This window comes from Plecotus auritus (assembly GCF_963455305.1).
Source record: "Plecotus auritus genome assembly, chromosome: 3".
Classification (NCBI taxonomy): Eukaryota; Metazoa; Chordata; class Mammalia; order Chiroptera; family Vespertilionidae; genus Plecotus; species Plecotus auritus.
In genome coordinates, this window is record NC_137772.1 from 62,475,588 (window position 1) to 62,547,676 (window position 72,089).

The window sequence follows — 72,089 nt, forward strand, 5'->3', positions numbered from 1 at the left end:
CCTCCTGCAGGAGCCCTGCCCGGGCCAGGAATTGAGCCTGCAACTGAGGTATGTGCCTTTGACCGAAACTGAACCCGAGATGCTTCAGTCCCCAGGGCTGACACTCTAACCACTGAGCAGAACTGGCCAGGCGGCCAAGGCTGGTTTTTACCTGATGGGAGCCATGGAGGGGCATTGAGTAGAGTGAGATGATCTCACTTAGGTTATAAGAGGATCCCTTCTTTTGTTCTGGTGATAAAGACACAAACAAAAAACTGTAGAGGGCAAAGGTGGAAGTAGTTAGGAGGTCAATGATGCACTAATCCAAGCAAGAGATGATAGGCAGCTTGGTCCAGGGTGGTGGCAGGGAGGTGGTGCAACATGTTAATAGCCTGGAAGTGTTCTAAAGGCAGAACTGACAGGAATCCTATATAATAAAGAGGTAATATGCAAATTGACCCTCACACCCTCACAAGATGGCTGCCTATGACCAGGCCGGCAGGGGTTTAATGAGGGACGACCAAACAACTAAACAAGCAGGCTGTGTGGGGCGACCAGGCCAGCAGGGGGTTATGAGAGATGACCAAATGACTGAACAGCAGGTTGCATGGGGCAACCAGGCCAGCAGGGGAGGCATTTGGGGGTGACCAGGCTGCCATGGGAGGGGCAGTTAGGGGCAACCAGGCTGGCAGAGGGGGGCAGTAAGAGGCGACCAGGCTGCCGGGGGGGGGGGGTGAAGTTGGGGGCGACCAGGCCAGCAGCGGGGGGCAGTTAGGGATGACCAGGCTGGCGGGGGGTCAGTTAGGAGCGACCAGGCTGGCAGGGAGGGGGCAGTTGGGACGATCAGGCAGGCAGGCAGGTGAGCAGTTAGGAGTCAGCAGTCCTGGATTTTGAGAGGGATATCCAATTGCCAGTTTAGGCCCGATCCCTGGGGTCCTGGATTGGAGAGGGTGCAGGCTGGGCTGAGGGGAACCCTCCTCCCCCCCCCCCCCCCCCCTGCACGAATTTCATGCACCGGGCCTATAGTTGCTGATATAATGAGCAAAGTAATGGTACAAAAATATGTACAGAATTGATATGAACAAGGCTTTTCTTAGATTCATAGAAGAGACTGGTTTTGTCAAATCGGTGCCACGGATACAACAAATAGTAGTAGCACAACCACCTAGAAATTCAGCATTGGAACTTGGAATTTTTATGTCATCTATTATCACGGAGAACAAACAAAAAAAGAGTGGTCAAATATACTCAGTGTCAAAATCTGTACTTGCAATTAAGTGAACTGGTTTGAAGCTTGATCTTATTTCAGCACAGTGACATGAATGAGATAATATTCAGCAGACATAAACATTTCAAAATAAAAATGACACTTATTCACGAGGAAATTATAAAGCTCAGTGGGTAGTTACACTAAAGGATAAACAAACATTATTATCAAGAACAAAGATCTCACCCCTGATTGACCATCTGTACTTCCAGCTGATCTGATCCCTGCTTAGACTTCTGACCCTTTGCCTCCCACTGAATGCTGCCTTGGAGCTTGTTCAACCTTGCATTCTTTTTGTTTGTTTTTAATCCAACAATTTATTTATTTTTATTGTTTAAAGAATTACATATATTAGTACATATATCTCCTTTTTTCCCCCCACCTTCCCCCAGCCTCCCCTACCCGCTGTCGCATGCCCTCATCCCACCCCCGCCAGTGTCTCAACCTTGCATTCTTTACCAGCTGGGAAATAGCAGGTGCACAACAAATATTCCTTGACCTGATGGTTTCTCAACATCCTTCACTACCCTCTTTTTTTCTGCAGTGCTCAGGAACACTTTATTTTATTTACCAAAGTCAGAGAACAGATAACCCCTCACAAATATGAAATTTCACAATGAGTTGCGCTTCAGGTGGGGCACGTGGAAGGAGCAACCCGGAGGCCCCGCCCACCTGGGAAGCCAGGGCTGGCCTTCCTGGGGGAGGCGGAGTCTTCGGGGCTGCAATGTGACAGGTGGATGCCAATGTGCAGGGAGCAGGCCTTAGAAGGCCAGAGGCGATTTAGGAAAAGGACTTCAAGTGTAACCTGGAAAGGACTGAACAGAATGAATGACCCAGGCACGCAGGACTGCAGGGTCGCCTGGACCTTTGGGAGGTTAACAACGCAGGGACTGAAAGGTAATTTTTGTAAATTACGTTAGATCCGCAAAACCTCTGAGTTTTATGGAGCGATTCACCAAGGGCTGAGAGGGACCCGGGGACAGAGCATTCCCTGGCCTCGCTAAACTCCTTCAGCCTGGCCTCAGAGGCGGAGGCGCTGCGGGAGGAGGTCGCTCTCCCGAGAAGGCACCGCCAAGTCACTCCTTTATCTCACCGAAGGGCCTCGTTGCCATTTCAGCTAATTTCCTCCAATTTAGAGGTCTCCCAACCAATGAGTTTGCCTCTTAACCCAGAAAGTAAACCCTCGGAGAGAGCGTCCTATGGCAGGACACCGAGGCCAGCTTTTTGTTTCTAGGGGGTTTTCCTGGCTACTCGTCAGTGCGAACCCGGTGGCAGCCTCTCGGTTGGGGCGGCCCCATCGTTTGTCTCTCTCGAGAACTTTCAGCAACACGACCACCGACTAGGGCAGTGCCACAGCCCCTATGTTTAAAGCGGACGGTTCCGGAGCTCGCCACCCACTTCCACACCCCAGGGAGCCGGAAAGTTGACATCCTCCTTCCAGAGTCCCCTGGCGCCGGGTGGGGCTGGGACGGGAAGGGCGTGCGGTGACCACCCCTCCGAAGAAGGCTCCTCTTCTGAAGGGGCCTGTACCAGCTCTGTCTGCTCACTTTGGTAAAGAAGAAAGTTGGGCGGGAGTGGGAAGGGGCTGGAGCGCGGGGCGGGGAGGAGTGAAAACCGGTACTCGGCCCTCCCCCACGAGCTCGCGAGTCTGGGAGGAGCCAGCGGCCGGGCGCGGCTTCAGCGTTTAAAATGCAAATCGATTCCCCTCTCCCCCTACCCCCTCGCGCCCTGGGGAGCGAGGCTCCGCCGCTCAGCAGCCGCCCACGCCTCCTGCGCGCCCCGGCGCCCTGAGCGGGCGGCTCTACTTAAGCGGCGCGCGGGGCGCGACCTGGCACTCGCCTGGAGCGCGCGGGCGAGGCGGGCGGAGCGCACCGGAGCTCCCCGGGCTCACAGCGGCGCGCTAGCACCGCTCGGCTCCCGGGCTCTGGGCTGCGGAAGTAGCCAGGGCGCAGGGCTGAGCGAACGTCCCGGAAAGGCGGCTGCAGCTCCTGTGCGCGGCCCCGTTCCCTGCACTACCCCAGCCCGGCCACCTCTTCGCCATGGCTCTGGCGAACAGCACCCGCGGATTACCCAACGGGGGCGGCGGGGGCGGCAGCGGCTCCTCATCCTCCTCAGCAGAGCCGCCGCTGTTCCCCGATATCCTGGAGCTGAACGTGGGGGGCCAGGTCTATGTGACTCGGCGCTGCACGGTGGTGTCGGTGCCGGACTCGCTGCTCTGGCGCATGTTCACGCAGCAGCAGCCGCAGGAGCTGGCCCGGGACAGCAAAGGCCGCTTCTTTCTGGACCGAGACGGCTTCCTCTTCCGCTACATCCTGGATTACCTGCGGGACTTGCAGCTCGTGCTGCCCGACTACTTCCCCGAGCGCAGCCGGCTGCAGCGCGAGGCCGAGTACTTCGAGCTGCCCGAGCTCGTGCGCCGCCTCGGGGCGCCCCAGCAGCCCGGCCCGGGGCCCCCGCCGCACTCGAGGCGCGGGGTGCCAAAGGAGGGCTCGCTGGGAGACGAGCTGCTGTCGCTGGGCTACGCGGAGCACGAGCAGCAGGAGGGCGCCTCGGCCGGGGTGCCGTCGCCCACGCTGGAGCCGGCTAGCCGCAGCCCGTCCGGGGGAGCGGCGGGCCCGCTGCTCACGCCGTCCCAGTCGCTGGACGGGAGCCGGCGCTCTGGCTACATCACCATCGGCTACCGTGGCTCCTACACTATTGGGCGGGACGCGCAAGCGGACGCCAAGTTCCGGCGAGTGGCGCGCATCACCGTGTGCGGCAAGACCTCCCTAGCCAAGGAGGTGTTCGGGGACACCCTGAACGAGAGCAGGGACCCCGACCGGCCCCCCGAGCGCTACACCTCGCGCTATTACCTCAAGTTCAACTTCCTGGAGCAGGCTTTCGACAAGCTGTCCGAGTCGGGCTTCCACATGGTGGCGTGCAGTTCCACGGGCACCTGCGCCTTCGCCAGCGCAGACCAGAGCGAGGACAAGATCTGGACCAGCTACACCGAGTACGTCTTCTGCAGGGAGTGAGCTCCCCAGACCCCCCTCCCGACTCCAGCGCACCCATTCCCCCTCCTTCCTGCCCCTGGAGGGTTATAGACTCCCCTTCCACCCACGCCCTCCTATTCCCCTGTTCCCCACCTCCAGTAGCTGGGCTAGTCCTCCTCGACCCCCACTTGAGAACCTGGAGCCGCAAATCCTTTCGGCTTTTTCGTCTTCTTTGGACCCCACTTAGCCGAGAGAGCCCAGATATACTCCCCCCACCCTTGCTTCCTCTGTCCCTGCCTCAAACCACACCTCCCCCAGTTTGTCCTTCAGTCTGGATCTAGTGGGGTCCAAAGTCACCAAGTACCTGGGAATGATGGAATTGTCCAGAACTTGATTGGACCCTGTCCAGTGTCAAGCCCTTATGACTCATTCCAGGTTTAAGAGATCAGAATTGATAACACTGGGAATAGTTTTTCGCCCTCTTCAAAGGTAGATTTTTAGAAGGCTGGATGAAAGACTGGACCTGGAATTAGGATCCCCTGAAGGCAGTTCAGTGACTATAAATGAATAAAAGTTTCGAAAAGTTACAGGTAGACGTAGGAGAAGAATCTAGTGCTGGCACAGTGAAGGATCATATCTTCTCGATGCAGAAAAAAGGCCTTCGCCTGTGGCTTAAACTTGTTACTTGGAGAAAGTGACTTGCAGCCTGAGGAGGCACCCTTTTTCCTCCGCTCACTGCTGAAGCCCGTGGTTGGACTGGTTGACATGGCAGCAGTTATTGGCAAGAGGGAGAAAAAGTCCTGCAGCTGACAGGGCCAGGACAGCCCAAGTTACCAAGTTCTTCGGGGGAGTCACCCGGCAGTGACTCAATGGAGCTGGGTAGTAATGCACGTCCTGGGGATTAGGAAAGCCCTAGTATTCTTGCAGTGAATGGCAGTAGCTCTTAAGACTTGGGGGGTGGGGTGGGGAGGGAGGAAGGAAAGAAGGAGGGATGGGAAGGGAGGAACAGACATACTCATTTATTATTTGGAAGTTTGTACCATCCGTTTGAGTACATGCACATTTAAAAAAAAGTACACAAAAACACAAAGCATTTTATAAAGATTAATAGCATCTACTCTTCACTGGCAGTTTATTGAACTGTTTTGAGTCCTAAACTTAGAAGTTGCTAATACTTATATAACCTAACCAAAGAGTTACCCAGTAGGGTTTACGTTATTGAACTTTATTTTCTGGTTGATAATACATCCTGAGTTTTTTTTTAAAAATCTATTTACTTGAGCAAACAAAATATGTTTGATTTTGGTTACTTAGACTTAAGATCTCTTATTAAAAACCCTTATTTTCTCCAAGCCCAGTCAATTCTGGGCAAACCTGAAAATTAGAAAATGCCACTTCTTTTATGTGGATTATTTGAAGTGAAGGTGGAATATTTGAGTGACAGAGCTGCAGAGAAATAGAAACACCAAGGGCTGCCCATCTGTAGATAGCTGTAAAAAGAAATGTTTTAAAATGAAGACAAGCAGTTAAAAGTGAGCTGAGCAATAAAATGGTGTTTTGGGTAAACGGAACAGAAAACAGAAGGAGACCTGGTTGCCTTATACCTTTTCTCTAACATGGAATAATTTCCCACTGCATACCCTGTCTATACCACAAGTGAAAGGAAATGAATCCTTATCTTTCATGCTGTGAGGCTCCTTTGAATATTCTGTGATGACTGAGAAGCCTTTCTTTTTTCATTTATTTCAGCATTTTTCTCTGGAGTATGTTTTTTAAGATTTTGTAAGAGTCTCTTTTCACTGTTTAAATTAGTGCTATTTTTCCTTCTTTTTAAAAATGAATCTTGTACTGTATCTTACTAGGTCCATAACAGATGTTAAGAATTGGAACTGTTTTATTCTTAGACTCATGTGATCCAATATGTATATACCATATATAAACATTTTACACAAATCATTTAGTTTTTTAATTCATTCACTAATGCTGTAATATTTCCTATATTTGCCCCCAGTAACTTGCATCGGATGGTGTTTATACTAAGCAACATGTTTTGATGAGTTTCTTATATCCTTATCAATGGAGAAATTGGGTTAGGAAAAAATACATAATTATAAAGCTGAGTTTGCTCCATATGGTTTAGCTTGGATATTAGTTGTATACTAAGATATCGATTAGCTGTTTACCTAAATCAAGGTACCTGTATTTTTAATCCATTGATTTTTTTTTTTTTTTTTAGTTGGGAAAGAGAAAATTCTGAGGTCTTTTATTGTGATTGCATGTTTAGAAAGGTAAAGTTAGCTTTATATACAGAGACAGTAATCTTAAGGGAAGTGGAAGTAGACATCCAGGAAGCCGTGTTTGCTTCACTGTTGAGTGTGATCTCAGACTAGGTAATCCATCAGAATTTATCTCTGTTTCCAGCCTGAAATGATTTAGGAATGTCGCTCACTGGCCAAATATGAGTGTCACAGAAACTTCTCCGCCCATATGGTATTCTGTTAGATTACTCAACAAAAATCACATAATTGAGAACATCTTAGAGGGCCAGATAAAACCACCGACATATGGCAAGACTCTGAGGTTCTGATTTTTTCCTTATTAAATCTGCACAACTCCAGGAGTGATGGGAAACTGCTCAAGTTTTGTCTCTGCCACGTAAGTCGTAAGTTTTATCTTGTAAAACTTTAAGTTGAACTATTCCATACTAATTTTACTGTGCCCCCACCCTTGCTGACCTGCAATGCTCCCCCCCCCCCCCCCCCCCCCCGCTTTCATTATCTGAAAGACTGGGAATGGAATGGTTAGAAACAGTAAAGTGACCTCTTTTTCTAAGGATGACTGTTCCCTCTAAAGTTGGAAGTGGATACCAGAGAGCATTCTACTTTTAGCCCAAAGTGAAGGCTGGGTAAGAAACTCATTTTACATGAGTTCGGTAGAGAGTGTAACAGGTAAGATGACTTGACGGGCACTTTTGGGGCCCTTCACGTGCTTTGGGGCAGAGAAGGACTACAAAGTGGCTGAAGCGTTGGTTGGTTGTCACCTATGAGCTTAGATGGAATATTGAGATTTGAATAAACCCTGTGAAGACACCACTCAAATAACTTGGGAGAATGTCCTAAATTATTCAGGTAATTATGACTGCATTATCCTGATTCAGTGTACATGCATTTACATATGTAATGGCTTTAATTACCATTTGATTCATAAATACAACTGAGTGACATTAGATTTTAATAACAAATTAAAAATTTTTTAATAAAAAAAAAGAATACATGTTGACAGTGGTGGTTAAAAAAACAGGTACCATGTTTAATGCTTTTGCGCCTAGTGTTTAACAAGTCTGTTTTTTAATACATGTAGAATATGAACCAATTCACTCTAATTTTTCAAATTATGTGTTGTGAAAAATATTCCTTGAAGATGTGAGACTTAACATTTTTTACCCCTCATCAGTACTGTTTTTGTTCTTGTGTTTCATATTTGGCTTTTTGTATTGATCACAAAGTGGTAATTTATAATACAAGCCAAAATTGTCTTCTCTTTCAATCCAGAATCATATATATGGGGCCTTTTGCTTCTCTGAGGAAATGCATAATCTGTGAATTCTCAGACAAAATGGCAACTGGCCATGCTCATAACATATTCCAATTTTTATTGGAATTTTCTATGGAATGTTATTATTGTATTGAAGCCATGTAAGGTGAAGCTTTGATAACTTCTTACTTTTTAAATTATGGTAAATTCTAACCTAGTATTCAAACACGTTTGTATTCCACATGAAAAATGCTAAATTATACTGCAGGCATTTAGAAAGTGTTGACTGGAGGGGTTGAATTCCTTAAGAATTTCTTTTACAGTTTAAATCATAAATACTTTTCTCAGTTTAATATTTGTATTATAAGCCTACCAAAGTAAACCCTTTGGAATTGTCTCTCTTTTTTTTTTTCTTACTGTAAGTCATTTAAAAACTGATTTAGTTTTCTTAGATGACCTCATCTGTCTCTTGAGGAATCAATAAAATACTCTTGTGTTTCCAGTGGCTATACTACCTGAAATAGGGTTTCCTAGAGCCAGAAACAAGTTATGCTGAAGTTAACTTTACTTTGTCACAAGTTTGGTTAATAAAAATCTGAGAGTATTAAAGTTTGAAGATGGAGATTTTCTACTGGGGCCCTTGAAACTTGGAAGAAATCCAACCAGAATATCTACATTACAGTATAATCTTGTGTGGTAGGAAGATGGACTCTAGTTGACTAAGAATTCTTGTTACCTTATACATTTTGTGATTTTTCCCCCCAAGCAAAGTTTTTAATTTTCCATGTATTTTGACGTGTGTAAACATTAATTGTAATGTAAACTATTATACAACTGTCTTTGTGACTTTATAGGCAGGCAGATTTTGCTATTACTATTGAATACAAATGATGACAATTCATTTATGACCACACAAACAGCATTAGTGACATTTAATGATAAAAGGTTAAAACATTCATCATGGATGTTAATTTTGAAGATGTAAATTATATATTATTTCCAGGCATCTGAGAAACTATCTACTAAACAGTGTAAGATTCCCACAGAGCTGTCTGGAATTATTAAATTGTTGAAAATGTTGTCTTATATATCATAGAGCCATATTCTAAAAATAGAAGGGGAAAGGGAAAAATTAATTATACGATTACTAGGCTTTTCTAACGAAACAGAAAGCCCAGAAAAGTATCCCTCTATATTTTTAGAAAGGCACTGATGAAGTCTTTGTAGACATGCCCAAAGTTTAAGAGAATTTCTTCAACTATCTAAATGCTCTAGAGATTTTTGTTCTCCTTGTTCACAACCAGTTGTATAACAGAAATACTCAATACTGTTTTCCTCCCAGTGTGTGAGTAATGAATCATTGATTATGTGACTTGTTATATATTCTATTAAACACTAAAGAATAAAACATTCACTCCTTTAATTATTTCTCTTGGCTCCTGGGTATGGATTGGCTTACACACTAGTCTGATTTCATTTAAAGCGTTCTCTGAATACTGGAAATGCTTCCCAAATTGTTGTGGGGCCAATGATTAACATTATGCCATCAGAAGAACTCTTCTCTGTGTAATTGGCCAGCTGGGCCAGTAGTCAACAAGCTGTTTCCTCAGAGTTTATTGTCAAGAACGCCTGTTGTCAAGGTGGCTTGGTACTCAATATGGAGGGAAAGTTTTTCACAAACATTTTCCCTGACCTCAATCTTTGCAACATATGCAAATTATTTTGGATGTGGGGAATGTAGGTAGAGATGACCTCTTAAAAGTTTGTAGGGAAAAGGAAATAGAAACTGAGATAGGTCTTAATAAAAAGTACAATTCATGAAGGTAAAAGTCTAAAGAATGTTGGGGGCGTGTTCTGCATGTTGGATATAAGGGTGCATTCTTGAATCATCTCCAGTCATTGATGTCCCTCCTCCTGCAAGAAAGCACAGCACCTCCCAGACTGAGAAATCACTGAAGCTGGAACCAGGCCACACCAGCCTGGGTCTGCTGGGTCCTGGCCCAGGAAGCTGTGAGTCAGGCAGGGAGAGTGAGCAGGCTTTGCCTTTCCTGTTTGCTTTTGCCTGTACTTCCTCTAGATAGCTTTTGTTTTAAAAGTGTGCATGTGTATGAGTATAAACAAACACACATACACAATTTAATTTGTGAAAAATTTAAGCAATACAAGACTAATAAAGAGTAAATCTTCCTCCTTCAATAATCCTTTGTTTTTTCCCAGGGGTATCCAGCCAGCCAGTGGTATATCTTTATAGGAATTATATATATATATGCAAATATATGGACTTCTTGCCTTTTTTCTATTCCATAGGAATTACTCCTATTCTGTGCCTGCTTTTTTCTTTTAACCACAAATCCTAGAGCTCTTGGAGTGCATGTGATGGGGTTCAGGCAGTCTATTTCAGAATATACACTTCGGCATGGGGATTATTTTGAGCTGAAGACAATTGAGACCCAACAGACTCAAGAAGAGCTTCTTATCTCTCCTTTAATTGCCTGAAATAATTTAGACAAGGGGCCTATAGGAAGAAAGCTATTAGCAGAGAGAGCTCTTTCCTCTTATTAATGTCTTATGTCAATTTAATTATTAGATCAGCCAAAGAACGTAGAAGGGCAGAGGGGACAAGTTTTCCTGTCATACACATTCATGAACACATAGCAATGATCTGCCTCGTTTTATCTGATGGCTGCATGATATTCCTCATGACATGCCATTTTAGATGTGCTGTAATTTGTCTTACCAGTCCTTCCTTGATAGGTGTTCAAGTTTCCAGGTATTTTGGTTCTAATCCAAAGAGTGCTGTATTGAATATCTTTTTACATATATGTTAATATATCTCAGGCTTTCTTTTTGGATGAAGTTGTGCTAAGAGAAAAATCACCTGGAGGCGCTTTTTTCTTTAGGGCCTATGGAAACTAGGATTCACTTGCAGTTTTCAAGGGAATGGGGATGATGGTGATATGAAGTAACTCTAGGATCATTTTAGATATACAAGTATGAAGTTTTATATAGATTTAATATTGAGGACAAGTCCCCCTCTCTTTTTTTCCATTTCTGAAATTCCTCCTCTTCCATTTCTATTCTAGTTTTTAAAAAATTAATTATGGCCAACACTTGTTTTTTAGGAATATAGTACAGACAGTCCTTGGGTTACGTCGGACTTGACATACGTCGTTTTGTGGTTATGTCGCTATCTCCTATCTATATATATAAAAAGCCAGCTGCTGGAACACCAGAACGACTGGAACGACTGGTCACTATGACGCCCACTGCGACCAGCGAACCAGCCCGATCAGGGGGTGGGACTGGCCGGGGCCAACCTCCCGCAGCCCCTCCCCCCGACTGGGCCTGCCCCCAATGGGCCCCCACCACCCCGATCAGCCCACAGCCCCTCCCCCCAGCTGGCCCCGTCCCTGATCACACCCTCTACCCCAATAGGGGGCGGGGCCGGCTGGCCAACCTCCTGCAGCCTCTCCTCCCGCCCGGCCCCACCCCAGATTGGTCCCCCCACCCCGATCAGGGGCAGGACTGGCCAGCCAACGGCCTGCAGCCCCTCCCCCAGGCCACTGGCCACCTATCCGCCCACCTAACCCCATTCGGGCATGGAGCTGGCTGGCCTACTGCCCACAGCCCCTCCCCACAGCCGGCCCCACCCCCTATGGGCTCCCACCACCCCAATCTGCCTGCGGCCCCTCCCCCAGTCAGCTCCACCCCCTATTGGACCCCCCACCAATCAGGGGTGGGGCTGACAGCTCCACCTCCCATGGCCCCTCCCCTGGCCACTGTCCCCCAATCGGCCCCCCACCCCATTCGGGGGGGGGGCCCACTAGCCAATGGCCCTGATCAGCCCGATTGGGGTGGGCCGGCTAGCCAACCTCCCGCTGTCTCCTCCCCCGACAGGACCAGCCCTGATCCGCCCTGATTGGGGCTAGGCTGGCCAGACCCCACCCGTGCACGAATTCGTGCATTGGGCCTCTAGTTTATTTATTAAAAAAAAAGTTCTGTCGTGTCGACGTATGTACATATGTGCTTTATGTTTTTTTATTATTTACCATAAGTAAAGGTCAGGAATTGTTATTTTTTAATTTTTTTTTTACTGTTTCACTTCATTACTGCTGTGTATGTGCTCCACGTGAGTGACGTAGGTGTTTATGTAGGTGGGTTCTGACTTACAGCGAAAATCGCATTAGGCCACACCATAGGAACGGATCTCCGATGTAACCTGAGGACCTACTGTATATAAAGAGGAGACATAATGTATTCCATACTTCTTAATGAGGCACCTCTTGAAGAATTAGAAAGAGATGGGAATCTTTAGGATAAATATGGAGCACCGTTCTGGAATATCAGGCTAATTGAGATTTGTACATATGAGTTGGGGAATTATATCATGCACTTTTTAATGACTGGGATATGTTCTGGGAAATGCATTACTAGGTGGGTGGTTTTATCATTGTGTGAACATCATAGAGTGCACTTACACAGACCTATATGGTATAGACTACTACACACCTAGGCTACATGGTATAGACTATTGCTCTTGGGCTAGAAAACCTATATAGCATGTCACAATACCGAATACTGTAGGCAATTGTAACACAATGGTATTTGTATGCCTAAAAACATAGAAAAGGGCTTCTGGTCAAGATAGTGGTGTAGGTAAATGCAGTACTCTCCTCCTCCCACAACCACATCAAAATTACAACTAAACTACAGAACAGCCATCATTCAGAATTGCCTGAAATCTAGCTGAACTGGAATCCTACTCCTAAGGATATAAAGAAGAAGCCACATCTAGACTGGTAGGAGGGGCAGAAAGGCATAACAGGCTGGTCCCACACAACATGGGGCAGATAAAAATTGGGAGGAATATCTTGGTTGCAGAGGTCTTCCCTGAAGAGGGAGGGTACCCAACCCTACAACAGGTACCCCAGCCCAGGGTTCCAGTTCCAGGAAGAGAAGTCACCATAACTTCTGGCTGTAAAAACCAGCGGGGATTGAGGCTGAGTGAGACAAAGGGCTGCTGGAGTCCCATGCAGTTCCTCTTAAAGGGCCCACACATGGACTTCCTCAGACATACACCCTCTGAGTTCCAGTGCTGGGGCAGCAGCTTGAAAGGCTTCAGTAACATACAGGGAATAATTGAATTGTCTGGCATAAAGGTGAGAGCTGGAGGGGCAGCTTTCTCCCAGATGGAAGTGCTGGAAGAGGCCATTGTTTTCTTTCTGAGTCCTTCCTCCACAGAGCTGGCAGTTAGGTACCAAATCTGAGTCTCCATAAACATGGTTCACCCTGTTCACCCTGTCCTGATGATTTCCTGAGACCTGCCTCAGCAACTTGTGGGCCCACCCAATCTATTTCCAGTAGTATTTCCATATTAATAGGCTGTCTTGGCTCATGCTTCAGACTTCCCTAAAATCTCTCAAAAAAGTAGCATCTTGCCCTGTACCTCTCACCAAGTGGCCCCAAGCCCAGCACAAGTAACAGCCATCTGCAGAGAGCTTTATAGGTCATTCCAGATAGTCCTGGGCAGAACGCAGGCAGTGGCTGACCTTGGCTGGCACCTCTTAGTCAGCCCAGAGCTAACACACCTGGTGGATAGCTTCAGACCACATCAAAGCACCACCCAGCCACCTGCACAAGCGATAGACTCAAGGGCTGGACTCAGTGGGCAGCAGAACCTCTCTGAATTAAGTCCTGCTCTGTGGGGTGGGCTCCTATAAAGCTGATTCTCCACTGTGGTTGCAGCCAGTCCTTGTAGCCAATGGACCTTGGAGTACATCACTCCCATTGATGTGCCAACAGTTATCAATGCCCAACTACCACAGAAGGGTGTACTAGTACACAGACCATATAGAGGGAGGTACACTTGGAGAGACCAGCTTGGGTGAACAGGGAGGTTGTGCCCCTGGACCCTACACCTACTACATAAGCCTGGGAGACATAGGGTCTCTACTTAATACATAGAAACAAATACAGGAAAGCTGCCAAAATGAGGAGACAAAGAAGCATGTCTCATGTGAAAGAACAGGACAAAACTCCAGAAAAATAACTAAACAAAATGGAGACAAGCAATCAACTAGATGCAGAGTTCAAAACACTGGTTATAAGGATGCTCAGTGAACTCAAGGGAAGAGTAGATAAACTTAGAGAAAACTTCAACAGCATAAAAAAGGACATGGATACCATAGAAAAAGCCAGTCAGAAATGAAGGACACAATACCTAATAGGAAGAATAATTTACAGGGGATCAACAGTTGAGTAGGTGAAGTAAAAAATAAAAATAGTTATCGATAATAATAAAAGCATAATATGCTAATTAGACTGGACGTCCTTCTGGATGTCCTTCCAGACGAAGCCAGGGCTGTGAGGGAAGCCTGGGTCCTGGGTGCCAGAGGAAAGCTGGTGCTGGCAGCTAGGGCCATGGTCGGCAAACTGCGGCTCTCGAGCCACATGCGGCTCTTTGGCCCCTTGAGTGTGGCTCTTCCACAAAATACCACGGCCTGGTGAGTCTATTTTGAAGAAGTGGCGTTAGAAGAAGTTTAAGTTTAAAAAATTTGGCTCTCAAAAGAAATTTCAATCGTTGTACTGTTGACATTTGGCTCTGTTGACTAATGAGTTTGCCGACCACTGAGCTAGGGGAAGGAAGGCCTACTCTTGCATGAATTTCATGCATCGGGCCTCTAGTTTGGAATATAAGGAAGCAAAAAACACCCAATCAAAACAGCAAAAAGGAAAAAGAGCCCTGCCCCCCCTCCCAAATGAGGATAGTGTAAGGAGCTATGGGACAACTTCAAGTGTATCCAATATTTGCATCATAGGGGTGCCAGAAGGAGAAAAAGCAAGAAATTGAAACCTATTTTAAAAAATAATGACAGAAAACTTCCCTAACCTGTCATGCAGTTTTACATGAGATTTGTTTGCATTAATATAGGGAGCACCTTGTTTCAATGAGGAACTCTTTTCTTCTGTTAATCTCTAGATCTCATCAAGTGTTTGGAGTCTTTAGTGAGACCTAGTCAATTGTAAATACTTTATAGCGCACCGGTTCTAATGCATCAAGAATCCCGAAATAACAATGCAGTCTTTCAGCTTCCAACAGTTATTAATTGAGTCCCTAATATATTTGAGACATAGCCCTCTCCTTTCAGGTATGTTTTCCTTTCCCTAAACAAAGGAGAGCAAAATTATGAACTGCCAGTTAAAGGGCCTTTATTTCTGGAACAACCAGATTTCACAGAAGACAGTATTGTTGGGCCTTATACATTTTACATGTTTGGAGTTTTATGACCATTATCTTTCCTCCTGCAATTAATAAAAATACATCTAATAATTACTAAGAATGATTCCCCTCCCCCCATTTTTCAAAGTGAAAAAGATGAAGCATAATAATGGCAAATTTTAAAATTAGTTTTTGGACTTTTCCTTTATGATAGTGACTGATAACATTTCTGAAGTTATTTATAAATTATTCCTCATTAATTTGTTATTATTCTCCCTGCTAATACTTTTTGGGTGAGTGAGGAGAAGAATCCAAAGCAAGAGCAAGCTCTCATTTCTGTATACAGAAGAAAAAGGAAGAAATATCTTTTTGTTCAACCTTTTTCTTTCTTCCTTAGAAAGCATTGAATAAAAATCACAGGGTAGAATGCAGAACCTGAAGGAAATGAAAGTAGAAATTTAAACTCCTGGGTGACTTCGGTTGTTTGCTTCTACTTTATGGTGTGGTCTTAGTCTTAGTCTTCATTCATTTTTGACATCTATTTGCACATTCATAGGCAGGGGAAAAAGTGCCTATTTCTTTATATTTGCCTTAAAGCTCAGCACAGTGCCTAACAAATAATAGATCATTAATAAAAACTTGTTGAATGAATGAATGCTCATGTTAATTCATCCTTTTTTATGTATTAGGAAGAGAAAGAACTAACTTAAAATTTGCTCTTTATTTTTTTGTAACACTCCCAAGAATCAGTAATTCTTCTTTATACATAAACTAGAAGCCCGATGCATGAAATTCGTGCAAGAGTAGGCCTTCCTTCCCCCAGCTGCCGGCACCAGCTTCCCTCTGGCACCCAGGACCCAAGCTTCCCTCCAGCTGCCTGCAGTCACCTAGGACCTGGGCTTCCCTCTCAGCCCTGGCTTCATCCAGAAAGTTGTCCAGTCTAATTGACATATTACACTTTTATTATTATAGATATACTAGTGGCCTGGTGCATGAAATTCGTCCACTTGTGGTGGGCGGGGGTCTGCCAGCCTGGCCTGTGCCCTGTCGCAGTGCGGGAGCTCCACGACCCATCGCCCCAAAGAGGTAGGCCCCGCCCACCCATCCGGGCTCCTTGATGGATTGCCCCAAAGAGGTAGGCCGGAGCAGGGGAAGGCCTACGGACACCCAGGCTAGGCGACGGCAGAGGCCTGTGGACCCCCGGCGCAGGTTCCCAGAGGCCCCTGCTGTGACCCCGCTCCTGAGCCAGGCCGTGGCAGAGGCCTTCAGACCTCCGGCCAGCCTGTGGACCCCTGGCAGGGGCGGGCCCGCGGCGGAGAGGCCTCTCCATGCACCTGTGGACCCCTGGCACAGGTGCGTAGAGAGGCCCCTCTGCCGAGGCCCCGCCCCTGTCCCCGACACTGCAAGTCCCCGCCCACCTGTGCCTGCTGTGCACGCAGCCTGCTGATCGGTTGTTACCGTGACAGCATCCCAACCAATTTGCATATTACCCTATTATTAGTATAGATTTATTGGAGAAATTATGCTACAGTTTCATAAATAAATACATAAAAACAACTATCCTTTTTTTGACTTAAAAGTCAAAGATTGAGATGAGACAAACTGATTTGGGTATTTTTTTCCACATAGTTATTAGGTGGTAGATGTTTCAATGCCTAAAATGCTTGACAATGTTTTGATTTTATGATGGAAGTCAAGTTCACTGACAGCCATATTATAGGCTTTTCTCTGGGGCTGTTATTTGTTACAGAGTTTTGAAAATATTAACTGAAAAATTTCAAGAGGTGCCTCTTAAGAGTTATAGAAAAGAAATTTGATCTCCCTGAAATGCTGGAGTATACTGTTCCAAATGTTCTGCTGGTGAGAGTTGTGGGTTTTTTAAATGACAGTAGCAAGGACTATTAAAAAAAAAAGATCTGTGCAATGATGCTCTGACCTTAGAATAGCAGCTATGTTCTTTTTTTTTCTCTTCTGCTTAGAACCACGTGTTTTCTTATGTATGTATGTATGTATGTATGTATTTATTTATTTAATCTTTATTGTTGGGAGTATTACAGATGTAACCCCCATTTTTCCCCCTCATTGCCCTCCACCACCTGGATCCTGACATCCCCAGGCCTTCACCACTCAATTGTCTGTGTTCATGGGTAATACATATATGCATCTAAGTTCTTTAGTTAATCTCTTCCCACCTCCCTCCCTCCTTCCCATTGAGATTTCTCTGTCTGTTCCATGTTTTCATGCCTCTGGTTCTATTTTATTTATCAGTTTATTTTATTCATTAGATTCCTTGTTCATTTATTTTGATTTTTAGATTCAGTTGTTGATAGATATGTATTTATTGCCATTTTATTGTTCATATTTCTTCTTCCTCCTTCTCCTCAAGAAGATCCTTCAACATTTCATGTAATAATGGTTTGGTGGTGATGAACTTATTTACTTTTTCTTGTCTGTGAAACTCTTTATCTGACCCTCAATTCTAAATGACAGCTTTGCTGGGTAGAGTAATCTTGGTTGTAGGTCCTTGCTAGTCATCACTTTGGATATATCTTGCAACTCCCTCTGGCCTACAAAATTTCTGTTGAGAAATCAGCTGAAAGTTGTATGGGTGCTCCCTTGTAGGTAACTAACCACCTTTATCTTGCTTTTAAGATTCTCTTTGTCTTTAACTTTTGGCATTTTAATTATGATGTAACTATTTCTTTCACCAGGTATGGGAATTTTTTTGTCATTATTTCTTCAAATAGGTTTTCAATTTCTTGCTCCCTCTCTTCTCCTTCTGGTGCCCCTATGAAATGAATGTTGGTACCTTTGAAGTTGTCCCAGAGGCTCCTTACACTATCTTCATATACTTGGATTCATTTTTCTTTTTGCTATTCTGATTGGGTCTTTTTTGTTTCCTCACATTCCAAATAGCTAATTTGATTCTTTTTTTTTTCTTCTTAATATACTTTATTGATTTTTTACAGAGTGGAAGGGAGAAGGATAGAGAGTTAGAAACATCTATCAGCTGCCTTCTGCACACCCCCTACTGGGGAAGTGCCGCAACCAAGGTACTGGACCGGAATTGAACCTGGGACCCTTGAATCCGCAGGCCGACGCTCTATCCACTGAGCCAAACTGGTTAGGGCTGATTTGATTCTTGACATCTTCTACTCTGCCGTTGATTCCAATGTTAGAGTAGAAGATGTAAATTACTCTTCAGTTAATGTATCCTTCATTTCTGACTGGTCCTTTTTCATGTCTCACTAATTTCCTTGAAATTCTCACTAAGTTCCTTGAAGCTCTCATTTAGTACTTTGAGCATCCTTATAACCATTGTTTTGAACTCTGTACCTAGTAGTTTGCTTGCGTCCATTACATTTAGTTCTTTTTTTGGAGATTTCTTCTATTCTTTTATTTATGACATGTTTCTTTGTTTCTGCATTTTGGCTGCTTCCCTGTGTTTGTTTCAGAACCACGTGCTTTCAAAGTATAAGTTCTCTCCAAGTTTATGTCAGAAACACAGCTGTTAGGTCAAAGTTTTGCCAACTAGATCTGAGAATGTTACTTTTAAAATGTGTGCAAGAAACAGCAACAATACTATAGGTTGAATGTTTGTGTACCCCTCACCCCATTCATATGTTGCAATTCTAAGCCTCAATGTGATGGTACTTGGACATGGGGCCTTAGGTCATAAGCGTGGAACCCTCATTAAAAGGAATTAGTGCCCTTATAGGAGAGACTCCAGAGAACTCTCTTATTTCTTATTCCATGTAGATATAGAGAGAAGACATCCATCCATGAATCAGAAAGTGGCCCCTCATCAGATGCTGAATCTGCCAGCTCCTTGATCTTGGACTTTCCAGCTTCCAGAACTATGTGGAAAAACTGTTTGTTATGTAAGCCACTCAGTCTATGGTATTTTTGTTAGAACAGGCCAAAGTGACTATAACTAAGTTTCACAACAGTGAAACTTCATTATATTGTTGTTCTATTGCTCCTTTATAATGTATAGTTTCCTTCTCCCAGTGTCTTAGAAGAATTCTCAATAAAGTTTTATGTAATTTAATTCTAGATTTTAGTCAATTTGAGGAAAGTAAGGGAAATCAATACTTTTGTTTTAGTTTCTGTATCTAACAGATGAAAAGAATCTTGAGCTTGAATCTTTTGACCTTTGTCTTTAACCCAGTCTATTTTATAAACTAAGACATAACTGATAAATCTGTCAGTGACTGCCCAGTTAAAAGGACAATATTAGCTTTCACTTAGCTACAGGAAATTAATCAGAAATTGTCATTAGCCAAGAAAGAGCAGAGAGAAGGGAGTCATCATCTCTTTAAAAAAGTTGAAGTTAAAATTGCCACACACTGTAGTGAAGAATTATGGGAAACTTACTCTTTAAATGTGACATGCTTTTTCTATATAGGGAAGTTTTATAACTAGGGCTAGAGTACTATAAAAGGAAACTGATCTTGGAGATATGTTTCATAATTATCACCACCATTAACTTCAGTCTTTGTCTCTCAGAAAATGAGAATGTCTGTAGTTCTTATACAAAAAACAATGAAGAAACATTTTTCTTAATTTCGAAGTTTGGACTTTTGTGATTGTTGGATAGTATGCTATATTCCAAAGAATTTCCATGGTCTTTGTGAAATACATACAGCTGAAATAAATGTTATTAATAAAATCAGAACTAAGAGAAGCTAAAATAAAGTTTATTAATAAAGCCAGGACTAAGTGAAGTTAAAATAAACTTTACTAATAAAGCTTTAAGAAACTTCTATCTTCCTTTGTAGATAATACTTTGCATCTGTTAAACCAAAGACAGTCTATTGTAAAAGCTAAAGGCTTAAAAACAGCAACTGGATGAGTATACTTTTGTTTGAATATAATTTTACCAACGTCCATAATATCTTTTAAAGCAAAATGAAGTATATTTGTTAAAAATAAAAATTTAATTTTGCAGATACAAATACATACTTGTCTCATGAATAACCTGTAGTCTATGTACTGTTCAAGGAAACCAGAAGCTGTTTGCACATGTTAAGTTCCCCTGGGCTGTTGCCTAGGCTGTTGAGGAATAAAGAAAGGACATGGTTAGTTATGCATTGAATACAGTAGTTGGAATGTATGAAGCATATCTATGAAAAGACAAGAATTCTCTTTCTATATATGAAAGTTGAATTCATAAACCTGTATAGATGCTGTCCTTCAATCATTTTGGTAGATTTTACATTTATTTCAATAAGAGCTACAAGAAATTAACTTAGAACATTAAATAGCAGATTATTAGTAGACAGTAGGGAAGTAATATCTAATAAAAATTGTTGATGTTGGAAAAGATGAAAAAGTTCTGGAGATGAATGGTGGTGATGGGTACACAACAATATGAATGTACTTGATGTTGCAGTACAAGACGGTTAAAATGGTAAATTGTATGTTATCTATATTTTATCACAATAAAAGTACTATGAGTTTAGGCTGGTTGGTGTGGCTCAATGGCTGAGTGTCGACCTAGTAAGTAGAAGGTAATGAATGGGTTCGATTCCCAGTCAGGGCACATGTCCAGATTGCAGGCTTGATTCCCAGTGTGGGGTGTGCAGGAGGCAGCCTATCAATGATTCTCTCTCATCATTATTTCTCCTGCTCTCTCCCTTCCTAAAAAAATTATATGAGTTTAATGAAGATAACATGAGAAATATAGAAAATTATAAAGAGAATAAAAATTCTTATGTAAACCTACCAAAAGTGTCATTGAAATCACCTCTAATTATAATGAATAGCTATGGAAAGTCACCCCCTCTGATTGTGTGATGCCAGTGATGTAAATGCTCAAACACATGAGCAATTCTTCATTTGGATGAGTTATGAATCATGCAGTAAAATCAGTCTAATAACTCTTGGTGATCTTTTAATTTCTTAAAATTTGAGAATATGTTTTTGTGTCATTATGTGCTTAAATTTGTATTATGTGAATTTTCTATTTTTAATGCTTCATCCCTCTCCATTAGCTCAAATAATTAGGAGTTGCTACTCAAATTGAATTGAAATGAAATTCCACCCAATTTGGAATTTCAAAAGGCTTTGCAAGATCATTATAATTCCCATTACACAAGTGAGAGGAAGAAATGAATACTTGTTCTGGAGGGTAAGTATGCTTAGAGTCAGGAACCAACTTAGCATTTCTAAAGTTAAGAAAGATTCTGGCCTATATGCTCTCTATTAGCACTCTCATTGTTATATAAATTAACTTAGTGCTTAAAGGGCTTATCAGATAAGGCCAGTATTTATGGGACAAAGGTATGTAATGGAGAAATCATACTCTATCATCTGCAATGGGAAGATTAAGAATGATGAATAGACACGAAAATTTGTGTTTTCTGCATTAGGACTGGTATCATTTGGAAAGTTGAATCAAAGCTGAAGGTTGCTAACTCAGGAGGAAGAAGATGCCTCAGAGTAACAAATTGTAAACTTGGGTGAAATTGAAACTAGAAAGAATATATATATCAGATGGCAGAGGGGCCAGCTCCACTGAAGTAGTTCGGGGGATTAGACAGATAGATAGAACAGTGGTTTTCAATGGAGTGGGTGAACGGAAATTCTTCCCCCCTCCCAGGGATAATATGGCAATGTCTAAGCTGGGGGAAGGGTACTACTGGTATCTGGTGAGCACAGATCAGGGATGCTGCTAAACATCTTATTAATGTACAGGTATAGCCTCCCACAACAAAGAATTATTTGGTCTTACATGGTGATAGTTCTGAAGCTGGGAAGCCATGTGATGGAAAGAAGGATGGCTAGGTGGGCAAGGGCATAGTCACTGTAAGGCGTTTGGTCCAAATGTGAATACACCTTTAGGTCACAGAACTATGTTGAATGTTATTGAGTTCCAAGAGGAGAAGATTAAGTGACTTGTAGATTTGAGATGGATTAAAGTGAAATAGGGAAATGGTGGGTGTGTAGGTAGACTCTTGCTAAGGTACTTCTGTCATCTTGCTGGCTGTTCTACTGGACAAGCCAGTGGGAACCGTGACCTGGGAGAGAACTGATCTGAAAGTCTTGCCAGATAGTGTGTCTAGTCTGGACAAGAGCAGGACAGAACCGTAACTTCAGGCAGCAAAATGAAGGTTAAGAGGTCCTAGAAAGATGAATAAAAAGTCGATAAATACGGTGGGCATGGGTAGATGCCTGTAGAACTAAGTTCAGGAAGACACTGACGGAAAAAGTAACAGAAGCTAGCAGGTAGAACAAACCTGCCTGCATCTTAGAATCACTTAGGGAATTAAGAAAAAATACTGATGGCTGCGTGCCACCTCAGACCACTTCAATCCCAGCATTCAGGGTTGGGTTCTGGGCTTCAAGTATGTTTTCAGATAAGTTCCTAAATATTTCTAATGTGCAGCTAGGGTAGAGAACGTCTGTCCTAATAGGTCAATGAAGTAAAAAAGGACTAAACGGTGCGGCTCGAACAATGCTCTGAAATAAGCTGCCCTCTGAGCTTAGGGGCTGCTTGTCCTCTGTCCTTGTGTTTTGCTACCTGACCTTTGTAGGATGTGTATGGGCTGCCGCTGGGAGGATCACGGCCAGGAGCTTGAAGCTAGATCAGCCGTGGGCAAACTACGGCCCGCAGGCCGGATCCGGCCCGTTCGGCTGTTCTATCCGGCCTGTGGAGCTGAAAGAGCGGAGGGTTCTCTTGCTCTCCCCTCCGCTCCTTCACCAGCAGCAGTGTTAACATGGCAACGTCAGGAAACAGGGCCGCAGCTCCTTCTTCTGAGTGGGTGGATTTATATCCGCCCATTCAGTAGAAGGAACAACCTCTCAATCTTCCAGAGGCTCCTTGTAATGCCCGCAGACGCGTCCCCGGACATCACCCTGGGAATGCGTAGACACATTATCGTGGTGATGTAGGGAGACACGCCCTGGAGAGCACAGTATCAGAGCATTAGCTAAAAAGGAGACCAACAACACTGTTCCCACTGAAGTTGATGTTTTAAAGACCAAAAACCTTTCAACCCAGTCTACATTGCCATCTACATCTACGTCCCGGGCATAATTTGGAAGTTGCACTAAAGAAAATGTTTAATTTACTGTTTATACCTTTTGTTCTTTTCTATTTGTTTTAGTTTTAAATTATTTTATTATATTTAAGTTTAATTTGAAAGGCTTTTGTACCTTTCCTTTGTTAGGCAATTTTATTTGCCTTTGCCATCTTCAATATAAGGTATGTTATTGTGCTATGATTCCTCCATTTTTTGAAGTTTCAAATTATAATAATTAGTGTTTACATTCTTCTTGTTAAAATGTTTGAAATGAATAAAACTATTGAAATAAAAAAAAAAGACCTTACCCTTTTATGTAATGATGTTTACTTTGAATTTATATTAGTTCACACAAACACTCCATCCATGCTTTTGTTCCGGCCCTCCGGTCCAGTTTAAGAACCCATTGTGGCCCTCGAGTCAAAAAGTTTGCCCACCCCTGAGCTAGATTCTGCGTACACTATGATGATGAGGCAGAGCAGGCAGGCAGGGCTCACTTCCTACTAGTGACTAACGACTGAGCTTTGGATTTAAACTCCCAGAGAGTCCCCAAATTACCATGTGCTGGAAAGGAATCACTTAGGAGTAAAAATAATATTAAGTAAGTTACATGAGCCATTCAAAGTTATTTCATGTTTTTTATATACAGTCATGCACTGCTTAATGACAGGGATGCATTGTGAGAAACAAGTTTTGGTTAATTTTGTCATTGTGTGAACATTGTAGACTGCACTGACACAAACCTAGGTGGAGTATACACACTGAGGCTATCTGGTATAGCCTATTGCTCCTGGCTACAACATGTGTACAGCATGTTGCTGCACTGGATTCTGTAGGCAATGGTAGCACAAAGGTATTTGTGCATCTAAACATATCTAAATATAGAAAAGGTAGAGTAAAGATACCCTAAAAAGAAAAAAAATGGTACACCTGTAACAGGGTACTTACCATGAAGTGAGCTTGTGGGACTGGAAATTGCTTTGGGTGAATGAGTGAGTGAGTGGTGATGAATGTGCAGGTCTAAGACATGACCATACACTACTGCAGACTTGATGTACAGTGCATCCTCAGGCTACACTACATTTTAAAGCAACAGGAGACCAAATCAAATACAAGAGAAAATGATGCAATCAAGAGACTGTGTGAACACAGGACGTATGGGGCTGAGGTAACCTGGCATGCTATTTTACAGCAAAATATTTTTTTATAAGTAGATGCTACAATAATGATAAAAGCATAGCATAATCTATAATAATAAAAGCATAATATGCTAATTAGAGCAGACGGCCATCCAGAAGACCTTCTGGACGAAGCCTGGGCTCACAGCCGGCTGCGAGGGCTGAGGCAGCCTCCGCAGCTGTGAGGGCTGAGCCGCCTGCATGAATTTCTTGCATCGGGCCTCTAGTAAATACATGAAACAGTAACATAGTCATTCATTATCATTATCAAGAATCATGTACTGTGTGTAACTGTATGTGCTATACTCTTATACAAGTGGTAGTGCAGTAGGCTTGTTTGCACCAGCATCAGCACAGACACGGGAGTAAGGCATTGCTTTATGCTGCAACTCATGTTGGCTGTGACGTCACTAGGCGATAGGACTTTTTCAGCTTCATTAAAATGTTGTAGGACTACCGTGGTATGTAGTATATAAGGTCCGTCATGAACCAAAACATTGTTAGGTGGTGTATGATTGTGTAAGAATGAGAATGACAGTATGAGAGGAGAAATGAAAAGCCATCAAACTAGAAGTATCTTGGAGAAAGTGCCTAATTTTCTCTACAAGTAGCTGGTAAAGGCAGCTTGTTTTCCCACCTGGATGAACTGGCCTGAAGGGTGGCTCTCACAGCCTTTTCAGAGGGGTATCCTTTATCTGCCTTCTCCAGTTTGGAAACCTTCCTGAGAAAACATTCCTTTCTAGTAGAAAGAGAGTAAGAGTGAAAGCATTCTTTGTCTGCAGATTCCTGGGACAGCTTTGAAGAGACTGAGTAAATGACTGGTAGTGAGAATCTGTTCCATTTTCATTTGTCTTTGGCAGAGCCTGGTGGCAATTTAATATTCTTTATTATTATTTTACATGCAACTTCCTTCCTAGCTTATGATTCCTGTCAGAACTGTGTATTAGTAGCCATTAGTCATTTTTCTTGGGTTGCCCTATAATGCTTCAAAGGAGGGCTGGTGTACTTCAGTAATTTTGCTTGCAATTTGATTTGCGTTCTGTAGAATCCCAATTTAGTTTCATCAGCACATTTCAACATACAACAGCTGGGCCCCTGGATGGACTCATTTACATACATTAGCAGCTGAAAGCCAAGCTCCAGCGACCCAGAAGATAGCCTGATATTTTCTGGGAGCTTCACCTGACTTTTTTTTTTTTTTTTAGAAATAAACGCTGCCTCCCTATTTGTAACTGTGTCAATGACAATATCCTGTGAGCTATCAAAACAAAACAAAACAAAAAAACCCAAAACTGTTGGTCTCCAGACAACTTTTAACCTAAAGTGCTTTGATAAAAAGCCTTGAAGGATAATCAGAGGGTATGTTCTGTCCTACTCCAGAGTCAGGTAAGAATATTGTCCCTTCCCACTAATTCCATGATAATAACCTGGTTTTTGATAACAGGAAAGGAGCAAAGGGGAGACTAGGTAATATAGGCATGCCGTTTATATAGCTTTGCCAGGACGCTGCAGTTAACATTCTCCAAGTCTGTTTCCTGCAGATTGCTGGGGGAAAAGACTGGACAAAGGCAGTTTAGACATATGCCAGGGAAGGTCTGGGTGATGTGGGAAGATGCTTACCTGTCAGTCGCACCTGGGAACAAGTCAATGGCTAGAATAGGCCCTGGGACTGCAAGGGTGTGAAATTTGAGATACTTAAGTCCTGAACAAAGGAAGTTCTCTCTCTTGCTCTTGGCTCTCTGGCATGCCTGGCTTGGGGCTCACATGCCCTGCATTCTCCCAGATGGCCCATAGCTATGTGGATGCCACACAATGGACTAATGGACTTTAACTGGCCTGAAGCTACATCGGACTCAGCTCCACTCTGGAAAGGAAACCCTGGACACTGGCCTTGCTTGTAGTTCTGCTAAAAGCCCCAGCTGCACATTTTCTAGGACTGGTTTAAAGACAATGGGACTTTGCAAACTAAGGGATATAATTCCATGTAAATAAAAACCAGTCATTCTCCCATGTCAGTCTTAGAAAATTCCTTTTCTCATGATATCACAAGGACCCCATTCCCACTAGTGACGGGAGTAATTGTGTAGGGGGCAGAAATAGAATAGTGGGCGCTAATAACATTTTTTATAATTATAATTTTTTATAATTATAAAAAATATTAATCATGCTCCGTTAACCATGATTGTTCTGTTCGGATTAGAGAAAGCACATTCTTACCTGGCTGAGAGTTGCACGCCCTGGGACAGGAATTCAGTCCATTCTTCTTTTTCTGAGGACTGCCTGTCATCATGGAAAGATGAACAGCCTTGTTGCGGAAACAATCTGGTCTCCGAGGGCAGGCCATTTACAACCCCCGAGCCTGCATTGCCTGTAACCTGTAACCATTATACCTTGCCTACTTCCCCATGCTTGTAATTCCTACTTTTCCATGTAATCTTTGTCTGTTCTCCCCTCTGCCCAATATAAGCAGCTGGCTATGGGAAGGGGAGAGCAGAATTTTGTGCATGATCTACTGCTCTCTTATACCGCCGGCATTATTGAAATAAATGCTCATATATGATTCAACTCTGTCTCTGCTTAATTGGCTCAGGTTGTGACAGGGAGCCCAGACTCAGGTTGTGTGGTTTCAATTCCATCCACCCAATCCTCTGGCAACACTATTATAAACATTTTTATTATTAGATAAATGGTAGAGGAATCAGCTTCTTAATTGGCCAGTGGTTGGCAAAAGGCAGATAATCCACTAATCCATAAACATCATTGTGACTGAGACCCTGAGCATGACTCTGGACAGTCATGGCATGAGAAGGACATTGTGTAAGGCTTGTGGAAAACTTGGAATTCTTTTCACCGTTTCTTTTGCTTATGTTTAAATTCTTGGACTGTGGTCTTGGTTTGTGTGGTAGGCTGAAAAATGCTTCCCTCTGCCCCACCTCCCTCAGAGATATCTCCATCTGAATTCCTGGACGCTGTAAGTATGATAAAAGTATCTTTGCAGATGTTGATTGAGTTAAGGATTTTGAGATGAGATTATTTGGGTTATCCTGGGGGGCCCTAAAAGCCATTACCAATGTCCTAATAAGAGAGAGGCAGGGGGGAGATTTGAGCACAGACAGAAGAGGAGTAGGCCTGTGACCACAGAGGCAGAGATTGGCCACAGGGCAAGGAATGCTGAGCCACCAGAAACCGGAAGTGGCAAGGAGAGGATTTTCCTAGGGCCTGTGGAGGGAATGTGGCCCTGCCAGCACTTTAATTTCAGCCCAGTGAAACTGATTATGGACATCTGGCCTCTGGACTGAGTGAATTCCTGTTGTTTCAGGCCACCGCATTTGTGGTGATTTGTTATATAGTTATAGGAGACTAATATAGTCTGTGAAAGAATCTAGCCTGTCGTCCTTGGACAGGTTGTTCAATTATTCTAGTATATCAATGTCAGTGTTTGTCTGTTTTGTTTTTTTTTCCCTGAAAATGAATTGTTAATTTACTTGATATTTTTCATTTGGTATCTCATTTATCATGCATTTATTCTACTGAATCCTGACTGTTTGGGCAAGTAGGGACCAGTAGGGTAGGTGAACAGCAGGATCATTTGATCTGCTGAAGAGGTCCCCAGACATGGGACAAAACGTTTGTGAACAAGTAACCTGGAAGACTCAATATCCCAGGAAGGAGAGAGAATATTATCTGCTATATATTGAACATTTATAATTTCACCATTTCACCCCACTTTCCAGTTTCTATGAGAGAGATAGGCCCACTGTATTTTATCAACACAAATTGTGTTGTACAGGGTACCTTAGAAGTGGATTACACCCTATGGAATGGCTATTGGTATGAGTTACAGATTGCTATGATTATGAACTGAAGTGGGGAAATACAATCATGACATCCTATTCTCTTTGGCCAATAGCAGAATACTGTCAGACTTCACCTACACTTCCTCTGTTGTTATTTGGCTGGATTCACTGGGGTCAGTTCATTAATTATGAGGCTCTGTATTATAGGTATCACTGAGGATAATGTGAGTCCTTGGGGGAGCTTATTTCCATTCAAGTTGTGATGTCCAGTGAAATGTTTTAAGAAAAGCTAATGGATTTTTGGTTTTAGTCAAAGATCCTAGAAATATGGATGAAACAAACTGCTAGAAATTTAAAAAATGTTCTTTATAAAAGCACTTCATGAGTTTTTCTATTATGAAATTAGAAAACATAACCCCTTTTATAATCATTGACTCCCTCATATAACATTAACTGCTCTTAAAGAGGACAAGTTAGATTTAACAGGGGTGGGCAAACTTTTTGACTCAAGGGCCACATGGGTTCTTTAACTGGACCAGAGGGCCAGAACAAAAGCATGGATGGAGTGTTTGTGTGAACTAATATAAATTCAAAGTAAAGGAGCGGAGGGGAGAGCAAGAGAACCGGATAGAACAGCCGGATCCGGCCCGCGGGCCGTAGTTTGCCCAAGGCTGAGTTAGAACATAAGCAAGTTGGAAAAACTGAACGGTTTTCTTTTGCAAAGAATTCTAATATGTACTATATGTGCCAATGCATTTGCTAAAGATAACATAAGCATGTATTTTTGAAGACATATTTTATAGCAATTATTAAATGAATTATCAGTTAAATGTAAATGATTCTGTTTTCTCTAGTACCTTCCTGATGGAAATGGGAGACCTCTGCAAAGGTAGGTTTGAGCCATGGGTAGAGAAATCTATACTTAAATCTTAATTTTCTTTGTGAGCAGGTACCTAGGAGTTTATAGTTTTCATATGCTCTCTCTTTTTCTTCCATAATTTATTCCAGGCCACTGTGGTAGATACTGATTGAAGTAAATAGGACAATGTCTTTACTATCAAGTATTGTATTACCACCCTTTTGAATTCTGAGATACAGAGCAGTTGTGACCAAGGTGTGCCTGATATCAGAATAAGAGGGGAGAGCTGTTTACTTCAGAATGGACCCTCAAACCTCTAACAAAGCTCAAGAATAAGTTAATTCCCCTATGTTGGGATATGGGTTATGCATGTATAATTTTTATTTATAAAATAAACCTTTGATAATGAAAATGCTGAAGAACAATTACGGGCTTTGCTCTGAAGGGTCAATGTGAGAATTGACTAGAGAGATGGCATATGAATTATGGATTTTCTTTTTCCAGTGAAATCTCTTTTATCACAATTCCCTGAGAAATGTTATATTGTGCATATTGAAGAGAATGAGAATTAATTTAATTACCCACCCTCCGTTGTTTATTGATTTATTTATTTTTATCCAGAAGAAAACACTGAGTTTTCTTGTACAACTAATTCAATGCAATTATCATATGACCAGTCAAAAGATGTGACAGAATAGCATGCTATGAATATTTGCTTTATGTGATCAGTGTTATGAAGTAGGTGTAAATATAATTTTGTTAAATGAAACCATGATAAAAGCATATAGAACATTTTTGTTATTTAAGATGTTCTAATGTATACAAGGAGAATGTTTTCTTTATCTAAGGCAATACATATTGACTTACCTGTCTTAATACTATATACTAAAAGTATAAGAAGAAGGATAATAAAATAATGTCATCTAAAGTTGAAATTTGCCAAGCTAAAGTGATTACACAGGTGGTTGGGTTCTGGAAAGGAAATTAAAATAAGGGAAATAGAAAAGTAGTTCCTTTGAATTTGGGATGAAATGACTTTTATGTTTGAAGAAGTAATGTGGGTGTTTGGTGTGTGTGTGGAGGGAAGGGGAGAGGCATTGGGTTGTGGGGAAGCTGAGAAATCACAGGGTTTTAAAACTCAGGCTTTAATCTTCCAGGGGTCCTTCCTGCCTTTGCTCCACACTGAGTCCTGCTGCTCATTTCTGACTTCACACAGTTTTGAGTCCTTGACATGGGCACCTCCCAGCTCCCCACTTGGTCAGGAGTCTTGGCTATCTAAGAATCCGGAGCTGAGGTTCTCATCTGATTGTCAGCCAAAGGAGGCGTGGCAGAGCGCAAAGCACAGGATTTCCACACAGAAGACCTTGTTTTGAATCCTGGCAACTAACACTTATTAAATCTGTGACCTCGGCAAGTCATTTATCTTCTTCGTACTTCAGTTTTTTCAGTCTACTCACTATAAAACGAAAATACTTCTTAGTTTTGTTTTAAGCACATATAAAATAACATATATAAGTAGCAAGGACTCTGGTGTTTTTTTGTTTTTAAAGAACACCTTCTTTGGCCAGTCATTGAAGCACCTCCTCTTGGTGGTACTGAGTGTAGGTTGCTTAGAGATATTTCACCAATATTTTATTCTTTTGAAATAATAACAAATGAGCAGAAGAATTAAGACTTTTATGTGCATATGCCTGCATAGATACCCATATACACATAATATTTTTTTGAGGAGACATCTTGTCTTTTCCTTCTCTCTTTTTTAAAAAATATATTTTTTCTTAGATTGGCTTTTACTCCCTATCTCCCCAACACACACACATTTTTTTCTCAGACTGAAGTTAGTGAGCTTATTTCAAATTTGGACATTGGCATAGGATTGCCAACAGGGGCCTCAGACAAAGTTTTGGATTTTGTTTTGGTAGAAACTTTTTGATAACCCTTCATGGGTGAGCCCCACTTCCCATGACTTCCTATTTCTACCGGGGGACAACCAGCGTATGGTGCTGCTTGTGGAATTGACCAGGCCAAGGATCTAAAAAACCCATTCCTCAAGAACATGAATTAGGTTTATGTTTCTTGGGAGGAATTTCTCTTTGTGAAGGGGAGTGGGTTGGCCCATTTGGGAAGATTCTCAGGGCTGGGGACGTTTTAGTTGTTTTCTTCCTCTGACATGCAATCTCTTCCAAGATTTGCAGGTGGAGCTGAGTATTTGCAAATGAAGGTAACAGATGTGATGTATTTGACCTGCAAAGAATTAAAAAAAAAAAAAGAAAAAAAAGAATTAGCTGCCAATTTTCAGACTCAGTAGATTTCCCACCCAAATCTAGATTTAAGTTTCTCCTGAAAAATATCTGGCAACATTCAAATAGGAAAAAAATCCATCAAGGACAAGTTAGAAGGGCAAGTGATCCGTAGTCCAGACAGTTTTCTCCCACCTGTGTGGTTGCTTAAGTTACCTGTTTGGCCCTTGAAGGCATTTGGATTTGCCATATCCACCCTACACTGAGCATCGCTTACCCACCTCTACCTCTCCTGGCCACATCTTCCCTCTTCCTGCCCTGGCACCCACCCACACATGTATGTTTTTCCAGCATAGCCCATGAGCTCAGTGCAAACAAGAACTGGTCTTTAGAGAAAGAATAGGGCTTACCATGGGAAACCAACGATATTCAAAACCACAAACCATAATTCCAGAAATGTCAGTTCTGTTTCCTGTTTCTTTTGAGATGTGAATAATCTTAGTTTTGAAGCTAAAACTATAATTAGAACATTATAGTGGTAGTAGTATTATGGAATCATTTAAAAAGCAGTGGAGATGGCAAATAAAGGTTGGAATGAAAAGGATGGAAAAAGATAAATCAGGCAAATTCTTATAAAACAAATGTGGCTGTATTAATTTATTAAAAATAGACTTTAAGGCAAAAAAGCCTTACTAGACATAAAGATACCATGTTCAATCTCTTGAATAATATAACAATTTAAAATTTGATGCTCCAGATAATACAGTTTCAAAGTAAGTAAAGCAGAATTGCTAGAACTATGAAGAAAAGTAAATAACTGTATGGCCATAGTGGGAGATTTTAACTCATCTGTCTCAGTAAGTAATATAATTAGCTAACAACAAAACCAATAAGGAGAGGGAAAATTTTGAGCAACATATTAACAAATTTGATCCAATGGTCACATATAGCACATCTAAGAATTGACGAATATATTTTTTAAAAAACAGATGCGTCATTTATAAAAATTGATACATCCCAAGCCATAATGGGAAATCTAAACAAATTTAAAATATTACCAAAGAACTTATATACTTATAGGCATAGCCCATGGACATGGGCAATAGGGTGGTGAAGACCTGGGGATGGGTGGGTAGGGGCTGGGAGGAGAAGGGATTCGGGGGGGGGGGGGATGAGAGAAATCTGTAATACTATCAATAATAAAAAAATATATAAATAAAAAATAAAATAAAAAAGGAAAAAAACTAATTATACAGAGCATGTTTTCTTTCTTTCTTTTTTAAAATATATTTTTATTGATTTCAGAGAGGACGGTAAAGGGAGAGAGAGAAATACCAATGATGAGAGAGAATTATTGATTGGCTGCCTCCTGCATGACCTCTATGAGGGATCGAGCCCACAACCTGGCATGTGCCCTTGACCACAATTGAACCCAGGACCCTTCAGTCTGCAGGCCAACACTCTATCCACTGAGCCAAATCGGCTAGAGCTTTTCTTTCTTTTTAAAAAATCTTTATTGTTGAAAGTATTACATATGTCCCTTTTTTTCCCCATTGACCTCTTATAGCCCTCCTCCAACCTTCATCCCAGGCCTTCACCACCCTATTGTCTATGTCCATGGTTTATGCATATATGCATAGTTTTTTGGTTAATCTCTTCTCACCCACCCACCTACCCACCCACCCACCCCCTCCTTCCTTCTGAGATTCATCAGTTTGTTCCATGCTTCTATGTCTCTGGATCTATTTTGTTCAACAGTTTATTTTGTTCATTAGATTCCACATATGAGTGAGATCATGTGATACTTGTCTTTCTCTGACTGGCTTGTTTCACTTAGCATAATACTCTTCTGACCACAAATTAATGAATTAGAAATCACTAACAAAAGGATCATAGAAAAAAAAAATCAATATATGTGGACATAAAGAAAAATTCTAAATAACCAATGGGTCAAAGAAGAAATCATAATAAAAATTAGAAAATATTGAGAATCACACCAAAATAATGATACTACATGTAAAAACTCATGGGGTTCAACCAAAGATGTATAGAAGGGAATTTTTAACCATAATTTTATATTTCAGAAAACTTTAAGCTAATACATTAAAAAATATAGATGAATTCCTAGAAAAATATAAATTCCCAAAACTGACTTAGAAAAAATAAAAAGCCCTTCTATAATGAACAATACCAGTTCAGAAAACTTTTACCATTAGTTTTTTTTTTTTAAATATATTTTATTGATTTTCACAGAGAGGAAGGGAGAGGGATAGAGAGCCAGAAACATCGATGAGAGAGAAACATCGATCAGCTGCCTCCTGCACACCTCCTACTGGGGATGTGCCCGCAACCAAGGTACATGCCCTTGACCGGAATCGAACCTGGGACCTTTCAGTCCACAGGCCGACGCTCTATCCACTGAACCAAACCGGTTTTGGCAAGTTTTATAAAATCTTTAAGAAACAAATATCCAATACTATGCAAACATAGAGAATAAAAAAAGAGGAAGAGTGTCTAGAATAAAAAACTTAGAATCAACATGAAAAAGAAAATCCATGGAAAATGATGCAAAAGACTTGAACATTTCACAAAAGAGATTTTTTTGGGGTATTTTTAAAAATAGCTTTATTGAGGTATAATTGATATACAAAAAACTGGACATATTTAATGTATACAAACACTACATCACTACAAACAAGGTAATAAAATATTCATTTCCTGCAAACATTTCCTCCTGCTTCCTCTTCCCCTACTTTCTTCTGTGGTAAGAGCACTGCCTGGGATCTCTCCTCTTCACAGATTTTTAAATTTATAATACCAAATTATTAAATATAGACACTATATTGTACAGTAGATCTCATGCAAAGATCCTTATCCTCAAACCCTCTCCTACCCTCGCCCCCCCATTCCCTGTCTTCTCTCTCTCTTGTCCAGGGACCACAATGGTCCTATTCATTGGCATATTCCAGAACATACAAAATAAAAACAGGATCTGGTTCATAGCTTATTTTCAGTAAATATTTATGTAAACTGTAATACATACACATAGTGGAAATCATCCAAATGGAAAATAAAAAGCACAAAGAGAAAGTGAATGGAATAATAAGAGAAGGAGGCCAAAGGTGAAACTGGAACACTGACATGCAAAGCATGCAAGAGTTCAGGAGAGGCCCAAAGGGTAGTAGGCAGGATGTAGAAGGATGTCCAGGATTGTACATCAGAACCACCTGGAATATCTTTGGTGGGAGAGAACTGAACATCTAACTAACTTAAGAGTGGCTTAAACAACAGGCTTTTATTATTTCATATACTAGCTTGGGGGTAGATAGTTCCAGGATTGATTAGTTCAGTACTTCTTCCATGTTAAGGCTCTATATTAGTTTTTGGTGATTGTCCTGGTTTTCCTCTTATCGTCACAAAGAGGCTGTCACAGTACCAACTATCAAAAACTCAGTTCAAAGACAGCAATTGTGCATATAAAGAACTTATCCTCAGGTTCCATTGGCCAGTACCAACTCCTAAAAAACTACAAAGGGGAATATTTTCTTGACTGCTTTAGGCCAACATGGTTCATCTTCTGAGGCTGGGGGAAAGGCCTGCTTTCCCTGAGCATCCTGTTGTCCCACACCTGGACACAACTGGCACTGTTACCAAGGAAGTAGGTGTGCGTGCACACGATAGAAAGTAATGCATGCTTGAGAGACAACCAAGAGTGTACCTGCCACAGAATTTAAGTGAAGAGATGCACAAGGAAGGAGTCAGTTGGGTCAATTGTAGCTGGGTGGTCATGCATATAAGGTAAGGATTAAATGTGACAATTGGGTTGGATAACAAAGTGAACATTCATGGCAGTGGTAAGAGCCATTTCTGAGGAGGAAATTAGGGGGATCAGACCAGGTTATGAGTTAAAGAGTAAATGGGAGAGGGGAGTGGAGGTAGGCAAGAAAGGCAACTCTTTCAAGCATGTTAGCCATGAGGGAAATGAGAGACAATGGAGCTGGCTTGGGCCTCTATTCTGTTCCTAGCTGGGAACCCTATGCATTTTGTTCCTCATCCAGAACTGTGTCAGCTGTGGCATTCCCTGCCTGTGTATTTCAGAACTTTTAAAATAATTTCCAGTTCTGATAATGTTAGCGTATTTCCCACTCATCTGACTATCCTAGTTACTTTGACCCTTTAAAAAATATTTTTATTGATTTTAGAGAGGAAGAGAGAGATAAAAACATCAATGATGAAAGAAAAATCATTGATTGGCTGCTTCCTGCATACCCCCTACTGGGAATCAAGCCAGAAGCAACCTGGGCATGTGCCCTCACAGGGAATCAAACCATGATCTCCTAGATCTGTGGTTGGAAAACTGTGGCTCGCGAACCACATGCGGCTTTTTGGCCCCTTGAGTATGGCTCTTCCACAAAATACCACGGCCTGGGCAAGTCTATTTTGAAGAAGTGGAGTTAGAAGAAGTTTAAGTTTAAAAAATTTGGCTCTCAAAAGAAATTTCAATCATTGTACTGTTGACATTTGGCTCTGTTGACTAATGAGTTTGCCAACTACTAGATCATAGGTTGGCACTCAACCACTGAGCCACACCGGCTGGGCTGACCCTTCTTAGTTCCAACAATTCCTTCATGAGATGTGGGAATGAGAACTATGTACAGGGTGTTAAAAAGAAATGTATACACTTTTCTTCTGATAGCTCAATTGATGTTTCTTTTCTTTTTTTTTTCCAGATTTAACCCATTGGAATTATATAAACATTAAAAGTGTGTATACATTTTTTTGAACATCCTATATATGCTTTTGTTTAATGTATAAGTGACTCTTTCCTCATTATAAAATTATATCTATTCTTCACAAAAACTACAAAAATGGAAAAGATGCAGAAGGAAAAAGAAAAAATATATATGATCTTAACCCACAGAACTAATGAGAGATAACATATTGCTATGTTTTTCTTTTAGCTTCTCCCCATTCACATATATTTATTTTATATAGCAAAATACTATACATTCTGTTTTATGACCTCCTTTCTCTTGACAAGTTGTCATCTCATAAAACATACTTTATGAACACATTCTATTTGTATGAATAGATCATTTAATATTCTTCAGTTGTTGAACATTTAAATTGCTTCCAATTTTTTATTGTGTATTTGTGTCTGACTATGACATATTATCTTGGGATAGGTTTGTTGCTGTGGGATGAATGGGTTAAAGAACTGAAAATGATTTCAAAGTTTTTGGCAGGGCATCGGTTTGGTTAAATGTATGTGCTCTGGGTTGTGCTTGGTTTCAACTCAGATTCTGGCGCTTTCTTGATGTGTGACTTTGCATAAGTAACTGACCCAAGTCTCAGTTTTCTAATCTGTAAAATGTGGATCATAATATCTACCTCACAGGGCTCTTAACAAGCTAAATAAATATTTATAAAGTGCTTTTATTACAGTGTTTAATGATAAATATGAACCTTTTCTAGAGATGGTGCATCAACTTATGACTTTCTGCAGAGTCTATTTTATTTTAATCTACTAGCTATCAAGTTTAAGATATGGGTTTTAAAAATCTACAATAAAATCTATGGCTAACGTGTTCAAAGACACTTATCTTAATGACTTCGGAATCAGTACATCTTTAGCCTTCAGGTTTTCCCCCTTAGGCCAAATATCTCAGGTTCAGGTGTAACATTGTGTAGGCCACAGAATGTTCTCTAAAATGTATTTGCTTTACCCTTCACTGGGTGTCTTTAGCTAGTACATTCTGTGTAGAATCTCTAACACTTGATTAAAGCATTTATATAAATGTGAGCAGTTCTTAAACTATTTATTCCTCAAAGGGCTTTTCCCACTTTTAACTTACTTTAGTTTCTTTTATATATTAAACCACTAGGACTAAACAAAGCTATAAGTTGGCTTTGAATAAAAATAATGCTTAGATTTGTGAAAAAAATCACTGATCCCAAATGTAACCTTTATGTCTTCTGGAATCTCTCAGAACAAAGGAAAAGCAATCTTATAAATTTGCTGAATGCTAAAGGATTTTCAATAACTAGTAAGCTGTTCCGTATCTCTGATCATGTCTGATTTTTTCACTCTGTACCCTGAGGCTCAGTTCCAGCTCATGAAAGTTTTCTAGCCCATGGATTTGCTCTAGTCAGGCAGTCATGGAGCCTGGAGTCCAACCCTCACATGATAATGTTCGTGGAGTTTGAGAGTAATCTTTGAGGGGATAGAGCCAAGTTTGTTCACCTGGCACTTTCATGTACCAGAAATAGCCCCTTCTGAATGTTTAGTTACTAAATAGACCTTAGCTGTTATTTTTAATATATAAGCTTATTTTCAATATAAGCTTATTTTATTATTTAATAAGCTTCATATATGTTTATTTTTATATATTATTTTTCAATATAAGCCTTTATGACAAAACAAAATTCAAATAATTAGAATAATTATTTATGATGTGATTTGGTTTTCAGAACTTTAATTTCTGTATCTCTGTAAAGGATTTTGCAGTGGTCTGCTGGATTTGGCTTGCACTGGCTCAATCAGAGGCAATTGCTACTTTCACACATTGGTTAAGGCCATGTTGGTAGCTTAAAATCATCCATGGTGGGGTTATTTACACCATGGTAATCAGCAAACACCACAATGAGGTTGTTCCCCCATCCATACGCCAACTCCCCTCACCCCAAGCTGGTTAGCAAACATTTACCAACAGGCCACTGCTTTTCAGATAGGCCACTGCTTTTACTAGTAAAAGCACTAGAAATTTTAACCTATCAGGCCAAAGTTTAACATATTTAAAGTAGAATAAAAGATTAGTTATCAGGTATTGCACATTCTACCAGTGGTTGTTTGTGAAATGCTACCATTTACTCAAAAATACTAGTAGTCATTTAGAACATGACAGACAAATTGAATGTGGGAAGAAAGGAAACCACAAATAGGAGCCACACATTACAGTCAATGTAGAAAAATAGACAACAGAGGTTAGAAAATAGAAAACCCAAGGGAAAAAACATCTTGAAGAATGAAGGACAGGAAGAAGACAGTGCTAAGCAAAATTGACACTAAAATTGAATTTGAGAGCTTAAAAAGGCATCAAAATGAAATAGTTTTGAAAATGGTCAACAATGCCAACTTGGTGAAGTAATGTCTTTCCAAGGTGACATTTGCTGACATGGAAAGTGGCACTAAACACAGAAGCCTCTGAAAAACAACACATTTTGCCCTTGGCATTTTGGGACACATTTAGAGAATAATATTATGGGTAGCTAACCATATATTTATTGTCCAAAGTAGGACTTTTGTGAATGGAAAAGGGGGCTGTATGAATAATTACTTCTAAGAAACAACATAAGCCAAAACCGTTGAGGCAAAGCAGGATGTATGTACATACTAATTATAGGCCACCCATTTTCCAATCCAATGGGTTAAAATAACTTGACTGATAAATATTACAATGAAATTTTTTAAATAAATATTTTAGCCTATAATCCTAGCTAATAAAAGAGTAATATGCAAATTGACCATACTCTGCCACACCCACAACCATGCCCACCAGCCAATCAGGAGTGGGTATGCAAATTAACCCAACCAAGATGGCTGCAGCCATGGAGTGAGCAGGAGGCTTAGGTTTCCCCAGCAATGGAGGAAGCCAAGCTTCCCTGCACACTCTGGTGGGCCCTAGACTCCACTCAAGGCTACAAAGTTTCAATTATAGAAGATAAATAGATCCTAACAAGAATGGCTGCAGCCACAGAGTGAGCAGGAGGCTTGGGTTTCCCTGGCAATGGAGAAAGCCAAGCTTTCCACCCACCCTGGCCTTTGCTCAAGGCTACAAAGTTTCAATTATAGAAGATAAATAAATCCCAGATACCAGGGCCTCTGTTTGGGTCACTGGGGGGCGTGGCCAGCCTGAAAACCACCACAAACCCCTTGCCCAGGCCACCCCATGCCCCAAGGGTACCCCCACCCTGATCCAGGACACCCTTCAGGGCAAACCAGTTGGCCCCCACCCGTGCACCAGGCCTCTATACTATCTAATAAAAGAGTAATATGCAAACTGACCATCACTCCAACACACAAGATGGCTGCCCCCATGTGGACACAAGATGGCCACCACAAGATGGCCAGCAGGAGACGGCAGTTGGGGGTGACCAGCCCGGCAAAGAAGGGAAGTTGGGGGCGACTGGGCCTGCAGGGAAGGGCAGTTTGGGGGGACCCAGGCCCCTATAGGGGAGGGCAGTTAGGGGCAATCAGGCTGGCAGGGAAGTGGTTAGGGGGTGATCAGGCTCGCAGGCAGAAACAGTTAGGGGCAATCAGGAAGGCAGGCAGGCAAGCAGTTTGGAGCCAGCAGTCCTGGATTGTGAGAAGGATGTCCGACTGCCCGTTTAGGCCCGACCCTACCTGGATCGGGCCTAAACGGGCAGTCGGACATCCCTCGAGGGGTCCCAGATTGGAGAGGGTGCAGGCTAGGCTGAGGGACACACCCCCCCCATGCATGAATTTCGTGCACTGGGCCTCTAGTTATATATAATTAGGTGTTTTCCCCTTATGAGAAGGTTAAAAAAGGAAAAGGAGGTTATTCAGAATAGTGTTGACTAAACAATAAAAAATGTGAGGACCTGGCCTCACATATCACAGCACATTCCTGTGGCCCCATCTGCCTCTTGTCCCTTCTCATGGTGGGGTCCTGAGGTAACTGTTCTTGTTATAACTGTCAATGCTGGAAATTGTAGGTCCAGAAACTCTCCAGCTTTCAGTTGCTTATCAAGTCTTCTTCATTATATTGTGTCTTGTAATGTTTCTAACCTTTTTTCTTTGTCCTGCTGAAGTGGTAAAGTTTCTCACATCTCCCAATGCCTGGGTAGGAATCCTTAGTATTGTGTGAGAACATGACTGCCTTTTAAAGGAGGCTCACCAACTATCAAATTCCATGGTTTTCCTTCCTCAAAGTTGCCATCCCTCATCTTAGCTGTAACCTTTAGCTAGCTATGAAAAAAATCTTTCTCAGAGACTCATATGATTTCTCTAGAAAATCACCAATTTTGAGATTTTTGTGGTTTTTATAAGAGCCTTGATGAATTATTTACCCCACTTATGCCCCAATATCTGGACATGCCTTTCTCATGATATAATAGAGCTTGAGACTGCAAGGGTGATTTCATACTCTAGTGCTTTGACCATATTTTACAGTGTATTCATTTTACTTTCTAGGAAATGGGTCAACATCTTTAAAAATTTAGTACGTGAGACAAGGGACTCAAATGCTTTTTCCTGGAGCTCTCTTCACAAGTATATTTCTAGAAATCTTATGGTCATCCTTCTGTAAGGAACGTGGTCATAAGACTATGTTCTCATTCCTTTCGCCTGACTGTCACAGTGAGCATCCAATATACCTTTCTGTGATGATGGAAATGTCCTACATCTGTGCTGTCCAATATCATAGCCATTGGCCACATGTGGCTATTGAACATGAAATCTGGCTAATAGGACTGAGAAGTAAATTTTCAATTAATTGAATTTAACTTCATTTAAATGTAAATAGCCACGTACAGTGAACAGCGACTGATCAATGGTACAGCCTTATACCAATCCATTGGCTATAAAATCTGTCTATTCAGTGATGCCGTTGCCACAGTGATGCTATTGTCACAGTTCCATTCAGCAGCATTGCCCCAGGTAGGAATGATCTGTAAGGGCTCACATTGATCTCACTGAGATCATTGGAATCTCTCACTGCAATTTTCCACAGTATCAAGGAGCTGAATTCAGAGGCAGAAGCCAGTCTGTGGTGTAGATATACACTGCACCAGAATTTGGACTACTTCTGGCCAAACCCCTTCTCCCCCAAAGATTATAAACATTTATGAAGGGTCTTCAACCTAATGTAAGTATAAAAGAATACAGTAATCCCACTTCTAGGAATATATCCCAAGAAAACAGAAACACCCATCAGAAAGGATATATGCACCCCCATGTTCATAGCAGCACAATTTATAATAGTTAAGATTTGGAAACAGCCTAAGTGCGCATCAGCAGATGAGTGGATTAGAAAACTGTGGTACATCCACACAATGGAATACTTCGCTGCTGTAAAAAAAAAAGGAATTCTTACATTTGCAGCAGCATGGATGGAACTGGAGAGCATTATGCTAAGCGAAATAAGACAGTCAGAGAAAGATAACTATCACATGATCTCACTCATTTGTGGAATATAATGAACAACATAAACTGATGAACAAAAATAGAACCAGAGACATAGAAGCATCGAACAGACTGTTTAACCTATGAGGGAAGGTGGAGGGTGAGGGGGTAAGAGATCAAGCAAAGGACTTGTATGCATACATATGAGCATAAACAATGAGCACAGAAAGTAGGTGGGTGAAGGCATGTGCTGGGGGATGGGAGAGGCCAGGGAGATGACAATGGGGGGAAAAAGGAGACTCATGTAATATTTTAAACAATAAAGAATTTAAATATAAAAAAATAAAAGAAGAGGGCTCAAGACAGTACTATGAACACTGAATACTATGTTTATACTATTCATAACAATACCATGAATAACTGTCATCATCTCTGACTCAGTTCCTCTCATTATTGTAACCATTAGAGCTTCCAAGTCTTCTCTGTCCCTGATAGTGACAGAGTACAGGTCAGAAGTGGTTCATGTTGTAGCCATTGATGGTGCCAATTGCTCCTTCCACAAGGGTGGGCAAGAGAGTGCCTACTCTAATCATCCCTCTCTGCTCGCTTTTCTGCCAATGTACTTTTTTTCTCTCCTAGACATCTCATTATGTACTCACATCTCCTTACAGAGGAAACATTGTTATTGTTCCCCATGAGAAGCATTCTTAGATGATCATGCTAGGCACGACATGATTCTTATCTCCGGTTTTGGCTCATTGTTCCAGAGATGGGCACCTGTCCTAAAGACAGCCAATTCATAGGTTATGCAGGGGCCTATACCATGATCTGGCCTCCAAAGATAAGCTGTGTGTGCCATCTAAATTCTGTCTGTCAGGTATGTGATCTGTGAATTATAATGATAGAGGAGAGGTCAGCTGAGGGAGCAGAAACTGAAAGATTGCTTAAAAGAAAGCCATGGAGTAGTTAGTTTTGGCACCATGAGGATCATGACAAACCAAAGTCATGAGGAAGAAGGAATGATGAGGACGAGGGACAGGCAGAAACTATGAGTCAACAGAATATACAAGGCAGGACAAATAAACAGATTAGCAGTCCATCTCTAGCTACTGAATGGTAAGTAATTAAAATATATAATAATACACTTATCTCTCTCTATATATATAAAAGCCTAAGCGACAGAATGACTGAATGACTGAACGACCGAACTACCGAGTGACCACTTGACCAACCGCTATGACGCACACTGACCACCAGGGGGCATAAACTCAATGCAGGAGCTGCCCCCTGGTGGTCAGTGTACTCCCACAGCAGGAGTGCTGCTCAACTGACTGACCTGACCAGTCGGGTGGCAGTCACTCATTGCCTTAGTAGTCCTGCAAGTCCAATCTCCAGAGAATGGGCCAGGCACCAACAGACCAGCGCTGCCGGCACAATTCCAACAGCACTGCCGGCCTCCTAGAAGTTGGCCTCTGGCACCGCAGCTGCTTACCCTCCCTAGACGCTCCACCAGTAAGAAATGATATAAAAGCAGCTGCCAGGTGGCTCCCGACAACCAGCACGAGCATCAGTGGGATGAATATGGATACTGGGCTGGCAAGGGCGTCCCACCACCCACCTGGAAGGCTGATTGCATCCCAGCCCCCCCACACCCTCCTCAGGATGGGCGCCAGACGCAGGGCTCATGGCTGGTAAGCCCTGCTATGGCAGCATGAGCCTCTCCCGATCAGGACTAACTTGGTGTGAGCCCGCGGCAGGCACAGCAGGACCAGGATGAGCGGGAAAGGCAGGCAGGAGTGGCAGGCAGTGTTGGACTGCCAGTTTCAGCCCAATCCCTGAAGGCCACGCCAAGGGACCCCAACCGTGCACGAATTCATGCACCGGGCCTCTAGTTAAATATAATAATTACATAAGATTGAATACAATATCGTATATAATAATGCATTAAATGTATTTTAAAGATAATGAAAATAAAATATAAATATTCACAATATAAAATTAGACCTACTGTAATAATAGATGAGAGTGGAAGGCACAATGAGGTGGGGCTGTGGTTTGTTGTTGCCTTTAGAAACCAAAATACTGATATCACAGGTCTCACCTCATATAATAATTCTTGTTCTTTCAAATAATTTTCTTTTGATGATGATATTTTAAATGACTGTTCCCCTTTTCACTTTCTGCACAGATAATCAAGAAGTGTCCAACTGTGAACTAGGTAAGCAGAAGAGGAACCTGAGGACGTTATTGAAACTGAGGCCCAAGCAATGGAATGTTGCAATCGACCGTGGGGAACAGCTGTCACAAACAGCTCCTTCTGGCAGCCAGCAATTAGGAAAGAGGCATCTTGGAGTTCAGTGTGAACACAACAATGGGCCATCTGGAGGCCAAAAGGCAACGCGGTGACTCATGATGAATATTGCAAGAAGCAGTGTGTGCACCACACGTGTGTGAACACATATGTCAGTGTTAGGAATTTTTCAGGTCATGAATGTTTTTAATTTAAAGGAGTGTTAACTTGAAATAGTGATGTGGTGCTATTGGCCTAAATAATATTAGAAAGCTTTGATCTTGTAATTATATATTTTAAACTTTAGAAGGAACTGAATTATTAGGTTTAATTCAATGCACTGCTTAAAGGCAAAAATATATAAGATTTCCCCCCACATCCCAATAGTCTAGCACACGTGACATCAACAGGTACACACTATCAGAATGTATAACCATAACTTACTTCCCCTAACTGTAATCTTATAGTAAAGAATAGTCCACAGGTTTACAATGGAGTCAAAATTCTTCACAAATTGATATTTTTAAGACTCTAAGCTTGGAGCTACTATTGACAATTTATTAATGAATTCTTCAGTTTTTCTGAGCCATAATTTCTTCATCAGAAAAATGGGAACCAAAGTAGTTGGTCTTTCCAATTCATAAAATATTGTATTTATCAGAGGAGTTCATAAAAAATTACTTTGAAAAGTGTAACACCTCATCCTATATAATTAAAGCCTAAAATGCAAATTGACCAATCGGTGGAATGACCTGCGGAACGACCGTTCGCTATGATGTGCATTGACCACCAGGAGGCAGATGCTTACCACAGGAGCTTCCTCCAGCCTGCAGGCCCTAGGCCAGCTAAGGCAGATGCCAGTGGGGTCCCCTGATTGCCCCGCCAGTCACCCCATAGATCGGCCCCGATCACTGGCCAGGCCTAGGGACCCTACCCATGTGTGAATTTTGTGCACCAGGCCTCTAGTACATATATAAGAAGTAGAGCAAGATTTCATTCATTCATTTATTAAATCTACTGAGTATATTACATTGCTCCCATATGTATAATTATATTATACTAGGGGCCCAGTGCATGAATTCGTGCACCTTGAAATGAACTGTGGGCCACGAGGCACTGTGGGCACAGGGATGGGTCTCGGCCCATCCTCCACGCCCCTGCCTGGCCCCTCCTGTCGTGGCCCCTGGTTCCCTGTCTGCTGGCAGCCCCATTTCCGCCGCCACCACTTCCATGCGCTGATGGCACCAGCCCTGCTCGCATCGGCTGATGGCGCAGAGCAATTGAAGCCGGCACCAGCAATGGGTGTGAGCGGGCTGTCAGTGGGTACATGTAGCAGCTGCTGTCCTGATCGCCTGTCAGGAGCAGGGGAGGTGGAGAAACCCTCAGGGGCAGTTGGGGCTGTCAGCCGCCACTTGCACCCGCTGATGGTGCTGAGTGATAGGGACCAGCACTGGGAGTTGGCAGTGGGTGCGAGTGGAGCTGGTGCTGGCAGCAGGTGCAAGTGCCGGGCAGGACCAAGGTGCATGGGAGCAAAGAATCTTCAGTAACCACCAGAAGCTTGCCCCGATGACAGTGACTGGCGCCCCACCTTGGTCTGGTGCCCCACTCACCTGCTCTACCATCCCGCCATGGCTGCCGCCTGCCATGTTCCGCACATCATAGCAACCTGTGGTCAGCGCACGTCATAGCAACCGGTTGTTCGGTTGTTCTGCCGTTCAGTCTATTTGCATATTAGGGTTTTATATATACAGATTCTATAGACTATGCTAATTTCTAGGGTCACATTGATGAAAAAGACAGGTTCCTGTTTGTGTGGTCTCTTTACAAAATCAAATGGAAAATTCTTGTGAGTTTCTATGTTATAGGTAGGTGTAGAATGGAAGGTAATCATACATTTCAGGACTATGTCATAGGATGGCTGTGAGAACCAAATGTGATAACTATTATAAACAAACAGGACCCTATTATCCTATCTAATAAAAGAGTAATATGCAAATTGACCATCAACTTGTGGGCAGTTAGGGGTGACCAGGCCAGCAGAGGAGGGAAGTTGGGGGTGACCAGGACAGCAGAGGAGGGAAGTTGGGGGTGACCAGGACAGCAGAGCAGGGCAGTTGGGGTGAACCAGGCCAGCAAGGGAGGGCAGTTGGGGGGGACCAGGCCTGCAGGGGAGGGCAGTTGTGGGGGACCCAGGCCTGCAGAGGAGGGCAGTTGGGGGAGACCAGGCCAGCAGGGGAGGGCTATTGGGGGGAGGACCAGGCCTGCAGGGGAAGGCAGTTGGGGGGGACCAGTCCTGCAGGGGAGGGCAGTTGGGGGGGGCAGGCCTGCAGGGGAGGGCAGTTAGGGGGGACCGGGCCAGCAGGGGAGGGCAGTTAGGGGAGACTGGGCCAGCAGGAGAGGGCAGTTGGGGGTGACCAGGCCTGCAGGGGAGGACAGTTAGGGGCGACCAGTTAGGGGTGACCAGACTGGCAAGGGAGGGCAGTTAGGGGGGACCAGGCTAGCAGGGGAGGATAGTTAGGGGCAATTGGGTCAGGCGGGGAGCAGTTAGGCCTGGATCAGGCTGGCAGGGGTGTGGTTAGGGGGTGATAAGGCTGTCAGGCAGAAGCGGTTAGGGACAATCAGGCAGAGGCAGGTGAGTGGGTGGGAGCCAGCAGTCCTAGATTGTGAGAGGGATGTCCAACCACCCGTTTAGGCCCGATCCCACCGGAATCGGGCCTAAACGGGTGGTTGGACATCCCTCAAGGGGTCTCAGATTGGAGAGGGTGCAGGCTGGGCTGAGGGAAACCCTGCCCCCCATACACAAATTTCGTGCACTGGGCCTCTAGTGAAATATAAAGTGAGGAGAGAAAAGAAGTTGGAAGAAGGTTGAATATTGGAAATATCCCCAAACTAAGGATAGGTATAAAGAAAAAAATAAAAGAGAGAAGAGTAGAAAGTTAACAAAGACAGAGGTTGAAAAATGAGAGAAATATGAACAAATTGTCTGAAAATATATTTTCAGAATTTACTTAGTTCTATATGTTAAATTCATAGGTCTTATTCCAGTAATATTTCCTTCAAAAATTGGGTGAAAAGTACATTTTTAAAAAAAGAAAATAAATCTCTTTGACTTTTACATTCAAATCCTAAATTAGTTTGCTTCTACCTTAAAGAAATACAGGTTAGTTCTACAAAAATGTCTGCATTTGTCCTTTATCCTGAGCCTGTCTATTCAGCAACTGCACTCAAAAAGATCTTTGCTCTGGAGTTGGAGAAGGACAAAACGCTGTTGTAGAAGACGTATTTAACCCCGTTGCCCATAGATTTCTACTTTGTCCGTGGGAGCACACATTCTGGCTAAGATTAACACCAAAGCTTCACATTTCTAAAGAATAAGTCTTGCTGGCCTATGTACATCATGTTTCATTGGTTTTATTTAAGGAAGTCAGACAAGATTGAAATGCTTTGTTGATGTAAGAACAAAGGTAAGCTAGGGAATCTGGAAAATAGGGAGCAGTATATTTTCAAAGTGAATGTACCTTTCTCCTCAATCTTTATGATTCTGCTAGTCACATTCTGGTTGAAAATCTAATCTTGTTCCAAGACTAACGGTATAAATTGATACTCTTTTGATAACACAGAAGATGTTTAAAGGCAAAACTATTTGATTATTTTTACTCTGACATATAGAGAAACTGTCATTGTAATCAAATCGAATTAGTATGACTGTATTTGAAACTTTCATAAAAGTAAAATACTTGTTTGTGAACAGTAGTTTTTGCTGGTATTATCTGGTCATCTCTATTCTTTGCTCTCTAGCATTTTTGCTAATGCTCTGAGATTTAAACTCTAATCATTACCTACTTGATTCACTCATGAATCGCAAAATATTTTGCTGAAGTAAAACACTTGATATTTAGGGCAAGTTTTAATAATTTTTCTTCTTTTGGAGTGACTAATTTTAAAGGGAAAAATTCTGAGTTATATTCACACTTTCCATGCATGCATTATTTTGTGACAAATTTTCCTCTGAGTATGAATAATTTATTTCTGGAACAAAAATTTGGAGGAACAGAGGTGTCAGGGCCAAAGCATCTACAAGTGGATTTTCTACAAGGGGAACAGCTTATCTTAAATTTATGCTGCAATCAAGAATATAGGTAGATAAAACCTTCTTATATTGTCACTGCAGGGAGGAAAGGGACAAATGAATACTTATTGCTTCATATCTCTTCTTATATATCTTGCCAGAAAAAGATTTTTTTGGTCAAAGCATCTTTGCTAAATTTATCTCCAGAGGGATCCTGGTGTTCAATAGAATCTTCTGGTGTTCCAGAAAGAAAAATTACTCAGTGTGATGATATGTTTTATTTCCTTTCAAATAATTCCAGGAATAGGTCATAAAAAATTTGGTCAGCAAGTGTTCCAGACCAAATCTTGGGGATTAAGTTGCCAAATTAAGACAGAGAGGTTACAGACTTCTTTTCTGTGATGGTTTAACTGTTACTGTGTCAAGGTGAAAAGTAGCTTTATGTTTATTTCAGAGAATAAAACATGGAATAAATGCAGTTTTGCTTATGCTCAGCTTTCTTGTTTTAAAGTGAGAGGATAATCTTTTGTGAAAATATTTTTAAAAATTGAGATGAAGCTCTAACCGGTTTGGCTCAGTGGATAGAGCGTCGGCCTGCGGACTGAAGGGTTCCAGGTTCAATTCTGGTCAAGGGGATGTACCTTGGTTGCGGGCATATCCCCAGTAGGGGGTGTGCTGGAGGCCGCTGATCTATGTTTCTCCCTCATTGATGTTGCTAACTCTCTATCCCTCTCCCTTCCCCTCTGTAAAAATCAATAAAATATATTTTAAAAAATTGAGATGAAGCAAAGAAAAAATAGAAAAACTCATGGATACAGACAACAGTATGATGATTGTCAGAGGGAAGTGGAAGTGGAGGGAGGTAGAATAAGGTAAAGGGGGGATAAATGGTGATGGAAGGAGACTTGACTTGGGGTAGTAAACACACAATACAATACACAGATAATGTATTGTAGAATTGTATACCTGAAACCTGTGTAATTGTATTAACCAACTTCAACCCAATAAATTCAATTAAAATAAAATAATATAGTAATTGCATTGAAAGAAAAAAAAACACACATTAAATTAACTCCTGAGATGTGTATGTGCGGTGAAAAGGTATGATTCATTTTTTTCTGCAGCACACACATTAACTCTTTATTTTGTTCTGCAAATATATATATATATATATATATATATATATATATATATATATACACACACACACACACACACACACACACACACTTGGTCTTTTTTTTGCCCATTTTTTCCCTCCTCAATTTTTGAAGCTAATAAAAAAGTTCCTATTCTCCCCTCAAAATTTCAGTGTGAGGAAAATATTGGCATACTTACATGCTACCCAGAAATAAACTGATTGATCGGTAGTATCTGTGTTTCTTTGGGACTTAGAAAAATAAAACAAAAACTTCTTTGTGTGTGTACATTCTTTTTTTCTTGTTATTTTGCATAATTTATTAGTTGTAATTTTAAAACTGAAACTCATTTCAAACCTCAATATCAAAAATTGACTCACCTGTTAAGGTTTATGAGCCCTTAACAATTAAATTATTATTCATTTTAAGAGTTTTTGTAGTTAGAATTAAATGTCTCCATCTCTATGTACAAAATATGAAAGCAGGGTGAATAAAAATTGTTTCTCAAGTTAAAAAGAATAATAAGCCCAACCATAAGTTTAACAGAGGAACCTGCATAGTAAGATAAGTATTAAAAAAGTTTTTCTGCCAGGAATTCTGGTTCTACCAGAACTGGGATGAAGATCCTTGCTCTCCATGGTAAGTTGGTGGGGTGATACTATTGTAATAATCTGGTTATTATTATTATTATTATTATTACTATATTTTTATTGATTTCAGAGAGGAAGGGAGAGGGAGAGAGAGATAGAAACATCAATGATGAGAGCGAATCATTGATTGGCTGCCTTATGCATGCCCCACACTGGGGATTGAGCCCACAACCCTGGCATGTGCCCTGACTGGGAATCAAACCATGACCTCCTGGATCATAGGTCAACACTCAACCACTGAGCCACGCCGGCCGGGCGTAATCTGTTTACTATTTAACAGGAAAGGAGTAAAGGGAAGACTAGATAATACAGGCATGACATTTATACAGCCTTGCTAATTTAACACTCTCCAAGCCTGTTCCCTGCAAATCGCTGGGGGAAGAAATCGGACAACAGATGCATGCTCAGTAAGGTCTGAGTGACTTGGGAGGGTGCTTACCTGTTTGTCAATCACACCTGGGAACAGGGAATTGGCCAGAATAGGCTTGGCCACTGCAAGAGCGTGAAACCCTAATATTTAAATTTCTGAACAAAGGGAGTTCCCTCACTTGGCTCTTGGTCCTCTTGGGACTCCTGTTGCAGGGGGAACACCCCTCCACTTTTGCCCACAAGGCCCCTGGGCCATGTGGACTCCACACAATGGACTAATGGACTTTAATTAACTGGATGCTGGACTGGATCCAGTTGAAACATGGAATGGAAGCTCTGGATACTGGCCTTTCTTTTCCAAGACTGGGTGAAAGTCCATGGGACTTTGCAACCTGAGGGATATAACTCCATGCCGATAAAATCCATTCATTCTCCTGTGTGAATTTTAGAATATTCTTTTTTTCAGATATCACAAGAGCCACCCCATGCCCACTTGTGTCGGGGAAATTGGACCCCTAATTTCTCTGGTAGCAGTGACAGTGCTCTGTGTGACCTTAGCAGAGGACGTGGGTAACCATAACTACCTTTCTCTTACATTGTCAGTTGGATGTTATATATGGTATAAAGCTTCAGAGTGTTAGGAGGTCTGAGGTCTGAATGAACAAGGTAAGTAGAATTTTACTTTGTAGCAAAAACTAAATGTCCACGAGTCAGTCATAGTTTGTTCAGACTCTTCCCCCCTCCGCCTGACCGAATAAATAGTCTATTTCCAGGTTTTTACAAACTTAGTATATGAATAATAGTCAGAAACATACTTGTAAGTTATTTGTTGAAAACATTTTACTTTAACCAAAACTATGAAAGACTTTTTCCTTGGATCAAGAGTGGGGGGGGGGGACGGTCTCAAAGCAATGTCATTTAGTTTGCCATTTTTTGATAGTGGACTTTAATCTGAACAAGTTGGAATTTTAAAAATAAAATCAGCCTTTCAATTTCATTATTATTTAATTATTCATCAAAGGAATCAGGACCAACAGAACTTTATCATTTGCTATTCTACACTGGAGTTTTTATTTTTGGTTTGCGGTTAGAATTTTGGTACTTCAGTACAGCTTCTGTGTCCATGCTGAGTCTTGCTGATTAGAAAGTCTCACCATAAGTAGAGAGGTGCCACGAAAGCTCAATAGGTTCCACTGGATTCTCAGTACTTCTTTGCCTTGATTCTTGGCCTCACCCAGGAGCATGGCTTGCATCTTCATTTATTTGAGATTCCTTTTATGCCTCAGAAAAGGAAGATGAGGCATGTTTATACATGGGTTGTGTATTTCTTCTTAGCAGTTCAAATTGTGATGTTGAAAGACCCAAGGTAAATCTGAGCCCAATCTCCAATGTGTTGGGAGATCCGTAGGCAGCAATGATGATATGGAAAGTGTCGTGGCTGGTGGCCTGATGCTTGGAGATTTTCTGGCTTATGGCAGAATCCTAGGTAGTAACTGAATAATAGGTTTCTAGTGATGGTCTGGGAAAGTTGTTTGGGCCTTAGTTAAGTGTCTGGGCTTGGGACAGAGTTTCACCTCCAGTAATGGAACAGAACGCTCAGTCAGAAACTGAATTAGGAGGCCACACATATGCTCAGTGGCAGGGTAGGGTCAGTGTCAGAGAAGGGACAGCTCAGCTCTGGTTCCCAGAGTTTTCCCAGGCACACTATATATTGGTGGTCTTGCCACAGGATTGATTTGAGGATTTGCCCACTGCCTCCTTTGTCAGAGTGGTTTGGAGAAACGGGTGGAACTGAGGGTATAGGTAGGTGGGACTGGTGAAACCCTAGGTGTGAGTGGTAGAGTGACATCAGAGATGAGTGGAGAGAAGTAAATTGTGGTCAGCCTGTAGAATGGGCCTTACCTGATAGCCCTGGAAGTGAGTGGCCCAACTGTGTAATCAAATGGAAACTGAATAAATAGGAAAGGGTTAGTTATACATACATTTTCAATAATATTATTGTCTTATATAATAAAAGGGTAATATGCAAATTAACTGTCACTCCATCACAAAGATGGCAGCACCCATAGCCACAAGATGGCAGTGCCCAGTCCTCTCAGCCCTGCTGGAGACTCCCAGTCCCAGGGGCAGGGGTGGCCGCTGAGAGCGTGCAGCGTTCCACCCCAGCTGCGGAGGGCCTCTGGGCAGTGGGCTCAGAACAGCTGGGGGGTGGGGAGGGGTGGGGAACGCTTGTGTCGTCGCCCCAGTGATGAGGCAAGTGTTCCACGCCGGCTGCAGATGGGCCCCTGGGCCGCAGAGAGCCTCTGGGCAGTGGGCGCGGAGCGACCAGTCCCTGCAGAGAGCTCCTGGCGCATGGATTCATGCACAGGGCTACTAGCATTCATATAAAAGAAATGAGAGGAAACTTAAACCAAGGAATAAACTCATGGTTTGCCATGTGAGGTCTGTACACTTTAAGGACATTTTGGACCTGGACATTGTTTTTGAGGTCTGTGGCCTCCTGGCTCTCTCATTTGTATGCTAAAAGTCTGGTTTAAGTACATTCAGGAAAGTAAACTAATTTTAGTATTATCCTAATCAAAGTACAGGAAGACAGATCTGCTGTAATAACGTAATATGTTATAATCCAAAGCTTAATATATTTGTATCCTGCTTTAGGCAACTATAATACATTAATAGATAGTTACATAAAAAAATCAATTGGAGGATAGTTATTTGCTTTACAAAATTTTCATCACAAGTTTCCTGTAAAACATCCCAATTTCCCTGAGGGCATTCAGAATCTAATTGGGTGTACTAATATTCTATTTGCACACACATTTATCCTGATTAATAACCAAGTGAGACTTATTAATATACATTTTGGGATAAATATACATTTTGAGTTTAGATGTGAAAATGTCAGTGTAAGGATGGTGCTGAATGCTCTGGCTTTTCAGCAGATCGAGGCTAGTTTATTAACTGAAAGCTTCAGATAAGCCAATCAGGTGACACAGTCGCCCCCAAACAGGAATGCAATCTGAGCCTCAGTTAATAGAAATCAAGGTCCAGAATGAGGGTGTCAGATACACCCCACAGACTGTTTGTGGTACTTCCTGCCCCAGTTTATGGGGGACCTGACATGCTCAGTGAGTGCCTGTAGAGGCAGGTGTCAGCGATGGTGAAGGAGCTGGGGCTCCATCAAAGTCATAAAGGGTGTAGACCCAGAGGATGCTTGGCTTGAAGAGAAGGAGTGATGATTCCTTAAAAAAGTGATGGGTTGCCCTAGCTCACTGGTTAGAGCATCGGCCTGCGGACTGAAGTGTCATGGGTTCCATTTCGGTCAAGGGCACGAAACGTGGTTGTAGGCCCAGTCCCCTGCCGGGTCAGGGCACTTGCTGGAGGTAACCAATCGATGTGTCTCTCTCACATCGATGTTCTCTCCCTGTGTCTCTTCCCCTCCCTTCCATTCTCTGCCTCTAAAACAAAAAACAAAACAAAACAAAACAAAACAATGGAGAAGATATCCTCTGGTGAGGATTAACAACAACAAAAAACTGATGGGTTATCATATGGAAGCTGAGTTGGATTTGTTATTGTTTCAGCTTTATAATTCAAGGTGGGAATTACAGGGAGGCAGTTTCTTCTTCCTCATAGTGTATCAAGTGTTTTCTGTTTGTTTTTTGTTTTTGTTTTGTTTTTAATAGAGGATTCTTGTATGAGATAAAAAGTTTGGAGGCGGCTATGGTTCCTTCCATTGACTGATTAGCTTGAATTGATCCCATCTGGTAAGCTACTCAGCTGTGATTATTTGTTATTTGTACTTATATATTACCTATTATGTGTCTGGAACTGTTCCAAACACTGTAAAATATCAACTTATGTCACTTAAATACAACCTCACACATTTCATAGTTAAAAAAAAATAATGTGAGCCCTAACCGGTTTGGCTCAGTGGATAGAGCGTTGGCCTGAGGACTGAAGGGTCCCAGGTTCGATTCCAGTCAAGGGTATGTACCTTGGTTGCAGGGGGCAGCTGATCGATGTTTCTCTCTCATCGATGTGTGCAGGGGGCAGCTGATCGATGTTTCTCTCTCATCGATGTTTCTAGCTCTCTGTCCCTCTCCCTTCCTCTCTGTAAAAAAGCAATAAAATATATTAAAAAAAATAATGTGATTACTGAAGCCCAGAGATGTTGACTTGTTGCACAGAGTAACACAGCCAGAGCCAAATCCCACCCCCAGGCTGTCTGCCTCTTTACTTTAGGAATATGTGTCTTGAGGATTACATTATGCTCGATTATGCATGTGATGGCTCCATTCTTGGCATATTGTTGAGCTTGGGCCTGAAAATGATTTTTATATTTATTATTATGATGATTTAATTTTTTTCTTATCTGGGAAGATTTTCTGATTCACTTCATCTCACATATACATGTTTTACTAGAAAACAAAAAGGTTTTGTGTCCCCTGTGGCCTAAATCATTATAAAATCCTAATTTGGATGATCTGAATACTTTATTAGCTTAGCCCCCTCCCATCTATAAATTATAGAGATTTTTAAAGGAAATGGCATCTCTCACAACTGCCCCCTTCCCAATCCATGTGATTTTTTATGTCATATCTTTATGACTTGGGAGAACTTTTTTTTTTTTTCCTTCTCTAAATTTTAAATCCCTGTCAGGGGGGGATCTCAGTACTGGAGGGTATATGGCTTATTAAACACAGAATGTCTGCTGTTCCTTCAGTTCACAAACTCAAAAGCCTCCTCTGTTAGCAGACAGCTGTAACACACCCATGCAGCCTTTCCCTGTTTATGTTTAGTTCATGAAGCAGAAAATACGACAGGTTCTGTATCTTTCAAAATATCTCTCCCCAAATGCTGGTTAATCCCCTAGCTTTCAAAGGCCAACAAAAATTATCTTTCTGTTGCAGCAAGAATATAGTTTCTCTTTTTTTTAGTCTCATGTAGAAGCTATTTACTGACACTATTGTTTAGCCAAGATGACTATAATTTTTCATATGATATTAAACAGACAAGCCCTTGTTCCCGGAATATGAACTAATTTTATAAAGGAAAATGTATCAATCACCTAGTCGAAGTTCCAATTTTTTATTTTTTGTTTCGAATTGGTTGAATAATTTTAGATCTGAAGAAGCACTATCTTAAATACACAGGCATTTTCAAAATAGTTTAAATGTATTTATTTCAGTGAATTATTTGAATGTCTAACAATAACACAAAATGAAAAATGTATACACTCCTTCATAGCACTATTCATAAACTGTGTAATGTTTACCAGTTTTATTATATGTACAGATGTAACTAGACTTCCATAGACAGCAGGAAGGGGCAGAGAATTGATTGGGCAGGAAGGCCTTTTGAAAACCACTGGGGACTGGAAACACAATATAATACAAGTGACACAGTGGAGAGAAATAAGCAATGGGGGACACTGATGAGAAATCTTGTGAAGTTTGGGTCGAGAGTAATGAGTAGCTCCAATAACAGGTCCACTGGTCACCCAGAATGTGGCTCTCTGGAAGGCAGCACATAAAAAGCCTGCAGCTCAGGCAGCTGGAAGTGGAAGCAGCACCTGAGAGCAAGAAGATGGACTAGCGCTGGCCTGTGTGGCTCAGTGGTTGAGCATCAACCTATGAACCAGGAGGTCACAGTTCCATTCCTGGTCAGGGCACATGCTCGGGTTGCGAGCTCCATCTCCAGAAGGGGTGTGTAGGAGGCAGCCGATCAATGATTCTCTCTCATCCCTCTCTTCTTCCTCTCCCTGAAATCAATTAAAAAAAAAAACATTAAAAAAAAGGAAGAGGAACTGGCAAAGACCTGGAAGGAAGGACTCCCTGCTTATTTTCAGGATTCAACTTATGCTGGATAAGGTGGAAGGCTGACTGCATAGGAGCACAATTGCCAAGGCCCTAGTTTTATCCTAGGAAAAGAAATAAGGTGTCAGTGCAATGGGTGAATAAGAGTGCTATTGTCTCTTGGTTAGTATTAAGAACAATGTAGAGCAAGTATGTGAAACTCAAAGGCTAACACGGGCCAAATAAACAAGGTTTAACTGTATGTGGCCCACAAGAAAACAAAAGCTTCAATTTTCATAGAAACATAGATTTATTTCGATAGAGACATGCTGAATACAAAGGGCTGAAATAAATGAGTAATTGTTAACATAAAAATAATAGAATATTTTGATAAAAATTAATATTTTTTCTTGAACATTAACTTACCAGACACTGAATAACTGCACGAATTAATAAGCATAATGCAAATAAACCTATTTTTTTGTTCTCCGAAAGTGAAGTATTTCCTGTTATGCACACCAAACAAGTCAGTCCAAGGCTGATGACGTGGCCATCGACTGCTAAAATATTTGCTGCTAGTATTAGTGGAGAGAAATGGTGCAGCTGCACATAAGGGAAATGAATTCAACACTGTTATAGGAATCAGTCATTAGTGAACGTTGTAGTTTGTTATTAATAATTAGAGGCCAGCCGAAACTGGTTTGGCTCAGTGGATAGAGCGTCGGCCTGCGGATTGAAAGGTCCCAGGTTCGATTCCGGTCAAGGGCATGTACCTTGGTTGCGGGCACATCCCCAGTAGGAGGTGTGCAGGAGGCAGCTGATCGATGTTTCTCTCTCATCGATGTTTCTAGCTCTCTATCCCTCTCCTCTCTCTTCCTCTCTGTAAAATATCAATAAAATATATTTAAAAAAAATAATTAGAGGCCTGATGTATGAAATTCTTGCAAGGAGCTTGGCCCTCGCAGCCCCGGCTTCATCCAAAAGGTCATCTGGACGGTTGTTCTGCTGTTCGGTCTAATTAGCATATTAGCTCTTTATTATATAGGGTTATGTATAACAGGATACTGTAAAAATTAAGTTACGAAATTTTATTAAAACATTTCTTACATACCGTTATATTGGCTGGGCTGCAAAAATATTCGTTGTGGGCCACATGAGGCCTGTGGGCCGAGAGTTTGACATGCTTGATGTAGAGAGTGTGTAAATGGATGGGTGGGGAATGCTTTTGGCTGCATGAATCAGAAGACTTGGATATGATGTCTTAATTGTGAAGGGGTTTATTTTCATACAGGATGAGAAATCTGCGGGCGGGTTGTTGCTGGCCTGGTTCAGGGGCCCAGCAATGTTAGTGCTGATGTCTCTGATTCTTATGACATTTCCTTCATTGGCCAGGGAAGCTTCTTGCAGCCCAGCCATCATTTCAGGAGGAAGAAGAAGGAAAGCGCCTTTTCCTGGTGCCCTGTGCCATGTAGACATTCCAAGTGGGTAGAGGACCAGGGAAGAGGTTGGAGTAGGGCTGGGTCGTTCAACCGATAGCGTCTACCACATCATACTTTTCCGCTAACTAATCCTTGTAATATAATCTCTTGAGAAGAGGTTTTTATACTCTTGTATTTCAAACACTCCAAGAAGTGCTGGAAAAGGTGGGGGTGGGTGTGAATATGATATATCCTGTGATATTCCATGAAACTACTTTCTGAGAAATGATGAGATTAATGAATTATACTGTCTTGTGATAATGATTATGATACTACATGATTAGCCAGCACATACAGTTCCCTACGTGCCAGGCTCTGATTTAAATGCTGTATGTACATTACTTTTTAAAATCTTGTCACAACATAGGAACTAGGGTTATTATTCTCATTTTGCACACTGGGTAACTGAGACCTTTGAATGATGAAAGGACCCATCCCAAGTCATGGAGCTGGTACATGGGAGAACCAAGAGTCACCCCTTGCAGTCTGGCCTCGGGACCCATTCGCTTCACCACTGCTCTACTTGCCTTTTTTAACTTTTATTTTTTAAGTATCGAAGTTGCCTCTTTAATATTATCCTAAGTTTTATAACATTATTATTTTTCCTAATGACTACTTAATAGTCTTGAGAAGACGAAAAAGACTGTAAATATGGCACGTGCCCCATCTCCAAGTCTTGTCTCTGCACAGGTGAGATGGAAAAGGAGAGACTGCATCTGAAGAGGGTGAGCGGGCAGGAGGGGCGCGGTAACCCAGTTTCACCCGTTTTGAAGTCGGTCCCCGATCAGGACCCGTTAGGTAGCTCCGTGTGCAGGTTGCAGACAGGACATGTTTAGAAGGCAGGCAGTGGATTTGTTGTAGCTTATATTAACCTTGGGAATAAAACCTGCCTGAGCCAAAGGGAATTACTTCCAGCTAGTGTTTTTTTTTTTTTTCTTTTTCTTTCCCCTGTGTGAATGGTTTTGAATATCTAGAGTAAACAATTTACTTTTTATACCGAGGTAAAATGTCAACATTCATATCAACCAGCCTCTCTCACCTATCAAAATCGAATAAAAAATCTGTGTGAGTGTGTCTAAGTATAAAGCAAATAACTGAACTGGTTGGTTGCTAATGAAAAAGAAGTAATATTTTAAACTAAAGTATTAAGAATAAAGAAATAATAAACATATATGTTTGCTTGACACAATGAGCTATAATTGGAGAAAAGCATGGTTTGCTGGAAAGTGGAGTTAGCTAGGAGTGAGAAGAGGCAGGCTCCTGGTCTCAATTGCCCTTTAATTCTATGGCGCTTTTAATGCTCTTTGTATCTCATTACCCTGTCTTGATAGCACTGTGGCATTTGTCATGTGGTGTGGTATGAATTAGTGCCTTCACCAGGACAGATCCATGTCACAGGTCCACTGTTTACTTGACCATTGGAATCAGAAAATAGAATCTTGGCTAGAAAGGATTTATCTCAGAGATCATTTTCTCCACTACCCATCTGTAGAGATGATCTATGAAATGTTTGAATCAGTATTTAAGTAGTCATTTTGACGAGGATTCTATGGCACTGAATGTAGTTTTGTAGAATCGAAGCTGTTTTTACTTTGCATATCAGATCTAGAAAGCTTCAGGAGGTCTTTCAAGTCTAGAAATTCTCCATTTGCCTTTATGATAAAGTCCAAGGTCCTTTGGACCTTTATCAATTAGCAAGAGGTCATTACTTCGATGGAAGAAACACCATCATATCCTGCCTCTTACTCTGCAGAACTATCCCAACTTCTTCCACATGCCCTGCTATCAGTTACCTCTTCCTTCTCCTTACTGCCTCCCCTACCTGGAATATCAATCTTCATCTTTCACTTGGCTAATTCCTTTGCTAACTCCAAGGCTCAGCTCAGGCATCTCCCCCACCTCCCAAGAAAGTCCTCCTTGATTTCTTCAGGTTGAGTTAGGCAGCCCCTCCATGTGTTCCAATAATGCTCTGAATGTGTACTCTAGTGCTGTACACTCTACATTGTATTAAAATGATCTGTTTATGTCTCCTCCCTTTAAGATTTGGAATAATTTATCAGTAAGGACATGTTTAGTTGTCTTTGTATTTCTGGGCCCTACTACAGGACACATGGTTAATTCTCAATAATATTTATGGACTTTATAAAGGATAGAAAAACCACTCCTGAATTTTGCTGCTGCAATGTGTGAGGTCATTCTATGCTGAAGTGGAATGTAATGAGCTCTGGGACTGCCCATACCCTGGGAGAAACCCTATATGCAGAAGCCGTATGTGATTTTATGTTCACATTACAGGCCCTGAGTTGGCTGCAAATACAATTTGGTCAACAGTAGCCATTGGTAGCTATAGAATTTTATTTGATTAGTTTTCCTGAGTAACAATGATATGAAATGTTTCTATTTACTTCTTAGTTGATAGCTGATATTATGTTGTCTTGCTTTCATTTTTGATATTTATTTTCTCTAGTTGTTTAATATAGCCTAGTACCTGTTTATACAGCATGTTATTTTGCAACTCCTGTGTTCAGCATATTGGAAGTTTTAACACCAACAAAGCTTAAATGTTGTAAAATTTGTACTAATTTCTGGACTCAGATGTATAGGTTTTATGTATTATGTAGCTTGCCATCAGAGATCTAAGTCAAAACCAAACACCACACACTTGTATTTATTATGTGCAAAGCCCCGTGGCAGGTAAAAGGCATGTAAGTGATGGGAGGCAAGGCAGATGTACCTGGAAAGTTAAGGGTGAAATAATGGTTGCATAATAAAACAAGAACATTGGGTGGATGTTCTTGCTTTGAGTGAATATGTAGCTAGACAAGTGCTATGCAATTAGAGGCAGGTGAGAACCCTAGGGCTGGGAGATCTGCAAAGGTTTTGGAGAGGAGAGGCTCAGCTTGGACTCTAGGAAACGGGAATGCTGCTTTTAGACAAAACAGAGCGGGGAGGGCTTTGCAGATGGTGGGGGAAGGGGTTGGAAGAGCAAAGGCCTGGCAGCTGAGGTGGTCCAATTTGGTGGGAGCAGAGTATTCCTGGAGGGCTAAGACTGCAAAGGGAGAGCCTTGAAAGAAGTTATTCCAACACCAAGACTGATAAAAGCAGGCTACTGGGTGGTGCTTTTCAAAGTTAAATGTAGCTGCAGGTTCTCCTGAGGGTCTCACTAAAATGCAATTTCTGATTCAGTTGGTCTGGAGGTGGGGTCATAGATTCTGCATTTCTAACATGCTGCTAACCCATGGACCTCACCTTCATCACCAAGGCATTGGAGAACTAAGGGAACAACTGTGAAGATTTAATTGGAAAAATTCTTAATGACATGCTTATTATATAACTGACTATTTCGGGGTTTTACATAGCACTTCAGAGGCGTGAAAGAGTTACAGTTTCCAAAGGTGCATGATATTTATCCAAGGAGTCTCACAGATGAAGTCTACACTTACTGGGTAATGATGCAGTTCCATGGAGAATAGAAAATTGGGTTGGTTTTTTATAAAATATCATTGTAAGATATATTTTACTAAATGTTAGGCAAAATTAAAAACCTGGAGAAATTTCTTGTTTCAGTCCAACTGGGGTATCTTCTTCATATTTGTCTGTGCAGTCATTATTAAGCAATTATTTTTCACACGTGGAAGGGCGCTCAACACTGTGCATTTTTTTGGGTTAAATCATAACCCTGGTAGATGATAAGAGCTACTTGCAGAACTTAACAAAATTACTGCCCTACCCCAGACCAACGAAATCAGAATCTCTGGGACTGGTGCCTGGGAGTTAATAATTTTTAAAGGCTTCCAGAGGATTCAAATGTGCCTGCAGGATTGAGGATTACTTGGTTAGCTGCTCAGATGGTCTAATACTGAATTGAAACGTCGGAACTAGGGGTTTGGGCTAACACACTGTGAGCTTGGCAGGATTGAAACCAGAGTTGGTGCTGAGAGTCCGTCTGCAATCCAAGTGGCAGAATGCTTGGGTCCCACCTCCATGTGGTTCTAGTTCCCCGGGGAAGCTGCAAACACACGGGGGTGGTGTCAGAGGTGTGCTGGAGACTGGGGCACTGGTAACTAGGGAAGCAGGCAAAGTAACCAGAGACAGGGATGTGGGAGCAGTTGCTAGGGGGCGGCAAGAGCATCCTGGCAGATGGTGCCTGACATCTCCATGGCGTGAAGCTGTTTTTCACAGGCCAAGCTTGTTCTTGCAATACAGTCTTCAAACCGCCATCTCGGGTGGGAAGTTCAGGGCTCAGGGCCTTTGATGTGGACAGGCCCCATGAAGATGGGGTCTGCGGATGGGGGGTTCTACAAAGTGGAAGAAGGGGGTGCTAAGACAGAGAAGGTGACACCCAATGCCAACTTCACATGCGTACTAATCGTCCTTAGTGGTGCTGGGTGAGTCCATCCTCAGTGCCTGAGGCTGTGCCACTATATGCTGCTCATTCATAAAACACAGGTCCTGGTTTCCACATTCTTGCCATGAGCTGATGGTGTAAGGCATTTTGCCAGGTATTTATTAGGTTTTGATGAACTTGCTATTGGAATACACCAAGCTCAGAGATTTGGTACAGGGCAAGTCTTTCAAAACAAAGTGAAACTAGATAGCTTAGCTTAGTTCTTTTCTTTTGAGTTGTAGATATGTTATTTCAAGTAAGAAATAAGTTCTTATTTTTCTCGGATTGATGGTGGCAAGCACTAAAAATATATTCATGTCTACCAACACTGTGGAAGTGAACTTGAGGACCCAGCTCCAGTGTCCGCCTGCACCTGCATGTGTGGTGATGATGACGTGGGCCCTACTGAAATAAGAGAGGTACAGTTGCCATGGAGCAGATTTGATGTGTTGGTTCTCCTCTGGGGTCCCAGGAATAACAAACAAACAGGCAGAAAGGTAAAGAAAATCACTTTCCAAGCTGTGGAGGAGGTAGGCAAACAAATGATTATCTGCTCTCAGTTTGAGATTGAAATAGACACAGGCCTTTATTCTTAGCAAAAGGTTTTGGCTTGTAAAATAGGCTTTTTTTGCAGAGATTCATGGAAGCCCTCCTAACATGGGACCCCAGATCTGACATCTTCTGGAGGTGGGGAGAAAATACCTGAGACTTCGGTTTGGTGGAAGGATTGTGGACAGGAGCTGAGCTGCTGCTGGCCACCTCATGCCCTGCCTTTGTCCTTGGATGTATGGGGGCCTCCTGAAGACTGGGCATGGCCATAGCACAGCCTTGTTGGGGTGGGGTGAAGGCTGGGAATGGATAGCTAGGCTTCAGGTGGGGAAGGCCAGCTTTGATGAAAAATTTTAAGGGTGTGAAGAAAAATGGGTGGGATTTGTCGATCACATTAACAGCCAATGCTAAACTCAGTAGTTCCTTGATAATGAGGCCTTAGCTAATAGTTTATTTATTTTTACTATGTTTTTATTGATTTCAGAGAGGAAGGGAGAGGGAGAGAGAGATAGAAACATCAATGATGAGAGAGAATCATTGATCGGCTTCCTCCAGCACGCCCTTCACTAGGGATCGAGCCTGCAACCCAGGCATGTGCCCTGACTGGGAATCGAACCATGACGTCCAGGTGCACAGGTTGACGCCCTTCACTAGGGATCGAGCCTGCAACCCAGGCATGTGCCCTGACTGGGAATCGAACCATGACGTCCAGGTGCACAACCCACTGAACCATGTTGGCTAGGCAGCTGCTTTTTTTTTTTTTTTTTTTTTTAAAGAATCAGTACTTCTGCCATGCATTCCCTAGACAAAGCCAGATTACAGCGAACCCCCCTTCTACTTTTATTGAAGCATTGATTCTTCATATTAAAATCTGTTAAATGGGATAAGGTGTGATTAATAAGAGTTTAAAGTATTCTCTCTCCAGGGATTACTTTGAATAGGAATCCAAACCCTAGGCCACAGGTTAATTCCAAATTGAGTAAGGAGGGGCTTTCACTACTATGCTGGCTCCCCATTCCTATGACTTGGAAAACTCCTCCCAGGGCAGGGGGAGGTAGTGAGACCAAATCAGGCTGCTTGTTTTTATGCCAGAGCCTTTGTGGATTGTGGCACCACGTTCCTTTCCCTTCTTGTGCCAATGGAGATCTCCTTTTCTCTTTCCTTCCTACACCCATTTCTTTGAGAAACTGGGATCTTTCCTAAAACAAGTCCAGTGAATCCTATCTACCTAAAGTGAGGCCATGGAGTCCTGAGACCCCTTGAAGAAAGAATCGATTCAGGGCTTCAGGGAGTGTGTAAATCCCTGAAACTGCAGGTAAATGTTTTTGTTTTTCTCCCCAAAAGATTCTCAAAAGCCTCTGCAACACCTTCCACCCCACCCCCCACCCCTTCTACTCCCCACCAACAGCTCAGATGCTCATGGTGGCACTCCAGGAGGCAGGTAGTGAGTGGAAAAACTTATTTGAGGTTTCTGGGGTCTTCTCAGTGCACAGATCCCCTGGGTCAGGGTCAGTGGGCAGGTCCTGCTGGTACCTACTAATGCACAGTCATCCACTCGTGTCCTTCCACAGTGGTTCTCTGTCAAGTGTGGGCTTAGCATTAACATTGTGAGTCTCTTAATTGAGCCTCACAGCAGCCCTGGGAATCCCCAGATTGATGTCTGCATTATTCAGCACTCTTTCAGTTGCAAGTTAGTTTAAACAGAAGAGAATATTTATTGGCTCTCTATTTTGGGGGATGAAGTGGACTTCAGGGATGATTCAGCTAATGCATCAGGAATTGTTTTTTTCTCTGAAAGGTGGAGATGGCTGCCAAGACTGCAGGTTTCTATTTTGCCAGTTTAATAACCACAATGTAAAGACTTTCCTCACTCCCCCCTTCTCTTCCTTTCTTCCTTAGCTGCTAGCTCTAGCATATGTCCTAGAGAACACTTTCACCAATAGTGTGTCATCCATACTGCCTGCCTGTGGCCAGGGAGTGAGGTATTCTGATTGGTCAGGCTTGGGGGACATGCCTGCTTCTGGAGCTGGGGGGAGATGGTCAACTTTTCTTAAAATCTATGGACTGCGAATAGAAATTAGGTTATTTCATGAAAAGAAACTAGTGCTGTTACCAAAAGGAAAGGGAAGGAAGGTGGGCAGGCAAAAGCAATGGATATCTATCACAAAACCTTCCAAATTAGGTACATGCACTATTTTAGATATATTTTTATAGATTTTTTAGAGAGAGAGGAAGGGAGAGGGATAGACAAATGAAAACATCAATGATGAGAAAGAATCATTGATCAACTGCCTCTTGCATGGCCCATACTAGAGGTCGAGCCCACAACCTGGGCATGTGACCTGACCAGGAATCGAACCGTGACCTCCTAGTTCATAGGTTGATGCTCGACCATTGAGCCACACCAGTTAGGCAGGTACATTCACCATTTTAGAGATGGAAAGGAACTTGGAACATTTTATAGTCAAGAAAGGATTTATGATTCGCTGAAATTGTGTGAAAACAAGATGTTTGGCTCATGTGTAAGATGTGCCTGTCGCAGAGAGAAGGTCCATGGCTGTACCAGCGTCTCAGCTAAGAACCACTGATGGAGTCTCTGTTTTTCAGAGGAGGAAATTAGAGCTGGGAAACTCTAGGTGACTGGTCCTAGGAGATGCTCTGTCCAGCATTTGTGAACAACCTCAGGGATTTCTAGCAGGACGCTAGTCTCTGGACACTCTGTTAAAAATAGGCCTCGCTGATCAACTGCATTTGGGAATCACTTTGCAGTTTCCACTTCCGGAGGTTCATATGCACTTAGGCGTATTAAAAGCTCTGAAATCCCACCCTAAAGAAATATGTATAACCCAGAAACCTATTTGAGTTCCCCTCCCACCCCCCATAAGCCACCTGTGGCACTCTTCGGGAAACTGTGCTGTGCCACTTTGCCTCTCCTTTAGGCTGTTTAGTATCCCCCGGGTCCTGTTGGGTATCCAGGACACCTAATTTCCAGGGCTGTGTGCTCCCTATTTATCTAGTTCAGTTTCAGAGATCTGAGGACAGCCACTTTCTAATTTGTGGAAGCTCTCCCCACTGCACCCTCCTGAGTTTTATTACACCTCAGTGGCTCCAGCAAAGCCATTAGACAAATGCTTCTGGCTCACTGCTGGAGGGAAAGGATGGCCACAATCCAGTGCCAGGCCCTCAGTGGGCCTTGGTAAGTGCCATGTGGCCGGGGCACAGGCAGTGTCCGCAGGGTTGTTCTGTGTTCCCAGGTGTGATTGACAGCAAGTATCTTCCTTATGTTACCCCAACTTTAGTGGGCATATATCTAGCTCCCCTTTGTTGGGCCCCAAGGGAGTGTAAAGTTGTAGTTTTCTGGCAAAGCTGCCCAAAAGACCTGCCTATAACATCTGGCCTTCTCTTTGCCCCCTTCTTGTTATTGATCACTAGTTAATTACAACGGCATCAGGAGAATCAAGTATAGTTACAGGGGGAACATAGAGAGAGACAATGCTTACAGATCCATTTTTGCCAACCCGTTTGGCCTATAACCAAACTTAGGAATTCTTCTCAGTTCCCTGGTTTTACTGGGCTGGGGCCAGATTGAATAAACATTGATCGGTCTGCCCACACATGTGTACACTGTCTATGCTCCTTCCTTTATGGTTTTTCTGTTCCAGAGAGGAGCCTTGTGCCCTAATATAACCCCTACCCTTGCAATTCATACAAGGAGGTTGGTGGCTAAACATGGCCTGCCCCTGGTTCTCACATTTCAAACAAGGACTTCGTCTTCGCCAGAGGAACATGAGGGGCTTTCCTTCAGATTTACTGAAATGGTCTTCTTACCATCTCTGCCATTTTTTTTTTAATAGATTGCTCCTGTTAGGCACAGTATAGAGATTTTCATGCAGCTGCTCTATGGTTATGAGTCTTCAGGGTAAGGGATCAGATTAAGAGGGGAGAGAAAGGGAAGGGAATCTTGTAAGTGCGGGACTAGCAGTATGAGCAAGGACTGGGTATGGGGTGGGCATGGAGTGGGCATGGATAGAGACCAGGAGAGGCCAGTGTCCAGAATGGGAAGATAGAGAAGAGTTAGGAGGTCTCTAAGTTATAGACTTGCCTGTGCCTTACCTCACTGAGTATATGATATATATCCTGCATTCCAGAGACTGTGGTAAAGCAGAAATTGTACTCTAAATAGCTGACTATGGGGAAGAGGGTTAGCTTGTCACCTCTGGGCAGAAAACTGAGGGGGTATTTTGAGTTGAATTTTGACCCTCCCTCCAAAAAATATATGTTGAAATTCTAACCCTCAGTATCTCAGAATGTGAACTTATTTAGAAATAGAGATTTTAGAGAGTTAAGGTCATTAGGGTGGGCCCTGATCTAATACGATGGATATCCTGATAAATAGGGGGGTTTTGAACGCAGGGACAAACGTGCTCAGAGGGAATACTGTGTGAAGAGACACAAGGATAATGCCACGTGAAGATGGAGGCGGAGATTAGAATTATGCTGTTACAAATCAAGGAATGTCTGGGCCTATCAGAGCTGGGGAAGGCAAGAAAGGAGCCTTCCTCTCTGGGTTTCAGAAGAAGTCCAAACCAACACCTTGATTTTGGACTTCTTGCCTATTGAATCCTGAGAGAATAAATGTTTGTTGTTGTAAGTCACCCAGTTTGAGGTACTTTGTTAGGGCAGCCCTAGGAAACTAACCTCGGGGAGAAGGTAATTACATTTGCCAAGACTTCCAATGTGCCAGGCACTGGGATAAGGGCATTCATAGTCCGTGCTTCTTTTCATCCTCCTGGGAGGTAGGCATTGTTATGATAACTGAGGTTAAGGAATTGCTCAAGGACGTGTAATTAGTAGGCAGCAGAGCCTGGGGTTTCAAACCAAAGCCAGCTCCTCTCACCACAACACAGCTCTCAATCCCCTGGGTGGTGGTAATGGAATTGATGGTGAACCTGGGAAGTTTTCAATTTGAGGTCACCGTGGGAATTTAGTTTGAGACTTCACTTCTTAATAATTACAGTGCTCACTAGCCTCTCCTCTGCGTATCTGAAATTGTCATCCTCTGCTCTGTTACACTAGATTGAAAAATCTCTATTCTGCCTCATCACAATTTTCCACATCTATTTCCACCCATCTCTCTGGGTTTCAGTACCTCCTGAATCAGTTCCTAGCCTGGGGCAGGACACATATTTCAGGAAATGTCTAGGGAAAGGAAGTTTTGATTTGAGAAACACAATGATGAACTATTATTATCATGGGTCTAGTAGCTTTGTTATTCTTTGTACTAACACCGAAACTTTTAGGGGTCCTATTACAGTTGTCGGAAAGTCTAACCTGGAATGGAAGAAGGTAGGGGCATCAGCCTCATTATCTTCATAAAAAATCAGTTTATTGCATTGAGCCTTGTTCCTTTCTGGAAACGGTTCGAAGCAAGTTAAACAGGCGTGGCCTTCCTTTGTGTATGTATTTCAATTATTTAATAGGCTTCAATTCCACAAATAGTTTAAAGTTGACTAAAGAAAGTAAATACACAATAAACTAATGCTATATGAATTTTAAAAATAATAAAAACAAGGGGTAAAAACTATTTTAGTAGATATCAGGATAGGAAGAAAATACAAAATGCTCACATGCTAAGTGGATCTGATCAGAAGAGGGAAACCACAGTCATTTGAATATTGGAAAGATTACTATAAAGAATTATTAAAGATAACAGGGGGTTGAAGCAATAAGGGGTTGCTTGGGAAGAAGTAAAGAGAACTCTACCGAATATCAGAATAGCCGAGAAAAAACAGGAGCAGGCACTACAGTGAGAGCTGAGCTGGAGCAGGAAGGACCCCCTAGAGCTGAGATCCAGACCTCCTTGGGGAGGGTGCAGTGGCAGCTGACTAGATAGCAGAGAAATCACTGAAATGCTGTGCTGTGAGAATTATCTAGAAATGCTTTGTGAAAATTAAAAATGTTAGAACATATTCCTTCTGTAGAGAGCATGATTAAGCTCACAATATGAAATGGAGCCTCTGGTCACTAGCCAGTGGTTAGGAGCAGTGCCTCTGCAGCCAGCTTGCCTGGGCTTGAACCTGGGTCTGTCCCTTCCTTCCTTGAACCTGGCTGAGGCACGCAGGCTGCCCATCTGTAAAGTGGGGATAATGGCATTTACTTGATGCAGTTGCCATAAGGATTTGTGAACTCTTGGGATGTACCTAACACTTAATTAGCACTAGCCAGATAAATATCAGACCAATGTTCCCAGATTAATGAGAGCTCCTGAGGTTTTTAGCTCTGTTCCTGCCAACATGCGTGCTGGGGAAGAAACAACTGCTGACTTCTTCCTCCCTGGCTCCTCTAAGAAAGATGTCCTACTTGAGAAAATGCACAAATGTCAGCATGTGGAGCAGGGCCATGCTAATAAGCAAGGGCATCCATAGTCACTTAGATAGATACAAACTCTGTGGAGTAAATATAAAGTCACATATCTTCATTGACTTGCCTGTAGCGTGCAAAGCCTTATGTGAGATTCTGTGTGGATTCCAAGAAGTCTAACAAAGCATCTAGGCCAGTGGTCGGCAAACTCATTAGTCAACAGAGCGGCAAACCGCAGCTCACGAGCCACAGTTTGCCGACCGCTGATCTAGGCCATCAAGGACTTTAGTGGTTAACTGGGAGATAATAATATCATTGTAATAAACCCAGTTATTAATAACTGGGAAAGAGAAAAGGGAAGGCCAAATTTTACAGACATTTATTTGCACACCTTTCCCAAGAAGCTGCAGTTTAACACTCCCCAGGAAGCCACCGGACTGGACAGAGGGAGAATAGACATATGCCCAGTAAGATCTGGGTGAAAGAGGGAAGGCACGTGTCTGTCGGTCACACCTGGGAACAGGTCTTTGCCAGAGTTGGTATGGCCACTGCAAGGGCAGGAAGATTTGAGATATTTAAGCTCCTAAACAAAGGAGTTCTCTCTGTTGCCTCTTGCACTCCTGGCTGCGGGACTCTGATGCTCCTGCATCTGCCCACGTGGCCCAGAGCCATGTGGACTCCACCAATGGACTGCTGGACTGCAACTAGCCTAATGCCATACTGGACCCAGATCACCATGGAGAAGACATTCTGGACACTGGCTTTGCTTCTAGTTCTACTGAATTCCCAGCTGCACACTTTCCAGGATGGATTAAGGGAAATAGGACTTTTTGAGATATCAGTGGGGAAAAGCATCCCCAACTTCCACTGGTGGATACTCCACTTTCTCCAATCACAATAAAACGTATTTATGCATAAATAAATAAGTAAATAAATAACAAAAGACACAATTAAGAGTTTGAGACAATGTTAGTAGGTATGTCACATGGTACATGATCATCTGATAAATGGATTATGAAAACAGTGGCTACCACTGGTGTTTGAAGAAGAGAACAATTATTTCCTTTGGGGGGTTAAGAAAGGCAATAGATGTGGGATCAGAACTGTGTGTTTAAGTAGGTAGGATTTGGGTAAGTAGAGTGCATGGCGAATGGCCCTGCAGGAATGTGATATGAGCAACAATGCCCAACGTGAAAGCATATGGTAGATCTCAGAATGGGAATTAGGAGCCAACTAGTGTGGTTGTAGTAATGAAGAGAGTTTTGGAAGTTAAGTGGAGAAATGCTAAAAAGGCAGATTGGGTTCTGTTACGAAAAACTGAATGGTATAGTTTGCTCTTTTTCCTGAAGGCAGGGAGGTATTTTTGTTACCATTCGGGATATTTGAGTCTACATAATTGGCCTTTCTTATTCTCTTAGCAAAGATAGAACCCAGTTTCTAGGCAGCACAGCTTTAACTGAAGCATTGCTTTGGGTAGCAGAAGTGGTAGAGCATTTTGGTGTCAGCAGTGTCCCCCAAGGATCGTGCTCCATTCTTTTTGGCTGCCCAATATTTGTAAGTAGAACCTATGAATGTTGTGCACATGATTGGAGAAATCCTCAACTAAGAACTACCAATTAGGTACCCAGCATCCCTCCATCTCTAAGAAAGATGTCCTACTTGAGAAAATGCACAAATGTCAGCATGTGGAGCAGGGCCATGCTAATAAGCAAGGGCATCCATAGTCACTTAGATAGATACAAATTCTGTGGAGTAAATTTTAGGACACAGGTGTGTGACGTAGACCCCACCAACCACACTTTGAATTGGAGGCTGGTGAAGCCACCGATGGTGTGAGCTCCATTTGGACTGGTATAGTGGTAAGAGCACCCAGGTTCTGGAGACGGTGTGGGAGAGGCCTGGTGCACACACTTTGGTAGCGTTCGTTGTGTGGGCTTAGCTCTCTATAACCACTGGACTGATTAAGTACGATTTGGGGAATTTTCTTGGCTGCTTAGCTCCCAAACTTATAGAAGGCTTATCTAAAGATCACGTGCACTAATCTCCTTTAATAAAACTTTATTCTGCCTAAGCTATTAGGAAATGGTTTTGAATTACCTAACAGTAAACTAACACAGCAAGGTGCTCAGGGGTTAGAGGGGGATAGGCACTCTGAGTATCTTGTCATCACTGTAGGGAACACCCACACTTTTTAAACACCCCATGCCCTCTCTGTCCCCCTTTCCCTGGCCTTTTGAACAATTTACAGATCTAGGTGCCTTGACAAATAAATCAACTTAGGTGTTTCTAGACCTTTCGGTGCCTTGGGTCAGCTGTCTTGCCACCTTTATAGCATGAGTGATCAGTGTCTCCACATTAATGTGTCATATTATTGGACGCACTAGATGCACTGTCTTGAATACATAGTGTGTGGATCTCAAACTCTGAACTCAGGGCTCTTAATGATTTGGAATTTCTAGTGTGTAAAAGTAAAAGAGTGAGTGGACAGATGTGCAGGAAGGAAGATCGAAATGGAGAGAACGACAAAGCATCTGCAGGCACTCAGTGCCTGAAGTAGAGTGGAAAGTGAGAAGGGTCTCATGATTAAGGGTCTCATGTTGGGTTCTGGCCGAGTGACTCAATGGGTTGGAGTGTCGACCTGTGCACTGGGGTTGCAGGTTTGATCCCTGGTCTGGGTGCTTATGGGGGGAAACCAATTGATGTTTCTCTCTCTCTCTCTCTCTCTCTCTCTCTCTCTCTCTCTCTCTCTTACCAATAAACATATCCTCAGGTGAGGGTTAAAAAAAAAAAAAAAAGGATCTCATGTGAGGTGGAAGCATGAGCAAAAGGAGACGAGAAGGAATTTGGTACCAAAGGGGCCAGGTGTACCTCCTGCCCTGCTCCTTCCAGTATCCTCTTTGTTGTGAGCACAGAACCCATGCCCCAGCGAGGGGCCAGCCCCCCATGAGCCCTTGTGCCAAGGACTCAGCCTCTCACTCTGGTTTTCTTTGTCACTCCACTGTCCTGGCAGAAGTCTTTGAGGGAAAGAAATGCCATCTGGCTACTTTTATCAAAACAAGTCTACTTTTATTTTTAAACAGAGAAATCTTAGTCAAGAGGGCCAAAGGTCAGGGCCATCAGCTGGGGTCTACGAAGCTACGCATTCTGGGCTTTATGGCCTTTTGTGGGAATGGCTGCTCTGAAAGGGAGCTCCTTAGTGGAGTCTGAGAAATTGCCCTAAGCAGACTTTGGGAAGAAGACAATTAAAGAAAGCCCTCTAACCAGCCCACCAGCCAAATAACTGGGCTGGGAGAAGTTGGCAGCCTACTGCCTTCATTAAAGTTCTGGAGACGGAGAGGTGGATGTGAGGCGTAAGAACACATGGTTGCATGGAGTACTCTCCTTATTTAGTTTTTTCCCCTATTACGTATACGTTCTCAATGATCTAATTTTTATTGTGGTAAAATATGCATAAGATACAATTTACCATTTTAACCATTTGTAGGTGTACACTTTGGTGGAATTAAGTACATTTACATTATTGTGCAAACATTGCCACCATCCATCACCAGAAATGAAACTCTGTGTCCATTAAACCCTATTTCCTCATTCTCCTCTCCTCCCAGCCTCTGATAACCATCATCCTTTCGTTCTGACTACTCCAGTTATCACATGTAAGTGGAATTATACAGTATTTGTCCTTTTTATGACTAGTTTATTTCAGTCAGCAAATGTCCTCAGGGTTCATCTATGTAGTAGCATGTGTCAGAATTTTTTTCCTTTTAATGCCAAAAATATTCCATTT

The 72,089-nt window shown here is 42.2% G+C and overlaps 1 protein-coding gene across 4 annotated transcripts; it reads left to right on the forward strand.

The window, feature by feature from the left end:
* Positions 1-2,937: 2,937 nt before the first annotated feature.
* KCTD12 (potassium channel tetramerization domain containing 12) lies at positions 2,938-43,509 on the forward strand. 4 transcript variants are annotated; one of them, XM_080659150.1, is made up of 3 exons: positions 2,940-4,238; positions 28,828-28,862; positions 29,990-31,088. In XM_080659150.1, exons 1-3 carry the CDS (start codon positions 3,286-3,288, stop codon positions 30,016-30,018), a joined length of 1,017 nt encoding a protein of 338 aa, XP_080515276.1. In that variant the 5' UTR covers positions 2,940-3,285; the 3' UTR covers positions 30,019-31,088. The 4 variants fall into 4 exon arrangements, with proteins under 4 accessions (XP_080515275.1, XP_080515276.1, XP_080515278.1 ...); XM_080659149.1 differs by lacking the exons at positions 28,828-28,862; positions 29,990-31,088 and adding an exon at positions 18,731-20,434 and having other exon boundaries at positions 2,938-4,238; XM_080659152.1 differs by lacking the exons at positions 28,828-28,862; positions 29,990-31,088 and adding an exon at positions 43,405-43,509 and having other exon boundaries at positions 2,943-4,238.
* Positions 43,510-72,089: the final 28,580 nt, after the last annotated feature.

Excerpts from the sequence above, each read along its gene's own strand:
- KCTD12 (XM_080659149.1), top strand. The coding sequence starts at position 3,286 with ATGGCTCTGGCGAACAGCACCCGCGGATTACCCAACGGGGGCGGCGGG. Across the intron at positions 4,239-18,730 it reads ATCTGGACCAGCTACACCGA|ATATAGAGAGAAGACATCCA; the intron begins GTACGTCTTCTG and ends TATTCCATGTAG.